Raw genomic sequence first — 70,561 nt, 5'->3', positions numbered from 1 at the left:
GAGCAGGCAGTCTGGCTGCAGCTCCATGCCTGGAGCAGACAAACTTGTTCCGTCACTGCTTCAGTCCCTGCCCTGTTCTATGCCTAACTCATGGGATCACAGGGGACATGACACTTCTACCTGAGCTTGTCCCCGGAATGGGACTCTTCTGCTAGCCACATTACTCACACACCCACACATGTCCCACACAAGGCCTGGAGCCTGGCAGCCAAGATCCAAGCTCACATGCTCTGGGTTATCAGAGACACTGCTCCAAGACACCTAGAGCCCTTTGGCAGGTCCCCTGAACATGAGCAGGTCAGAGCTTTGGGTATCTGCTTTCAAACCCACTCTGGAACTGGCAGCATGGATGTCACAGCGAGCTTGTGGCTGCCACAGCAGAGTGTGAGCCCAGGAAGACTCTCAGGGCTGTACTTCACACTGGGACAACAAAGCCACCATCCCCTGGAATGACAGTAAGCTGTCCCCAGAAGAGAACAGTTGTGCTGGTGTAACTGCACTGGGGACTCCAGCAAGCTTAGCTAAAGTCACTTACATGTCACATCACCACCCACCCCCAACCCGCACAGCTCTGTGGGTACAAGTCTGTACTAGTGCTCTGGCCAGAAATATTAGACATAACAAATGTGTTTTTAAAGCAAGGGGGAGGGAGATTTTTCAAGCCTAGGGGGTAGAGGATGTTGACCTGAACTGCAGGTTCAAGGTCAAATCTTCCTGCATGCAAACCAGCTCCTCCAGCAATGCTTTTCTGTACTTCCAAGTATCAGCCCCTATTCTAACATTGTCCATAGAAGCACCTCTCTGCTTCAGGCACACTTTTATTTCTGAAAAGTGTCAGGCTGTAAATCAGTTCTGCTCCTAGCTGGTAAAGTCCTCCGGGTAAGGGCAGTGTCCAGATAATACCTGAAAACCATGTGGCAGAAAGCCGGGTGATGCTGCCCTTCTCACACCAAGATGCAGGTGCATCAGTTCATGCTTCTCATTCAGGATCTAAATGGAAAGCGTGGTCTTCACAGTTCTTGTTCTCGCCTCTCTTCTAAGACTGGGACAGACAGATGGACAAGTTCATAACTGAAAGACCCTGGACTACTCTCAAGGGACACCTGTCCAAAACCCCCTTCCCAACAGAGATTGCCCAAAGCCTTAATATATGTAGTAAATGTCCCAGCCAACCAAAGGGCTACTTTGTGGATTGACCTTCAGTCAGATGACAAAGGCAAGAACTAAAACCTGACTGAAGTCCTGTCTTGGGCCTCACTGCCAACACATGAAGTTTTATGAGTGGGTTTTCTTGTTTTGGGGATTTTTAAGTATTTCACTCTTCTCACTGGAAGAGGCAGGTGGTTGACTGTAGGGAAGGAAGTGATGAAGGCCATGCCACTCACAGTGTTTGTTGATGTCACTCATCTCTCCCAGACTCAGCCACAGCAGAAACTGCACAGGTTAGGCCTGCAAAACAAAGTTTTCTCTTCAATTATGCTAAAGTCAGCAATTTGGTGAGCAGTATTTCCTGCAATGAAACCTCCTCTTGTAGGTATGCTTCCTCCCCTGAAGAAATGTCCTTGTGTACTGCAGATTAATCTCTGTCCGACGGTATGGGGTTTGTATTCCTTCATTATTATTATAGCAAATTATGTTCAGGAAAAATATTGTATAAGGAAATTAACTGTGCTACAGGTGCTAAAAATGCATCCTGAACAGCTCAAAGCAATCAGCATGGTCATTTTTCTACTCTACCCATTTTCAGTTCCTTGCCACTCTTAAAATGATTGAAGAAGTTGTATAATAGAGGTGAGGCAATTTTGCCTTGAGGTCTTCACCTGTTCTTTAATTCAGTTAAATCCTCCACAGAATAGTTTTTCAGTACCCATGACTTCAAAGCACTCTTGTTAAGTGCATTCTTCATAGTGTTCCTCACCACATAGGTGTCCCATGGACTTCACAAAGGTTTTGGGGAACACTTGGCAGCCCCTCTGCAGGGTTTGGCAGAGCCCCACAGCTGGAGGGGCAGCTCTGGCCATCTCACAGGAAAAAGCCATCAGCACAGAAGCATGCCAAAGACTCATGCTTCAGTTCCAAGCAAGGAAATCCCATAACAGAAACAGTGCCACAAACATCTGTGCTCTTCCTTGGCCAGGTGAAATGGGCTTCTAATTGGCCTCTCCCTGAAAACAGTCCAGGGGCAGCAGTCCTTAGGATTGTGCAGTACAGATGGAGCAGTGGTTGCATTCCCCAAAGTGCTCCCATTCAGGCAGCCCTGCTCCTGGGGTCTGTGTGTTCACCAGTTGGGCTTGCAGCAGGCCACCTTCAGGCCTCCCAGTTCAGCCAGGGTCACCCTATCTGCACTGAGGTCTGTCAGCCCAGGACTCTGTTTGGAGGAGATCTGATGGGCTGAGCCACTTGTCCTCCAGGCTGCCCACAGAGACCCACCTGGGGCTGGCTGGAGCACAGGGAACAGATCCTTCCTGTGACGGCTCACCTTGTTCTGCAGACACAGATCTCCTCTTGCTGGGGCCTGGTGATTAGAAAACTATTCCCAGTGCCAGCTTCTCCTCTGTTTCCTGGCTGGATGCTGGGACGCGCTGGCTTCGTGTTCAGATTTTTCAAATACTTTGCATTGTGGTTTTCCATGCACTGCTCAAGATATTTTGCAAAAGGCACCTTATAAATTGACTCAGTAAATACACATAAGACACCATGTTTAATCCTTCCTTTCACATTCTTCTCTTCATTGTTAAAATGTACTAAACCTACAAACTCCCTCCCCACCCTGTGTTTAGGCCAATCCAGTCCAACTTAAAATACTTTTGGCTTCTACAGGAAGACTGGAAAATGACTATTTTGTTTCAAGGAAGCTTGTTTTGGACTAAAGTCAGGCCTTGTTAATGGTCAAAGCAAAGAATGGCTGTACAGACTCTCACATCAGGTGCACAGAATAATCACAGCATAGGTGGTGTTTTTATGCCAAGGGACACGCCAGGACCATACAGCAAGGCCTCCACTCAGCAGCCCTTCCTCCCTGGGGCACTCTGAATGGGAAACCATACATACAGAAGAAGAAAAATTCAGAAGGATGGGGAGACTAATGGACACAGAGACATGGGGTGAGCAGTGTGGGTACAGCCTTTGGGATGGTCAGGGCCTGCCCACACCAGTGGTGAGACTGTCTCCTTCGGAAGGGTCAAAAAGGTGCCTGACTGCAGTGCGTGAGTCCTAAAAAGCGGGTTCAGCCTCTCCAAAAATCAGGTCAGATGGGCACTGCTTTGGAATTGACTTTAGAGGAAGATCCATCAAACCTGCTTTTGTTTCCTCATTTCTGTAGTGTTTGCACTATATTCAGGGATGCTCAGCCATCCAAATCTCTGCTTTCATCAGCCTCCAGGTCCCATCTTCTCCTTGCAACCCAGCTCTGCTCAGCACTAAGAGACCATTTCCAGGTTCTCCATGCATTAAAGAAGGAATGGGCCAAGGCAACAAGGAGAAGTGAAGGTCAGATTGTGATGATGGCAGTTCAGCCTGCACTGACCTGTGCTCTGCACCTCGGAGGTTTTCTTCAGCAGCTGAGAGATGGAGAGAGAGCTAAGCAGCAGAAGAGCATTTTGTATATCATGGGCAGTACCTGAGCATTCAAGATTTCCCCTGTCACCAGGGGACAGAATCCCATCTGAAAATATGCGAACTAAGCCTTGCCATCTGCAGCTCAGCCACAGGGCACAGTGAGAGGCTCACACCACCCATAGGGGCAGGAGGGCACCCTCACCTGACAGGGCTCTGGATGACAAGTCCCAGAGGATAATATCCGTGCTCTAAAAAGCCCAAAACTGCAAATAGGGTCTCATCAGACAAGAGGTCAGAACAACTGAGAGACCACACTAGCCCAGATTTTGTCCTGGAGCCCTAACCCTGTGGTTTAACTTTCTTAAGAGATTTCTCTAAGGATCACAATGTTCTGGACAAAAAACCTTTGGGACCTCTTGGGTAAATGTGGGCATTTCTCGTATTCATTACCAGCCTTTGGCTGCATTAATACCTTAGCTATTTCATCACAGGCCTCTCATGCCTGTTAATATGTCTTTTGGACTCATTTCAGCCCGCAAGCCTTCCAGTTCCACAGTTCTGCTGTACAGCCTTGTCCTTTTTCAGAAGAAGCTGAGCACTGTGGTCTGGAGGTTAAGGCCCTAGAGACTTGTGCATGGGACAGCTGGCCTCCATGCCTGGCTTGCTGCAGCCTAGGCACCCCTTTTACCCTTTCCATCCCTCTGAGCCCAGTGGAGGAATTCTGGTGGAAGCAGGGGCCTCGGCCTGTGGTGTTTGCAGGAGTGGAAATCACCTGTGCATGAGTGCATCCATCTGCATGCAATGTTCTCACTTCTTTGGGGATAACCCCAAAACATCGTGGCAGCAGTGAGGCCAGGCAGAATGCTGGCTCAGCCAGCCACATCCAACACTTGTAGAGCTTTAGTGCAAGACATGAATGAATGACAGGGAGATCAGGCTGTTTTGTTTGGTAAATGAAGGGACGGACTCATCTTTTGACACAACTCTATTTAAAGAAGGCCATAGGTCCCAATGGAGCTTTGTCTTCAAGGTGTAAAACGGGACAGTCCTTTTCACAGTATTTTTCTGGATTTTTCTTTGCAGAAATATCTTGCTCCAGGGGTCAGGAAGAGCCTGCATGTAGACCCAGAGACAGCAAACCCAAACCCATGCACTTAATGAAAACTAAGCCTTGAGGGGTGGACATGACAATGACCTTCAATGTCTTCTGTGGGAGGAAGATGCACAGAGCAGCCAAGAACCTGCTCCCTGTCCAGTACAGTCCTTGCTCCATGAGCTCCTGGTGGTTTCCCTGCCTGTCTCCCAGGACAGATGGAGATGATGCATGGAGGTTTTGTTCCTCTTCAAGGTTTTTAAGGGTATTTTAATGAACAATTAGCCAAGCTGGTCAGGAAGAAAGGTTGTTAAAATGTTGCTTTTTGCTGCTGGTCATTATCCTTGACCTCTTTTTAACACATTTCTCAGGTTTAAGATGAAGAAATAAAACCTAGAAGGTTTGCAGCATAGGCCCATAAATTTGATTTAAAAGAAAATAACCTCAAATTGGGTTATTTGGTCAGTTTCCCATGAAAAATATAGGGGAAAAGTCCTCAGAGAGAGATTGTACCCTGTTGAAATGCTTGGTTTCACAAAAAGGACTGGTTTTCATAACAGAAAAACAATTTATGTAAGAAAATAAGAAGCATGTCTGATGAGAGAGTTCATATGGGTTTGGTGCAATAGGAGCTACTGGATCTGGTATTTTTACCCTGTGACACTCTTTCTGAAACTGTCAGTAAAGGATCTTGAATCCTATAACAGGTAACTAAACAAGATTGACATGTCTTTGCTCTTTCCATTATAGGCATGGATTTGTTGTTGTTCTTGAAGGCCTTAATTTGCAGTATTCAACAATTTAACAATTGCCCCATGCCTTCTGCTCATTAATTATATCAATGAAAGAAATGTATTTGATTTGATGTAGATTATATCCATCTACGTCAAAAACCAACATGAGTGACACTTTTTAGCATGAACAATGTATTCAGCAATAAGAGAAATGTCACAGTCCTTTCCAGGATGACAATAAACTGATCGATCTTGGAGTTTTTAAAGCAGAGATAAGGTAAATTAATTCAGATTGTTCCTCCCGGTGCCAAGTCTGAAGCTGATGCCTTGCCAAATCTGCTATAGAAGTGCAAATTGGTGAGGAAAAGCAATGAAAGATATGAACTTGTCACTTACTTTCCTGTTGCTCCAGACAGTATCTCAAACCACCTACTCCAAAACAGCTGCCTCCATGGCACACACATCCTACCCAAAGAGAAATCCTTGAAGGAAGTCTTCCAACATGGTCCACCCAAGCACTCCTTTTTTCCTCATCTTCCACCAAGGGAGCAAATACAGGTCTCTCCTGAGTGTGAGCTGCAGGTGATGACTTCAAGGACCTTGCCTATGGGTAGTAGCACAAGGAGGGAGGAACTGGAAAGGATATAGAGGCGCCTGGAGACCCAATGAAACCTCTCACAAGGCCAGAGGTGCAGATAAACTGACTTACTGCTATCCAAAACGTACAGCACTCCTCCTGCCCTCACTTTTAAGGAAAGACCAGAGGTAGCATTAGGCAGACAATGTCTGGTTCAAAAAAACCTATCTGACCATGTGTTTACCTATCAGCAAGCCCACAAGATACCCCTGTCTTCTTGCCTTTCTTCCCATCAATGTTGTTGTGCAGGTCCAGTCACTGCAAACAGTTTCACAGTGGTGGCTCTGGAAACTTAATCCATTTTTGCCTAGAGGAGAAGCCATCCAGCTAAGCCAGCAGAATTTTCAGTCCTGCCAGGAACAGAGAAAGAGGAACCTGTCTTTTACCAGTTCCCTCTGCAGACACATTTGTTGGGCTGAGTTTCGAAGCTGGGACTGAAGTATATGGGAAAGAAGATGACCGAGGACAAAAGATGGAGGGGGAGGAGAGATTCCTTATGAGGTTTACTCCTGCGGTCCTGAAAACTTCTAGCTCTGGAACTGTTCAGAAGACTGGATGACCAGTGTCCCCTTCATCTTACCTGAGCCACTGCTCAGCTAACTGCTGTGGACCACTTGAGATGACTAAGAAAATCAGTCCATTAAAAAGAGATTACCATCTACATTTTGTTGAGGGACTCTGATTCAGCACCAGGCTCCTGAACAATGCAGCTTGCTGTCCAGATATTACTCTCCCTCTGCCTAACCCATAAGCTCAGAAACTGGCCAGAAGAGACCAGAACAATCACTCAGTCTGAACTCTTACACAAAACAGACCACAGAGCCCGCCCTAGTAATTCCTGCATGAATACACTGCAGTCCTCTGGAGCCACTGGGAATACAGGGATGGAAACAATAGCTTCGAAAGAACAAATCAAACTTATAAAACAAAACAAAAAAGGGGAGGTGGGGGCAATAAAAGTCACGATGAGTCAAGGAGGTAATTATGTGTGATAGCAGGGTTCCTTTGGCTGGGGACCAGCAAGAGACACTGTCTGCATCCAAACCCTGGGATGAGCATGACAGAGCAGTTTGTGCTGCAGAGAATTAAGTCTCCAGACAGGAGAAAGACAGCCATCCGAGACTGGGCCAGGCCTAACTCAGACACGCACAAGTCATTAAGCTAATGTCTCTTAGCTAATTGCACACACAGAGACATATCCTGCAAGGAAAACAGCCTGAGAAACAGCCTCACGGAATGGGCATTAAACAAACGCATTAAGCAGGGGAACAGTAATCCTTTCTCGATGCCAGCAGGGTGTGAGGCATTTCTCATCCACAGGACCACAGCCATTCAGTCGTGCTCAGCCCACAGGAATCCCACAGAAGCAAGAAACTGCAAGAAGCTACAAGCCCCCCATCACTGCTTTGTGTACAAAGGCTCAGGGCAAAGAGGAAGAGATGTGGCTGACGATATGTGCGTGCTGTTAAACACACCTCCCTGGAAAGGACTGTGAGTCCCAGGTTTAGATTTAGTAATGAAATCATGAAATGTGAGCAGCAGCAGGAGGCCAGGACTTCTGGGCATTTGCAGCTCTGCCTGTGTTTGCTTGGTGATTCAACCCAGGATTACTGGGCTTCTTAGAAAATGGCCATGAGTCATGCACACCATTGGTTCCTTCCCTCTCCAGAAAACCTCCAAATCAAGAGGGTGAACATGGAACAACAACAGTTTTCTTAATGGAACCGGTTGGCCTCCCAGATTGTCCCGTGTTGTCTCATGCTGGGTATCTGTAAGCCTCAGTATCCTCCAAGCAGAAGTGGAGGATGCACAGCCTGATGCCCTCAGATGCCAGTTCTTGAGAGTTAAGACCTGATGGTTTTGAAAGTCAAAGACAGAAGAGACATCAGGAGGACATTCTGCTTTCCTGCCTCCAAACACTGACAGCTCTCCCCAAGCCACTTCTGACAAATGTCTGCCTAATCTCCAGCTTGGAACTTCCAGATGTGACATTACTATCACCTCACTTCATCACTGTGTGGCCATCCTTATTGCAGGGAAGTTGTTCCTATCACAGAATTTTAGAATTTTATTGCTGGAAAGGACCTCTGGAAGTCTCTGCTTCAACCCTTATTCAAAGTAAGGCCAGTCAGATCTACTTGGCTAGAAGATGTCCAACCAAAGCTTAACCCCCTGCTGAAGTTTCAATCATCACTTCTTGTCAGGTCTGCAATGAATACAGAGAACTGATGAGGCCATTTCACCTTACAGCAAAATATTTTGTGTATTTGAAAACAAATGTTTTCAAAAAGGCTTTCCTTCTTCAGATCCTTTAGCCCTTCCCCATAGGTCATGTTGTTGAGACTGATGATCTTTTATGACTGCTTCCCCCAGATATTTACCAGTCTCCAGCCACACAGATCCTGGAGCTGCCAACCTAATGAAGACTACCGTGACTGTAGATGGGAAGAGTCAGATGCCTCCACAGCTTCCTCCATGGAGAGGAGAAAACAGAAGAAAGGCTGGCAAAGCAGAAACAGCTCATCAGATGCTCTCAACACCAGCCTTCCCTCAGCTCCCTTCTTCTCACATCTCTGACAACCCCAAGCATGAAGATGTATGAAAACTCCAAGTGCTCAGTTCAGCTGTTGCACTTCTTGCTGTGCCAACATTTCATGCCCCAGCTCTTCCCCAGGGCTAACAGCGTAAAAGAGTGGAAAACCTGACTCACAAGAAAATACTGTTACTGTTATCTAACTGGACTGTGCTAAAAAACCCTCCACACAGAGGAAAGCCCTTTTGTGTTATGAACAGGGCAAACACAGTCCAACAGCTGACCAGCACTCTGGGAGGAGAGACTCCTGGAAAGATGTGTTCCTCAGGATGGAGAAACTAGAAAAACTAGGACCAGGTTTTCCTTGGGTGTAATACTCTTGGGTATCCTCTGCTCTGCAAATTCCTTTGTGGCATCACCCCCATCCTCTTCCCAGTCCTGTCCTGGAGCCTGTTCCCATTCCTCAGAGCACTTGTTACCTTCCAGACCATGAGGAAAACCCTCACTCAGCTTCTCTTCAGCCTGCCCTAGTCCTGTGTACCCCGCTCCACACTCCCCCTCCCCAAACTCATGCATTTTAGGACCAAGAAATTCCTCTCAAACAGGAGGTGCTTAAGGACAACAGGACTTTGAAAAGAAATGGCCTTGCCATGTTAACTAGAGGTGCCTGCCAGCCAACAGCCCAGCCCCTGAACACACAAGGAATTTTGACCTCACATAGTGAAATTTCCTAGAACTTTAAACCTTTGTTGTTGTTGTTGTTGTTGTTGTTGTTGTTGTTGTCCTCTCTCTGGCTCTCTCTTGCTTTTCAATTTTCCACTTGGCAACCGCGTTGAAATGATGCAAGGGAGCAGCCGCCGCTTAACTGCAAATTATTAATTAGCTGCCAAGGAGTCTGTGCATGACTGCACGCAGGGCAAGGGGGGCTCTGTCCTACATTACAAAATCAACTGACTGGCTTGGCATTGCTTTTCTGCCCAGAGATATAATTTAGTGGCGAGTCTCCATTTGTTCCAAAACTGATTCCTAAAAGAGAAGGCACTTGCACAGTCTACTGAGGGGGAGAGGGGGAGGAGAAAACCAAAACAACACCCCGCCCTTAGTGACCAAGAACTGATCCTTTAGCTGTTGAAACTCTTTCCGAAGAGCCTCAGTTGCTGTTAAAACAAGTACTAATTGTTCTCAGCTAGGGGCTGGCTATATATAGCCTGAACAGGCCATTCTGCTGTGAAATATCAATGTGATAAAACTGGGAAAGACTTCAGGTGCTCAGGGCTACTCAGGTCTCTAAATTTTCTTAAGACTTACTGCCACCCCAGAAGGAGCAGACACCCCTCTGCTGAGACAGCGTGTCTGACCACATGTGCCCTTCCTGAACTGCTGCAACACAACTGAGAGTAGGTTTGCACAAGCTGTGACTGCAGGCACTGAGGTTTTCGGTGCTGTACATACACTTTGCCCTAGACACGTCTCTGTTCACAGGCCCTCATAGTTTAAATAGTCGAGACCAACAAACATCCCAGGGGGGATCTGTTCCAGAGAGTAATTGCCCTTATTGTTAAAAATTAACAACAAAACAATAATCGTAGACAGCTGGGCCTTTCGTGACTTTTATAGCAATATTCCCACAGCTCCACAAGAGACATTGTTTGGGATTCGCAAATAAATTTTCACCCCAAATCAGGATAAATCCTTAGTCAACTGTTTCAAACACCTTCCCAAGAGGGAATGGTCACTTCCCATGTGGCTCACTATGGCATATCTTCCTGGCATGCACATCTCAGGCAGCGAGGCTGGGGGGCTTCAATGTTTGTAGGAGCCAAGCTCCAGACAATTCTTGTGCCCCCAGAGCTGCTGCATCCCTCATTTTCTTTGTGCTTTAACTCACAGCATTTCCTGGCCTTGACACTGACAGAGACTTGTGAGCCTTTGGTCACTCCCTCCTTCCAAAAGTTCATCTAGTGGCAGACGGCCCAAGGCAAAGGGTGGGTCAAGAGGAAGTGTAAACATACAAAAAGCTGCAGCCAGTTAATCTTCGAGGAGCTAGGCAGAGGTGACCAGGAGATGGACTGAAACTGAGTAGAGAAACAACCTCAGCTCCTGCAAGCCAAGCTGATACTGAGGAGAAGACTGATGGGAGGGGTGGAGGGAGGTTGGTCAGCTGCAATGGTGTGCATCCTACAAAGCCAAAAAAGCATCCTTGCCTTGGAATGCTCTGAGTGCCAAACCTGAAGTGGTCTTGAGACTGTTACTTGAAGGCAGACCTCAGCTGCACCCTGCTTGTCTCAGGCTTTGGGTGTCTCCTTCAACCACTCATAACAATTTATATTTGTGTATGCCAGGAAGTGCTAACCAAGACCGAGGGTGCAGGCTTGAAAAAGACAAGCAAAGCCTCCTGCAGCTCCCCGAGATGCTGTGGCTGATGTCTGACACCCCACAGCCTGACACAAAACCACAGCAGGGTGATGCAAACCATCACACAGACCCTGTCAGGATCAGCAGGAACAGCCAGTGCCCAATTCCTGCCCTGAGAATCAGAAACTTGGTAGCCCAGACCAAGAAACATCCCTGGGGAATCTGCTCCACTGAGTAATCAACATCACACTTAAAAACTAATAACAAAACAATAATAGTAGGCAGCTGTGCTTTCCCTGCCTTTTATAGCAACGTTCCCACAGCACAGTGAGGGACATTGTTTTGGGTTCACAAACAGCTTTTGGGACAAGTACACACCTTTATCTCTTTTTCCATGGCTTACCTCTTACCTGGTGGACCCCACTCACCAGAAGGCAGCCAGCCTGAAATAAATCCAACCATCTGGCAGAAAAGTACATGGACTGTACTGGGCTTGCATGCCAAGGTTTTGATAGCAGGGGAGCTACAGAGGTGGCTTCTGTGAGAAGCTGCCAGAAGCTTCCCCTGTGTCCAACAGAGCCAATGTCAGCCAGCTCTGAGATGGAACCACCCACTAGCCAAGGCTGAGCCCATCAATGACACTGGCAGCGCCTCTGGGATAATGGATTTAAGAAGGAAAAGAAGTTATTGCACCACAGCAATTGCTGCCAGAGTGGAATGAGAACATGTGAGAGGAACAGACACCCAGCTCCGTGCAGAAGGAGGGGCAGGAGGTGCTCCAGGTGCTGGAGCTGAGATTCCCCTGCAGCCCATGGGGAAGGCCATGGTGAGGCAGCTGTTCCCCTGAGGCCGTGGAGGATGGAGAGAAAATCAGGAGTGAAGCTGTGCCTGGGAAAGAAGTGAGGGTGGGAGGAAGGTGTTTTAAGAGTTTGGTTTTCATTTTCTCATTACCCCACATTGATTTGATTGGGAATAAATTAAACTAATTTCCCCAATTAAAGTTGAGCAGCTTTGGTGGGCACCTGGCAGCCAGCCAGGGTTGGACCTCCACACAGACACACGCAGCAAGCTTGGCCCTAGCTTGGGTGAAGCTTAGCATTCCTTCACATTCTGGGTTGTGGAAAGAGTTGTTCAAACCAGGCTCATAGCAACCTTTTAGATGTCGCACTCAGAGTTATGTAAAATATTTTTTCTGCTTTGGTAGCTGGCAAACTTCATTTTATAAGACAAATGGAATTTATTAATGCAAAATATTTATCAAGTCTTTTTACTTTTTTCCCCAAGGGAGTAGAGAGGTTGACCAGGAGTCTTTCATCTTTGTTGGCTTCTGAATGTTAAAAATGCAGCTGATTTAGAGCAAAACCACAAGTCAGAGTCTGCCTCATTTCTATGCAACCCCTTTTTCTGCAAGTGATGGCAAGTTTTCCCTTTGACAAAGGTACCATCTTCCTGCTCTGATGGCAGGGAATGCTCCTAAAATGTATTCTCAAAGGCTTGGGTGATCTCCATGGTCCAGATGAACAACAGAGGTAACAGGGAGTGTGCAGGATCCTCTGTGCTCAGCTCGCCCCAGTGGGCAAAACAAGAAGATATTCCATGCCTCAAGGGCCTCACAACATCGAGGAGGGTCCACACAGGGTGAGAACACACCAAGGAAAGAAGGGAAGTAGTGGGAAAGGCCAGGACAGCACACTGACCAAATGAAGTAGCCTGTTTACCATGTACAATCACTCTCTACCCTTTTAGAGCAAAAAAGTAACATAACCAGCAGCTCTACCACCATTTCTAATGCCTCAGATTCTCCAAGTGAGCAATGTGAAATGATTTATCAGTGATTAAGGTATATATTGTAAAAACCATCACTGTCTTCAGCTGCTAAGCACTGGTGCAGTAATAATAGTCCAAACCAAAGCAATGGCTGGGCTGCTGATGGGCTCAGATCACAAGCCTGTTTTTAGGGCTGTGAATCTTCCATATCTGTCTGATTGTTTATCATCTTCTATCTTTTCCATGAACTGTGTTGTTCTTTTTTTCTGACAGGTACAGTCTTCACCTGAGGTCTCCAAGGAGCACCACAGCGTACACAGCATTTCTGTCAGAGGTGGACTTACTTTGGAACAAGCACCTCTTGCTTGCTACAGGAACTTGCATTTCTTTGTTTCATATTCCTCATGCTAAAAGAAAAATACATCTTCAGCTGACTAAGGTTAAAAGTTATTTGTTTAATGCCTAGATTATTTATTTGTTCCTCTTCTTTCCTTGCGTGACTTGGGTCTAATTTTCATCTAAGGATTTTTTAAAATTTTCTCTTTACAGATTTGCATTTTAATCTCAAATCTAATCCATCACAGTAACAACAGTTTCAAATGCAACCGCTTGAATGGAAACAGACATGACTGATAGAGTCCAAGATCCTATCTTCAAGCAATCAACTTGGCCTCACAGCTGGGATATTAGAGACAATCCTGTTTTGCATCAAAACTTTTTCCTTCAAAGGTGAGGCCCAGTGGTAGGTGGCAACTTGGAAGAAGTCTATTCAGTGAAAAAGGCAAGTGCCCTCTTGGTCTATCACTTAGCATCAGGTATATTTACTTGGAGGAATCACATTCTCTCTCCGCACTTTCAGAGAGCTGAAGCTGTTCCAGAATTGCCTGAACGGGAGAGCAAAGCTGTGACTTGCAGGACATTTGTCTCACGGTGGGGAAGGACTGCAAAATAAAACGCTCCCCTTACAATAGGAGGTTTAATCAAAGAAATGGAGAAGGGTCACAGAGCAAATTCCTGAAGCCAAACTCATGAGTTATAAATAAATATTCCTCGGTGTGAGCAGAGGTCCCTTCAAAAACACCCACTGCTCGTTCCAGGCTGCAGTGTGATGCACTCAGGCTCTCCGGCCCCCCAACTCAATTCCCCTGCAGCACCTTCCCTGCATCCCACACTGAGCTCTTTCCATGAAGAGGAGGTAGGACTGAGCACAGGGAGGGGAATCCAGCACCCCAACCTGAACACAAAGGCTTGCTCCCAAGGTGTGTCCGTCAGATGACAGAAGGCCGGGAGAGCAAGTCAGAGGCAAAGCTCTCCAAATGCTTATGCAAGATTGTCTCCAGTGAAGCTCAAGGGAGGTGTGTAACCTGACATATTGATGAATGCCAAGGTCCTAGGATAAGGTTTCCTTTTGGGAGACATTGAGGTTTTCAGGGGTGCTGCGCTGGCTGCTTTCTTTGCTTTGTAAATTCCAGGTGCCAGAGCAGCGCTGCTCTTTGCCTGGGGCAGAGGGAGAGAAGCAGCCCAGCCTGAAGCTCTAATCTAAAGGGCCCTGCCCGGCTGCAGGCACCACCTCCAGGGCTGCTTCTGCACCCGAATAAGCACTGGGGAGGAAACAAAAAGGGAGCATGACAGCCTCATTCATTTGCTAATAGGCTACTGGAAGAAAGACATCAAATCTACAATTGCCATGCAAGGACACAGTCTAGCTTGCTAAGAACAGAGGAAAATGCAAGAATGGCAAAGGAGGAGAGGAAATGGATTAGGTTTTCCACAAGCACCCCAAAATCCACACTTCCTAGTCAACAGGAGACCCGGGAGGTTGAGCAGGGCTGTGACACTAAACTGTTGAACACGAAACAAGAACTTATTTTTGGCTCTGGTTAGAAAAATCCTTTCTTGCAGAGCTGCCATAGTTCATATGCTTAGAGCAACAGTGTACAAAAAGAAGGGTTGGGATTTTTTGGGAAGGAAGGTGGAAAAAAAAGAGCACAAACCCTGCACTGGGAAAGCCACACCGATGAGCTTGTTAACATTTGAAGAGACTGCTTGGCATGATTCCTTACACAAATTCCTGCCAAGAATTTGCAAGAGGAAAGTATATTTAGCAATCCAAGGCATGCCAAAGCCTTGACAAGAGAAAAAAAACCCCTTTTTGAATATGTGGAATAGCAATTAGACATTTTCTAAGCAGCCATTTTCAAAATGCATCCAGGCATCTAATAAGGGCACCTGAGGCATATCCACAACTCTGCCACACTCCATGCCTCAAAAGACATCCGCTAAGATCAAATACTCAGAGGAAGGATGTGTTACCGATGGCAACTGCCCACTTCCAGAGCACTGGGGCCAGTTTCAAGCAGGCACCTCAAGCGGTTGGAAATACACAATCTCATGCCATTGCAAGTAATTTTGTAGCATCCTTCAGGGAACCATTTCTCCAAGGAAAGCTGTGAGCCCCGCTGCATAGCTGGGTAGCACGGAGATGTTACCGGCCCGCTTCATCCACAGGAGCTGGGCCAGCTCTGTGATGCAATTTTTCTCCAAGTGGAGCTGCTGAAAATCCAGGTGGGATGAGCAGCAGGTGGAAGCTAGGATAATACATAAAATCAGATTGACTTGCAGCCTGTTAAAGTGGTATTCACATCATTCCCCAAATCTGGTAGCTTCTCTTGTTGTCCAGTGTTCTGAGCTGCATGCAAAGCCAGCAATAAACTTCATCACTAAATCTCCTTCTTTTTAAGGGAGAGACCTAGAATACAGCCCCAAGACAGCATTAGTCTGCACCAGGAAGGTGACTCACCTGCATCAGTCACTCTTGTTTCTGAAGTGCCATTGAAATTTCCTTGCGATGCAGCATGGAGGAGGAGGCATGAAGGAGCTCAGGAAGGCCATGAGCAGCCCTTGGTTGTGCTCAAGGAGGAAAGCAGCTGACCATACAGCAAGGGCGAAATATTTGATGGCTATGAAAGTTAGAAATCACACCGGAATATGCTCCTTAAAACGTGGTGCCCATTGCTTATAACTGCTGGGCTGTGTTACAGGCAAGTCCCTCAGACACCAAGCCAAAGGGGAGCACCTGCATACAGGGCGAGTTCACACCACCTTTAGGTCAGGACGTGCAGAAGGGGAAACCAATGTCTGTGTCTGAGGTTTCTCATTCCTGTAGGCCCTAAATCCCCACAATCTTTTAATATGTGGCATAACACCAGTGGTGCCCCCAAGGCTTAGCATCATGATCCCCTACAGACCAGACAGGCTGTCGGTGACCAAGAGGGGGCAGGAAGCACAAATGGGGTAAAGCCAAAGCAATTTTGTTTTGGAAACAAAGAAATGCCTAACAGAAATCAAAATGACGAAAGCTGCCCTGAACTTGTTCAGTTTATTTCCATGTTCCTTTGGGCTCCCGAAACACCTTTGGGTACCTGAAATGCCACCCTGATTACAGCTACCATCCCCTTAGGTTATATCCTTGATCCTGAAAGAAAAATCCCACGGGACTGACAGAGTGCTCTGAGAAAGAGGTACCCTTCTGATGCCTTAGGTTTTAACTTTTATATTTTTCAAATCCTGTACTGCTCAGTGTATGACTCTGAAGTTTCTTGTAGCCTGGTAATTTCTGCTCTCTCATGCTAGGTAGACATAACAAAGCCTCTCCAGGCCTGCTTTCCAAGGACACCAAGACTGTCCTAGGCCAAAAAGTATGAACCAAAGAGCTGCTAGGGGGTAAGCTGTGGGGAAAACTGAAGCTTTAATTGGAGAATTAACCCTGCTATGCTAATAAACCAAACCTATAAAAGAGTGAAGAACTCGTGACCTGGGGTCCATCTTGGGGTCCATTTTTGAGAGTTGGCTTCGGAGTCCCCAGGGTGTACCTTTGGGGGCCTTTCAAAGAAATATATCTTTTAATCCTTTACTCCTGTCTAGTCTCTGTTTCTAGGAGGCCTCTCAAGGCATCACTTCTCACCTGCTCTTCAAAAGCAACCAAGGTCAACCAACCTGCTCAGCCATATCTACAGAACATTCAGTCAGATTTAAAGTCTTTGTTTCCATCAAACCCTTCTCCAATTCCCAGAGCTGTAGTAATCCAGGTGGGTCAGACATTGCCATAAGCTCACACCCTCCAGGACATCAGCTCTCTGCTTCTACAGCATCTAAGACAACTCTATCAAATTTCATGACTAGGGCTTAACAGCAAATATACTGAAAGCAGTAAGCAAACTTGTTTAGAATTCCTGTTTTCACCCCAGATTCCTAGAGGAAACAACAAATTTGGAAGATCACCTGGCCGAATCACATAGTTGTCAATACAAATTTCTCCTAAGGGTGTACATGGCAGTTGCACTGAGCACTGACACAAATTCAGCTTTGCTAGAGGTGACAAATGACTACAAAATCCTCATGTCCAACCTCCCCATTCGTTTTAACCTCCTGGTGTCTTTTGTCACAGACTCTTGCTTCAATCTCAAATGACTGCCATGGCCTGTTTTAGGGGGGCAGCACGAAGCGCTGAGCTGAGCAGCTGTATCAGGCGCCCAGGTGCGCAGAGCCGCTGCCGGCTGGGAGGGGAGCCGGGAGGATGCAGCAGCCGCGCCGCGCAGCAGAGCGGCAGTGGCGCCCGCTGGCCGCCCGCAGCATTGCCAGCGCATCCGTCCTCCTCCCCGCCTTCACTTCGGGGAAACGGGCGGAACTGGCAGCCTCGAAGATTCACCAACACAAACCCCTCTGCCGAGGAGCACGCCAGGGTACGGCGGCACAAGAAGCCATGGGGATCTGCGGGCACAGCCCATCTCACAGGGATACAGGTAGGACCGCACAATCCAGGTGGAAAAGATCGTCTCACATCCTTATCTTCTCTTTGTGTTTCTACCCTGCCCAGTTTGCACCCTCTGCAAATATAAATCCAAAGGGTAATTAATAACCTCCTCAGTAGGCATAGAAGTCACCTCAGATAACATGCCTGTGCAACCATCCTGGGATATCAACGCAGCAAAACGTATCCTCTGCACCTGTTAATGAATGGCTACTTAGAGCAGTTGAGAAGGCTTTATCAGAATCCTGTACTTAATTACAACCTCTGACTCAATAAAGCAAGCACAGAGGTGTGCAGAGTCCTATCTCAGCACATGGAAATGTGACCCAAGCACACTGCATCGAGAATAAAAAGCAATATGCAGAACCACACTGTCCTCATGAGAGGAAGCAGAGGCAGGGGCTGATCTCTCTGGTGACCAGTAACATGACCCAAAGGAACGTAATGAAGTTGTGTCAGGGGACGTTTAAGCTGGATATTAGGCAAAGGTTCTTCACCCACAGAGTGGTTGGGCACTGGCTTCCCAGGGAAGTAATTACATCACCAAGCCAGTAGGGATATGAGGATATGCAGGTTGGTATGAATGACACCAGATACCTGAGTACATGAGTCGATTTTATTAAGGGAAGCTTGAAGCACTGAATTAAAAGGAAAAAAGTTTGGAAAACAAGTTCAGCGTCACTGCAGTCAAACTTGTGAGCCACAGACTTTTTGCAGCTTGGGAAGAAGTTCCTACGTAGGTCCAGCTTTGAATTAATCTTTTGAAGATGTCAGGCTCATTAATGAATTATTATTGCTGTGGCTTATCACTACCCAAATCCATGTAAAGCTTAATTTGGAGCAAGAACAAGAAACCCCTCTGCTACTTCCTTACTATTTTTCCTCCGGCAGGAAAATTTGTTTACAAATTGTGGTAATAACCAAAGTTATTCACAAGACTTGTGTTTGCTGACCTGTATTGTTAGAGATGGGAGATGCAGTCACCAAAAAAAACCCCAGACAAAACCAAATTGAAATTCATGAGTCAGACCATAAAATATGTTTCAGTATCTTGACAGTCTAAATGGATTATCTGGAGGAAAAAAACTCAAACAGCAGCTTTTTCTCCAAGACAGAATGTCCCAAGGATTGGCACAACACGAAAATTTATTGTTGCAACTCAGTATGGATTAGGCAACTCGAAGACACAGACAGGACAGCCTGCTACCAGACCAAGAGGGAGTGAGCCACAGGGAGCAAAGCATTCAGGTGGACTAACCCCGAGTCTGCGGACAACAGAACATGCCACAGGCTGTATATACGATTATCTGTGGGTGGTGCTGAAGAATTAGCAACACCAGCCAGCAGCAGAGCACGAGCTGCTTTTACCATTCCAGCCTCCACCAAGCCAGTCCACATGCTCTTTTTCTCTCCATCTTGCAGCACATGCCCCAGTCCCTTGAGGAAATGGGAAGAGGCACAGAGATGTTTAATGCGTTCTCTCTTCCCCCCCCCTTATATCTGCCCATTCCTCCACTCTTGCAGCTCTACGTTATTCCTCAAGGCACAGATGAGAAGGACATACCAATATGAGCCAAGCGTCTTCAAGTTATTTAAGCTTTCCTCAGATTCACCTCAGCAAACAAAGTGTGCAGTTAACTGGGAAGTGTTTTTAATGGCTTCGCCAGTAACAAGAGCCACTCAAAACTACTGGATAGCACTGCTAGTGTCTCTATAGTAACACCTATAAATACAAAACAGTGCACTGGGTCTGCATGGCAAGGTTTTGGTAGTGGGGCGCCACAGGGGCAGCCTCTCTGAGAAGCTGCCACGAGTTTCCCCTGTGTTTGACAGAGCCAGCACCAGCCCAAGCCAGTGCCAGCCCACTGCAGCACGGACCCACCACTCGCCATGGATGAGCCCATTGGCAATGATCATAGAGTGTCTGGGCTAACAGATTTAAGGACAAAAAAGCCCACACAACAGCAACTGCAGCCAGAGAGGGGAGTGAGTATGTGAGAGGAACAGGTCTGCAGGTACCCAGGTCAGTGCAGCAGAAACAGGAGATGCTCCAGGCGTCTGCCTTTGAGACTGAAATTTTAAGGGTTAATGACTCAATCGGCCTTTTCAAAAGCAGCTCGTGAGGTGCCATGACTTCAAACCAACTTTTGTTAAGCAATCAACTGTTCTTGAGCCAGATGAGGGAGAAGGCCAATAAGAAGCAGATCCTGCAAGGTGGGATAATGCTTCTTACCATCCAGTGTCCTCCCTTACACAACTGGCTGAGATGTGAAATGCCTCCTCCATTTCCCCTTTCCCCTGGAAGGTATTGGGACATTCACATGCACATGTAGGCCTGACAGCATTCATCCCTTGCTCACCTACGCTAACATGAGGCAGCTGTGTTAGGTCACAAGCCATAAAAGACCCCCAAAGCACCCCCAGACCCATTTCTGGGCCTGGACAGTGCATGAACCACAGTCTTGCATCACACAGTGGAAACCCCACTCCCTTCAGGGGAGGTACGTGGGCATTCCCACCACACCTAATGGTATTAACCCACTGAACTTGGCGTTTCAGGGGCTCCCCCACCTCCCACAGATCAAGACTGTGACCATCACCTGGACCAAAGGACATTGAAATCACCCACAACCAAGTCTTATCACTGGATCCATGAGTAGTGGTATTTTTCCTTTTTTCCTGTCTTTTCCCCCTTTTTTCTATACCTTTTTCTCATTCTTTTCTTATATATGTATTAAGTATTCTTATACTTTTACGTTGTTATTTCTATGCCTAACCAAAACAGCTACATACCTTCATTCCACAGCAACCAAACAGTTCTAAAATAAACCTGCCATTCCAGTCCAGCAGCCTGTGGAGGACTCCATGCTGAAGCAGGGCTATGTCCAAAGGAGGCTGTGACACTGTAGGAAGCCTACAGTGGAGCAGGCCCCTGGCAGGACCTCTGCCCTGTGGAGAGGAGCCCATGCTGGAAGAGGTTTGCTGGCAGGACTTGTGATGCCATGGGGGACCCATGCTGGAGCAGAGGAAGTGAGAGGAGCCCTCCCCAAGGAAGATGGAGGAGCAGAGTTAGCATGTGATGGACTCAGCCCCCATTCCTCATCCCCCTGTGCAGCTGCTGGGGAGAGAGAGAAAATCATCAGTAAAGTTGAGCTTGGGAAGAAGGGAAGGGTGACTGGAATTAACATTTGATTTTATTTCTCATTGTCCTACTCTGATACAATTGGTAATAAATTAAACTGGTTTCCCCAAGTCAGGTCTGTTTTGCCCACGACAGTAACTGGTGAGGGATCTCTCCCTACCCTCATCTCAACCCACAAACCTTTCATTGTATTTTCTCTTCCCTGTCCAGAAGAGGAAGGCAGTGATGGGGCAGCTCTGGTGGGCACCTGGCACCCATCACACATAACACAACAGACAGGACTTTTTGCAGAAAAGACAAACATGATTCCACTCCATTATCACCCTTTTATTGGTAAAAGGACAGATCTTGACAGTGGAGAAAAAACGATGTTTCACAAGGAGAACAGGAAGTAGCTTCTACTGGTCTTTCAATTCCTTCAGTCTTCTGATAGCAGATTTGACTGTCACTGCAGAGGTGGTACTGGAGGAAGAAGCAGAGTCATTTGCATGTGGCACAACAACTGTGCTGGTGTTGGGGGTTTTTTTTGAGAAAGCACTAATCATTTCAAATTGTTATCATCTGCTTGCATTGTCAAACAGGGTCTAACTCCACTTATTTTCCTGACAACAAAGCGTAGGCCTCAATCCACAAAGCACATGCAACTTCACAGGCTACATCCCAACCCAAATTTCCCAGTCATGCACCCACCACGTGCACAAATGTGTGGGCTCAGATCCCTCACAACTGCTACATGTGGGGCAAGAGTGTCTTCTACAGAATTGTGGGGGAAAGAGAGCAAAGAAAGGGAGTAAGCAACAGCACCCTCACAATAAAGGTTATTATGATTCAATTTTTTTGCTTCTACAACAAAAGGAAAACATGAAAATAATTTTTCTTGGAGTAAATCTGGTTTTGCCTATTGCAAACAATAGCAATCAAATTGCCTTTGATCCACAGCAATCAAATTTTAACAGAACAAGCAACTCCCCCCATCACTAACTCAAGACAGATATACTTAATGGTTAGAAGGTCAAAATTTTAAAAAATAAATAAAAAGTCAAAAACTGTATTATGCCTCAGCTATATGAGAATAACTGCTGATAGGAGCTTCTTCATTTCCTTACTTGTAAGTCCAGGCACCACCAGCAACTGTCTTCATGCATGACCCACAGTGCCAGATACCCACAGCCTTCCTCTTCATTTTGGTCTGGAATAGAAGGAAAAAAAAAATCCCTCTCCATCAGCTGAAAAAGCCAAACAACAAACTTCAAGCAAGGACTTCAGCATCACAACACAGCACTCCTATAAGGCAAGTTAAGGCAAGAAAGAGTCAGGGAAACCTTTTACTCAAATTCTGCAGAACAGGGAAAGTCCTTCTGAAACACCTTCTATTCAGATATACACTGGGACATTTCTAAAGGCATCATCAAAAATTCACCTTATTTTGAAGGAGAAAAATAGTAAGGAGTTAACTTGGTCATAACAACTGATATTCTCACCTGGTTTGGTGACTCAGGGAACACCACTGTTCCCAGGACTCCCTGGGCAATCCCAGATTGCTCTAAACCAGACCCACTTCAAACAGCATCAAAAGAGTGAGCGGTGCATACTGAACTCCCTCCCCCCATGCAAGTACCCATCACTTTGCAGAGGTGACAAGAGGTTTGCCCACATCTATGCCTGATTTAGGCAGCTCTACAGACAAGATTATGAACCTTCTCACTTCATAAGTGAAAGGCAGTAAGTTAAAAACAAACAAAAAACCAACACCAAATCAAAGCAAGAAAACCCACGATGAAAATGTTTTTAAGTTTCCAGCCACTTTAAAGATTCCTACTCTACAGCTATCAATAAAAAATATCTGTGCAAAGCATAAGCTGATGGGCCTTTCAAACTGTCAAACACCAGATTTAACAGTGAATTTTAATTATGTACACATGCAGGTAAGATTACTTCCTATCAGAAATTCCTCCCCATACAGAGTTATACAGCACACAGAACTAAGCAACTGCCATGAAAAGTTAAAAGTGAGAAAAGCAAGCTCTCTTCCTTCTCCAGGTATGCTGTAAAAAGTTACTGAAGGGGAAAAAAAAAGCTCAAGTCAAGCCTTAATTACCAAAACAACAAGTGTGATGCTTTAGTTCTGTCAGGTCTATTTTATTAATTACATAAAACATACAATATGGCAACATTGGTCACTCTTTTGTATAACGAAATGTAATTTATGTTTGTTTTCATTTAATTTATGTTTGTTTTCATTTAACTACCACTAAAATGCATGTGAAATGTCTACTCTCTCTTTTTCAAGGACTCTGACAGTAGCCCAAAGCTCACCACACACTAGTCCCTGTCTCAGAACTCAGCATGTTTCTCTTTAGTGCAAGTTACTGAAAGCATCAAATCACCTTTCTAGCATCAATAACAATGTGATTTTTAAAGACTTTTGGGGGGCAGGGAGATCTCTCACCTTGCCACAGAAAGAGCAGGTATACTTGGCATGCTGGCTGATTTCAATCTTCTTCACCATTTTCCTAAGGGACGCACCGTAACGGGTCCCATATTTACCCACGATCCCGACCTTCTTGGTGCGCTTGGCCTGTTGGGAGGCAAACCAGGGTAAGCTTCAACCCCACAAGGACAGGTTTCTCCTCGCTGCTCCCCCCTCCTCTCCTGTCACCTGAGTGCTGAGCATCCTAAAGCCGGGCTGCAGCCTCCCCCTGCCGCTGGGAAAACTGAGTATTCAGAGTCATGGAATGGGTCAGGTTGGAAGGGACCTCAGTGGTCACCTGGTCAAACCTCCCTGCTCAAGTAAGATGGTCCCAGAGCACACGGCACAGGACTGCATCCAGATGGTTCCTGAGTTTATCCAGTGAGGGATACTCCACACCCTCTCTGGGCAGCCTATTCCAGTGCACGGTCACTGCACAGTAAAGAAGTTCTTCCTCGTGTTCACGGGGACCTTCCTGCGCATCAGTTTCTGCTCGTTTGTCCTACTGCTTGGCACCACCGAGAAGAGCCTGGCTCCAGCCTCTTGACGGCCCCCTTTAGATATTCGTACACTATTTTAGTTATTTAATAATAATATATTTATATAATAAAATCCCCTCCTAATCGCCTCTTAAGAGGCTGAACGGGCCCAACTCCCTCAGTCTGTGCTCATCAGAGAGCTGTTCCAGTCCTCCAATCCTCCTCGTTGCCCTCCCCTGGAGCATTAGTGATGAAATGCCGCCGGACTGGCGCTGCTGCAGCCTCCCAGCTCCTGCCGGGGCACTTCGGGCAGCGGTGCGGCCGCCAAGCCCGAGCAGAGCCCCGTCCCTCCCGAGGCCAGCCGGCGGTGGCATGGAGCGCCGCCGCCCCTCTCTCCCCCGCGCCCCGGCTGCCATTCCCCTCACCCAGGCCGCCTCCCCCGGGCGAAGCGCGCCGCTGTCGCAGCGAAGCGCGGAGCCGGGGCCTGCTGGGGGACGCGGCGCACCCCCGGCCCCAGCCCCAGCCCCGGCCCCGGCCCGCTCCGGGCGCGCCCCGCGGGCTCAGCGCGGCGGCCCCAGCGCGGATGGCGGCGGATGGCGGCGGACAGGCCCGGCCTCACTCACCATCTTCCCCCGGCGCCGACGCGAAGAGGGAGCCGCAGTGCGCAGGCGCGGGCGGGCCGGCGCGGCCGGAAGTGACGGGGGAAGCCGGGCGGGAGGCGGCCCCGGCGGCTCGGGGCTGGCCGCGGGGCGGGGGCGCACCGAGGCCCGGGTCAGCCGGAACGGGAGCAAGGGCGGCCTTAGTGTTGGCACAGAGGTTGTGGAGGCTCCCTCATTGGAGATTCTTCTGAACCGTCCGGTTGCAGTCCCGTGCCGTGTGTGCTCTGGGACGGCCCTGCTTGAGCAGGGGGGTTGGACCAGATGAGCACCGTGGTCCCTTCCAGCCTGAGCCATCCTGCGGAACGCAGTGTGAGACCCGGGCGGTGCATGAGCGCCAGCACCGCCGCAGCTCACAGTCCTGGGGTTCCACCGAGGGAGGTCACAGCAGAACAGGAGAAGGGGCAGTTCCATTCACTCACCTCGTTTTTAAAGATAGTAAACAGCAGGTAGATGTCAAAACGGGGACAGAAAACATGACCAGAACTGCAGAACAAGTAAATAATAATGAATAAATATAAAAATCAATGAGGATGAATTCTTACCGTAAAACATACCAGCCCTAAACCATGAGATCTCAATAATTTTGGCATCAGGTCAGGTCAAGGCAACTCCCTAATTTCCTTGAGTTTGCCCAGTGCTGACACAACCAGCCCCAAAAGCCCTCGTGTGTCGCTGCAGGGGTGATTCCCAGCATCAAAACACAGCGAGAAAAATACACCAGTGCCACCGAGCTGCAATGCTTGTTAAGGGGATTAGCAACCCATTAACCTCTATTAAGAAATGTAATCCAGTTAGCCTGAGAGCTTTTTGATGTGCAGAGCCAGCTACGGTTCATCCCCCTCCTGCCAGGAGCGGGCTGGAGCTTCCCAGTCCACCTAGAGAAACTGTCCCCAGGTACTTGTTGCAGGTAATTTTCCTCCATACCCACCCTGGCTGCCTCAACCCATGACAGCCCTCTTCGCTTGCAGTCTATTCAGTTAAGAGGGAATCAAGGAATCAAGTGTACCCTACCACTGTGTTACTTTCCCTGGCTGGGGTCTGTACTTCAGGGGCTGCTCAGGGACGGATGTCACCTCCCCTCTTGGCTCTTGCTTTGAGGGTTTGAACACTGACATTTTTAATTCCCTCTGTCATGCCAAGCTTCATCCCTGCAAGCTCTTCTGGGAGCTGGTGCCAGAGCAGTGTTTGAGATGAGGGCTCAGCAAGGCTTTAGGCAATGGTATTTATATCTCCCTCAGTTGAATCAAAATCTCATTTGATATATCCTAGGAATATATTTGCCCTTTTCAGATCCTCGTCATAATGATGACTCACAGGATACAGCTTTGATACCAACATATTAGAAAACTGAAAAGAAAAAATAAGTTCCTCTGGCTGCTTAGTGATGATATGGTTAAACAAACATATAAATTGTCAGCCAACACATCCAGAGAACCTACTGCTATTCCCTGGTATCTACAGAGTTCAGGTTTGCTGTGACAGTACAGCACATGGTCATATCCATCATCTACCAGTGTCACAGACAGCTCTGGCAACAACCAAACCCAGCCACCCAGGGTGACAGCCATTCCCAGCACTGCCAAGGTAAACACGCATTTCCAAGTAACTGAGAAGATGAAGGACACAGACAGGCCAGCACAGCCCTGCCTTGACAGTCCAGCCCCTTGAACTCTTCAGCACATGAAGCTGGCCAGCCTGGGGCATGCAGAACATTTAGTTGGAACTGCTCCAGCTTATTGTTCAGGTATTTTAACCTGTTGTTGCTGTTTTGCCATCCTTCTTGAAAACACACCTTTCTCGAACATGGGTGGGAGCAGGTATCCAGCCACAGTAAGATGCTCCAAGATCCAGTAAGATGGGTCCTTCCCTTTCCTCTACTGGCTTTAGATAATGCCAAAAAAGATACAGCTCTATCATCTTCAGTGGGCAGGTGCGAGAGTCCCCAGGAGTGCTGCATGTTCCTGAGCCTGCCTGTGGGTCTCACTGGCAACCTACACACTGCCTTGTACAGGTTCTCGTCAGCAAGCCTTGGAGATCCTGTCTGAGCCTGCTGCCAGCTGCCCAGCCACCTCCTCACCATATTAATGATGGACTAATGGTGCCATCAGGATAAGGCCTGTAGTCTCTCCACTCCCTTGAAGTAATCACTAACAGCACTTTCCTGCAATGTTCTTCTCCCCCTTTTCATCTAGTAAGGATAAAGTGAATTTCAAGTGTATTTGAAAAACCTCTGTATCTGTGCAGCAAACCGAGATTTTATGGGTCCTAACAAAGGGAAGGTACACCTAGCATTCTTCTACCAAGGCTGGGATTTACCAACATATGGACAATGAGATGAATCAAAGATGAATCGAGTTTGTAAGAAGCAGAATTCTCCAAGGGTACTTTCAATGTATCTTAGGAAAGTAGTTTTGAAATAGCTGTAGCTTTACAAAGAAGATAACTACTTCTATAGGAGACAACAATAGGGGTATACAAATAATGTCTTTTGCATTTTTTCTCAGTCAGCAGACAGCAACATTTCTCACCCCTTACTCAGAACAACCCACTTTGCAAGTAGAAAGATCACTCGTCCTACAGATTTAATACTCTGTGTTCAAGATGACAGACATTTAAAAATGTCAAAAAGCGTGTCATCACCTGGCCAGCTGCTGAAGCAAGAGCAGTGCTCATTAACTCTCATCCTCAGACCCAGAGATAAACCATTCCTGCAGTTGCCCAGTCACAACACCCCTTGCTACTGCTCACACCCCAAAGCACCATCTGCAGTCATGAATGGAAAGCAGTTCTCCACCCAGCACAATTGTACATCCAGCCTGTGGGGCATTTCCATGACGACACCAGCTGAAAATGGAACAATCAAACCCTTCAATGCAGGAAAAAATACCTAATATCATCAGGTTAATCTTACAGCACAAACATTTTTCTCCTCTGCCTCGCAAGAGAGGTATTTTTTGTCAGTGTCTGGTATTTGCACAGAGCCAAGCACGTCACCTCCACAGCACATTAGCTGCTGGCCTCCAGGAGCTCAATGTAAGCCTTCAGTTTGCCACCTTTTCTACAGATTACAGCTGTAAAACACAGCTAACTGGGAGATGATAAAATAGAAGAAGTACCAAAATCTGGGGAATCGCAACTTAGAACAACTTTTTATTTAAACAGTTCAGTCCAGAATCACTTTCTTACAAAACGAGCAAAAGGCTGCCTGTGTCCCCCTCCTCATTCATCTGTAGAAATCAGTCTAGTCTTGAAGAAAACACACACACACCTCCCCTCCCTGAGACGTCAGGGTTAATCCCTGGCAGTCAGCACAAGCTTCACCCTCCACTGACAGAAGCAGCACATGCCATGGAGCAGGTCCTAATATTCAGCACGAGGCCAGAGATGAGTGTGCTGAGGCAGGTATCTGCCTAAAACAGGCAATACACACTTACTGGTACACAGCTACATTACCTAGCTTCAAGGTGGTAACTTGCTCTTTTCCCTCCTCTTCCCCACTTCCACAAAACATCAAGATCTGTCTGGATCTTTTTTCCTCATGGCCAAACTGAATACCCAAGAGCCAATCTGTGAGTGATCCAAGTAATGGCCAAATTTGCCAGGGAACAAACTCCTAGAAATACAGACTTTTGGAGATGGAAAACTGATTGTTAAAAGCACTCTGCAGCTGCTGAGGAGTTGGTTTTCTTACCAGTTCTGCTTTGGGGACCATTATCTGCTTTTTAAACAGAACAACTGTGGAAGCTGACATGCTGAAACACAGCAGAATGACACTTTCCCATGTCCATTCAGTCACTGGCAAAACCAGGACTGACTGCAAACCCTGCAGGCTGCCAGGTGTGCACTGCACATCTGTCACACTGTCAGACTGCCTTCTCATCCTTTGAGATGAAACATGCCAGAGATACAGAAAACTTCAAGTCTTTTATTTTCAAAAACTCAAAAAATAATACGTGATTGCTTTTGGTTTTTCTTTTTTAATTAAAAAAAAAATCTCGTAGCTGCCATCTCTTTTGCTGTCACCATTTACTCTTTGAAAAACTCCTCAATACGCCGCTTTTTTTTGGGACTCACTGAACATGTCTCTGCTTCTCTGTCTTGCAAAGCACTCCCAGAGTCAAACTCACAGCCAGCATCAGCTGCCTCCAAAAACAAAACATCATCAGTGTCATCTCTGCTCTCAGAGAAGGTCTTCTGGAAAAGGTCATAGATCGTCTTCTGCTTTGGATCTGGCTGAGGAAACAGAACAGAACAGGATCTGCATCCACACTGTCGTGTAAAACACGGTAAGCAAAATCAGAGGACACTCCCCTTACACAGTGTGTATAGATCATACCATATACGATACACACACATATGTATCTCATACATACATACTCAAAGACATGAGACATGGAGGCTAAGAGGCCTCCTTGCAAGTAACAGGCTTGGAACCTCTGTGGAGAGTCCAAGTCAAGGTGTGGATCCCGGGAGGAGTTGAACAATCTGGTCTGCGGCATTAAAGGCAGAACAGGTGTAAGGTCACCTGTGCCAATCTACACAAGCCAAAGCCCATTCAGCCTCTCCCAGGGACCACCAATATTTTTTCAGGTCAATTACCTTAGCATAGTAATTAGTTGACTCAGCTGTTTCGGAGAAATTGGTTTCTGAAAGACCAGCTTCGCCCAGCACTTTGATTTTCTCCTGAATCATTGGCCTAGGAGTGATAAACAGATATTACTGAAAGGAGAAATGTATCATCAAGGACACTGCTTCATTTACTATGTGTAGATTAAAAAAGGATACAGCTGGGTATAAAGACAGCTTTTCTACCAAAGTTTGTTTGTTCCTTAACCTGTCCTGCTCTTGTTTATCATCACTTGCATGCTGTCTTGGGATATCAATCAATTAAATTGGTAACAATCAGAGGATTTGGGGCTATAAACATTTGGAGAACACACACATCCAATAGAGAAACTAGTTGACTGAGGCAACACCAGTGGTATGAAGTCAGAACAAGAAGATGCAGCTAAAAGGGGTTCCGAGTAGCCTGTGCGCTCAGTCTCCAATGCAAGCAATAGTAAGCCCCAACAACAAATGTATCAGCATTTCAAGGATAACTCCCAATGTACAGCAGGAGAAAGAATCCATCACTGGCCCAAAACGCCAAGAGGTCCCAGCCACACCTGCAAACTGGGCACTGAAAGATCCAAGGCCACGGCACAATTAATGCATTTACCAAATAGCCTCGTCCTCTTGTTCTTTGTCCTGTCTTGAAAAAGATGCCACTGTCCTTTTGAGAGCTGTATTTCTTCCCCATTAAGCACTAATGACTGCACAGACAGCATTTCACAAATAAAGGCAGAATTACTGTCATTAACTTTCCATGAAATTTGGGTGATGCATCAGTTTCCAGATCTTTGCATTGTATGGGTTATAATTACTTGCCATCATTATATTCTGGGAACTGCACAAGTTCACTTAGTTCATTCATTCCTTTAAACAAGGTAATAAAGATGTAATTTTGGACTTTAAATGAACCAGCTGGTGGATAATTTCTTTCCATCATTTGCAGGTCAGTTCCCTTGCAGCACTAAAGATTCCTCAGATCCTCCCTGCCCCCAGATGTCAGATTCCCCAGCCCTAAGGACTAATGTTCGCTGGTGACTCCCACTGCAGCCAAAAAAGCTCATACCACAACTATCCAGAGGTGGGTCAATAGCACCTTTTTAATCCATCTGAAGGGCTCTGAAGAGCAAGCGGAAGGCAACAGTGCAGTCCTCCTCCACAGCTCCCTATCCAAGCACTCAGCAGCCAGCTTGCTCCTCAGACCTGATCTGCAATACATTGAACCATCTCCAGCGTCTGCTGACTTTGTTTGGAAGTCTCAGCACTTTACAGTACCCTAGCACAGGAATGTTCTGGGCTGTTATCTAAGACAATTCCTCCTCCTTACAAGGAGACTGGGAAGGTTTTAGATGCCTTAGCTCTCCCAGAATTTCTCTTAAGAGCCCTTTCTTTGTCAGGTGACTACTTTTATTCCTCCCGCTTGTCAGCCACTTAGTCATGTCCACTGCAGCCAGGCCACATCACCAGCTCGAAGCAGCCCTGACTGGCACATATTGATCCTCCCCTCACAGGCTGTGGAAATCAGCACTAGCATTAACCCCTCACACCACATATGTGACAAACAGTGGAAACAGGTGGCAGGAGAACCAAAGTGTCTGCCTCCCTTCTTACCATAAGTAGTCATCTGCTGTGCCTTTAGCCACCAGGTAGTGAACATTAACGGAGCTGGTCTGTCCAATTCGATGTGCCCGATCTTCTGCTTGGATCAAAATCTTAACACAAAAACATGACAAATAAAAAGGGAGAACTGCAACATCTAAGAAATAGTGTAAGCACCAGAGAACAGGAAGATCTCATTTCTTCTGCTTAGCAACTCTTTCTTATCTGGATCCTGTCCAGACCTGTATTCTCAAACAGACTAAGCCAAGAAGCAATCTGGTACACGAGGTTCCCAAAACGCACTGAGCAATTTTCCAAAGTAGAGGTCAGCACTGATGATGGACCCTTTCAGGTCTTGGCTGGGCAAACACTTAAGAGCTCTGTCAAATTAAGACGGAAGCGTGTTTCCCTTTTGTGCCACCTTCCCCTGCCAGCAAGCTGTGTAAACCAGCCTCACAGGTTCAAGCCCAGGCACCTGTGGTTGCAGAGCCAGCAGACATGACAGAAAGAAAGAGAAAAACCCTAGAGAAAGTCACCTGCCACATTTCCTAATTACCAACATTTCTGCTCTCTGGGGAACATCCAACCCCTGTCCCCTCCAGGACACTGACCCCTGGGTTCCAGAAGAGCTCTGCAAACACCACCAGATCTGCAGCAGACAATGTCAGGCCCATGTTTGCAGCAGTGAGGGAAAGGACAGCCACAGCCTGCTTCTCTGAGAACTGGAACTTCTGGCACAGAGACTGCCGCTCAGCTGAAGATGTGGAGCCATCAATGCGAATGTGCTCAACGTGCTGTGAAAAGGCAGAAGATGCTGTTTAGAGACCTGGTGTCCCCTTTCTTGTATACTCCTTCCATGTTTTAGTGGATTCCATACCCAATGCTGCCACTGAGCAAAGTCACCAGTGTCACTGTGGGTTATAGTCTGGAATGTTATCTTAAACCATTCTTCATGCTGCCCCAGCATGACCCAGAATGCTTTAGGAGCACCCATGGAAATCTCACATGAAAAGTTAGACAAACAATTTTGAAGTCAAGAGTAATGATTGGCAGCTCTATCAAGTCTCCCTGCAGTATCTTAGTTCAAAAATATAAGAGTACCACAGAGGTAAAGGCAGGCAGGGATGGTGGGCTTAGGTAGTCACATTCTCCCTCTGAGGAAAGCCTGGAGAACAATGGCCACACAGAGTAACACTCCTCTAAGAATTCACAAGCTGCAGGGCAGACAGTGGAATTAAAGAACATTAAATACAATAAAAGCCATTCAGCTAATACAAAGTGCATCCTGTGAGGCATTCACCCTGACAGCTCAGCTCCCTTGGTGAAGGGCACACTCAGAAGCACAGCAAGTAGAAATTACCTCTGTCACTAACTGTGACAGACATAATAAACTATCTGACCAGCCATAAATCCAGGGGGCTCTTCAACAGCTCTGAAGCTAGAACAGTGATAAAGTTAAGACAAATCAGTCAGTCACTTACTTTCTTCTTCAGCTCTACAACTACTGCATCCAGCATTATCTTGTGATGAGCAAACACCAAAAATTTATTATTCCCACTTTCCAGTAACTCCAGGATGTATTCTCTACATGAAAAAGGAAAAACACGAAAACACTATAAGATTATGTGCTGAGAGAATACAGACTTTGCTCACAACAAATTTTGAAGATAGTGCCCATCTATACACAGACACCAGGAAACAGGCTAGCACAAAAAGCTGCAGTAAAGTGCAAGTAGCAAGTCAAGTCTTCTACAGACTAAAATATGGAAAGGCAAATTCCCTAATTTTTTCTTCACCACAGGAGATAGCTGCCTACATTATACTTGGGTACCAAAGAGAATCAGTTTATTGTATCATACTTGGAACATGACATCCCAGGCCAATCAACTGAAGCCCATCTATACTTAATTACAATCTCACTCACTCATCTGTATTTCTAAATACACTAAAATAATCTGTATGCAGTTAAAACTTCCTGGGTTTACTTGGAATTGTTTTTATAACAGAAGAAAAGATCTCTAAACACATTGATCAGAAAAAAACCACCTTTTCTTGCAATGGCTCCCACTGACAATTTACTCCAGCTTAAGAATCTAAATTCCTCATCCTATTTCTAGGAGTTATCCACATGCATATAGGCTAATGGCCAATGAAAGGCAACAAGACTCCTTTTAAATGCACTTAAATGAAAACATCTAGCTTTTCCCATGGACTAGGAGCACAGCTACAGAACCCATTTCTATGTAGTAGCTTGTGTTACAATCAGGTCAGCTAGAGCCTGAGGAACACCTATAAGCCCATACAGATGATACAAATGTCATCTTTTCTTTGGAACAGCAAAGTTGTTGTGAAGATCAGAAATACCAAGACCTTTGCTAAATACAACACATCTTAGGTCAGCAGCAACTGTCACTGAAAAAGACCAAGAAGGATTTCCAGCACTGTATTAAGATGGCAGACAACTCTGCAGGGTTCATAATGTTCAAATCCCCATTACATGACGGTATCATTTAACAAAGAAATCTGGGAGAGAAGTGGGACTGCTGGATTTTAAAACAAATATCAAAGTGAACATTCAGAGTAGTGAGCAGATGCCAACCAACACATCACAATTATTTTATATCTCATTCCCCCATTCTATTTAAGAAATGGCATGTAATTTCAATGGAAGCAATGGAAGATGTGTCATCAAGGGTTAAGACATGGAAAGTGATCACAGGACAGTACCATTAGTACAGACAGTACTGTACCTTAGCAGTTGGTACTGATATTTTAAATGCTACTAAACCCCAGAAAAAAATGGACTACTTCCTACCAGAGAGTCAAGTAAACAGCACTTCATGGTTTTATATTCAGTTCATACTTGCAACTGAAATAAAAAGAAGAAACTCTTCTAACTGTTCACTAACATAAAAGGAAGAAACTCTCCTACAGAAGTGAATGCTGGGACTATGAAGTGCAGTTCTGTGCCAAACAGGCAAATTTTGTGGCAAGGTCTGCGACTGAAATCACACAGTGCACATCAGTTGGTCCTTACATTTGGAGAGCTGTGGAAAGTAAACCATTTTTATATTATTAGCATACTACTTATGAGAAAGTTATGCTATGACCTAAAGCAATTCTTTTGCAGTCCCAGCAAAAAGGCTAAGGATGAAAGGGCACAGAAAGAAATTATTTCTAGGGAAGAGAGAGTTAAAAGCACACCTGTGGTACAAAACTTTTGCTACTGAGGTCCCATGTGAGCCCTGTGGAAGAGGCAAGAACTTCAGTAGGAGCTTTGAGATTCCTAAAGCACACTACAATTAAAGCTTAGCCCATCTCATAAGCTTTTTGGTTCAGGACTCCTGCTGCAGCAGAACTGCAGCATTTGTTTTCTCAAATTCTGTTGATGCTTTTAGTTTCATTATTCCCCTGCTCCTTAAACTGAAATAGGGTCCAGACCAGGGAATTTGATCCAAGTCCAAAACACAAAGTCATTTTAAATGGTTCAAATGACAGTTTAGATCTGTATCTGGAATGAAATCAGAAGACTTATTCAGCGAAAGAACTCCAAGAGAAGAAAATGTTTAGTGCATTGTAATTACAATCAAGTTTTTCTAGGCTGACTTGAGGCTATGCTTCATGTGCCTGCACTGTTATCTCTAGGGCACTGTCTCCCTGTTCTCAGCAGAAAAAACCACATTTTACCAGGCAAGAATGAGGCAATGACACAGCACTTACACGACTGAGCGGATTTTAGCTTCTGCTGTTCTGCTGAAGAAGACAAGAAGAGCTTCCTTCTCCTGTTGTTTCTGTAGGAGGAAAAGATAAACAAATTTGAGTCTCAAAAATGCCTTTTCTCCTTCTTGCTTACAGATCTGGGATGTCTGCTGCTGCCAATAAACACTTTGCTAGGAAAAAAATCAGTCTAAAAAAGCACAGCAATAGAGGCCTGGTGCGGAAAGTCTCCTACTCGCCATTGGGTACGGCAGATACTCACACAGTCCTGACACCTCCCTGCCTACCTCCCACTCAACTCCTACAAGTTGCATGACAAGTGTATCACAAATGCAGTTTTAGTTGAGAAAGCGTGTCCCAACTAAAATGGCAAGGAAAAACCCCTATGTTCTGTAAGAACTGTATTAGCAACCTAGGAGCCTAGAACATGCATTTTCCACCCATACAAGGAAAACAAACAAGGAAAGCAAAAATAAACCCTTCACATTTTTGGCTACTGCTCTGTTCACTACACAACTCCAATCAAGGCTGTTTTCGTAGGCTGAATGAGTGGCTAGACAGGAGAGTAAGTAGAGAGGCAAGAGATATGAAAGACAATTAGAAATTACTAACAAGAGAGAAAAAAAGAGGGGAAAATGGTATTTCACACAAAGGGACAATGTAGACCACTTAGATCAAATCAAGCTGAGCTAGTTTTGATTGTGCTGTATACTCATTTAAAACTGTGCCTTCACATAAGGTATGGCTCTGACCTTCTTGGAACTCAGGGTACTGTTTGTTCACTGATGTTTTTAAATAAAAGTACCTGAAATAGCAATGGCTCATCATGAAAATAGTTTCTGACTTACACTTTCATATCCTTTGGCCATCTTCTTTGCTTCAGCTGCCAAGACAGCTTTGGTCTTTGCACTAATGCCTTCAGGAGCTACCACAACCATTTTGCGTTGCTTTGCTGGAAGCTGGGAAAGCACATCTGATTTCAAACGTCGGATCATGATGGACTCCTCCAGCAAAATCTTCAGTTCAGTTAAGTTGGATGATCCAGAGTAGTCCCAACCCCATGGCATCTGGGAAAGATCAAAGCAGTTATCAGTGTCAAACCTATAAGAGAACTGCTCTGCAGGTAATCCAAAAGCAGAATAAATTTCCAGGGAAACTGGACAAGGCAAGAACTTGACAGTTCACAGGAGATTTGACAAAAATGGCAATAAGGTAGAAACATACAAACTAATCCACCCAACATGAAAAGATTACTTACAAGTTTCCCTTTTTCCTATCTGCAAGAGCTCAGGGAGGTGCAGGGAAGAAGACTATGCAGAAAGGTGGCAAGGATTCCTGCTGCAGCCCTGTGCCCTGGTATTCACTCTCACACAGCAAGGTGTTGCTGCTCTCCACCTGCAGCATTGAGCAGGCCAAAAGGACTCACTGCAGTTCTGTGCATGCACATATACCTCAGCTTTAAGCAGAGAGACACACAAAAATATTCTCTAACAGCACGAGGACAAACATCCTTAACCCAGATGCCTTCACAGAGTTGTTACACTTGTCTGACATGCTAGGTCAGAACTGCCTGTTCTCCACTGTGACCTGACTCCTGCTCTGCTTCCTGACATACTCTATTTCTGCCATTACCGTGTTTGGCTCAGACTCAAGCAAACCATAAATAAACTGTGGCCCAAAAAACATCACTCCAAACATTGTCTCTTCAAAGCATCATCACTTCAAAGCTCCTCTGAAGAAGCCATTCATTTACTCCTCCTTGAAGCACTCCCCTCTGAACCTGGCCTATCCTCCAAGATCCTGTGTGCAGGCAATATACATCTGTTCAGTTAATCTCAGCTCATCACTTCTGCTACCAGTAACCCCACAGCCTATCATTTGTTCTCTGAGAAAGAACAACAGTGGCATCCAAATTGGTACATTCCCAAAAGAAGCATCTTTCAAACAACTCTCTTATGGAGAAGAGACCAATACAGTTTTAATGCTGAAGCAAGGGAAAAAAAGAAACCCTTCTGCTTGAATTTCACAAGTAAGTATAGGGAATAAAGCTACAGGAATACTGAAAACCAAGGTGGGGAGGGAGGTGAAATCTTCCTCATAGCTCTAATTCTAAGTAATACTGGCAGTGTCCAAAAATACAACTTCTGGTCTTGGAATAACAATCCAAAGTAAACCACTACATATTCCCTCCTGAAATGCACATAATGGAGATGTGAGGAGCCTCAGCACCAACACCTTTGATCGGCTGCTCCGCACTTAGTGTGCTACATTAATTAATAAAATAGATTTAACCTTAAAGATCTATATTGCTTTTGTCTTCCCCAAGAGAAAACTGCTACAACACATAAATGGAAGTAAAAGAGAAAGAAGCTCCGAAGTATTCACTGCATCCTCCATCCTCTCCTAGAATGCACAAGACAAAAAATAAATCACACTAGCCATAAGGTTAGTCATGCTACTGACTGTATTAAGGGGTGGTGCTTTGATGGAACAGGGGTGAGAACATGCTGTGGGACAGGAAGAGGAGGAATCAAAGAGCTTACAAGCAAGTAAGACCTCTCTGATATCTGAAAGTGAATGTTCCTACTTCAGGTTGAGATAAAACAATCTGCAATTCTATTGCCATATTGTACTGATGTGAACCATTAACTGACTCAGATTCTGGTACTTATGGCCATCATTAAACTCATTTGACTTAATATATTCCTACATAATTATGGCACCATCTGATTAGCTACAGTTGGTTCATTAAAGCAGGAAACAATTCAAACCCTAAACACAAAGCCAATTTGAATCCTGTAGAATTAAAACTTTGGCTCTAACGACAGCCCAGTAGTATAGGGCTGGAGCTAATAAGCCCACCTGGATCTTAGCCAACCCCTCAAATAAACCAACACTGCTCTGCTTCCCTGAAACCAAGAGTGCAACACAGATGCATCCCTCAGGTCCATGAAAAGCTAGCACAAGTCTAGCTGGGTTTATTAGCTTTAGGCACTCTGCATGAAAGCTGACATTGCTGAGCCACAGTCTTTATGCTCCTTTTCTGCATTTCTCAGGTTCTGTGGGCCCAGCAGAGCAGATGTACAGAACCAAGAAGGACTGCCCTGGTGCTGTGCCCAGCCTCCAAAGCCCACTGCCCACACTGCTCAGTGCACCGGTAGCTGAGTAGGAGGGATCAACATGATGAGGCTGCTCAGCAAGGCAGCTCCTTGGGCTATCTCATTCCACTTACAAGCCCATGTTTTCCCACCTTCCACTTCCATAACAAGCAAATCATACACATGCTTTGTGTCCACGTAGCCAAACTGACTTCAGAAGAGCAGCATCCTCATAAGGGAAAGAAAAAGGCACACACAGAGCCAAGATACCATCTACTGTCATATTAAAAAGCACATACGGGCAGACTCCCCACAGTATGTTTAGGTTATGTATTTCTTATGGTGCTGGAACAATTTGCAAACAAGGACACATCCTAGCTCTCTGCTGCACCTAGCTAGTTATAGAGATAACTACTTTTGGAATTATGAAAATTTAGCTTAGTATACCCTAATGTGGAGAAGAAAAGAGAGAAAAAAAGAGGGACATTTATTTTGCCAAAATACACATCTGGCTTTGATCCATAACATTCCAGAACACATGCTTCCAACTGTGATTTTCTTACCAAAGTGTTACAGCATCTTACATGAGTCAGTAAACTTATTACAGTGTTAGCAGAAGCTGCCAAACTCTTACAAATTCAGAGCATGTGCTCAGATAGAAATTACTTAATATTTGCCAACATCAGCCAGTTTGAAAAATGAATTCACAGCATGTATTTTGGGAAACAGTCTTGGGATAGCTTGTAAATAACAGGTGACATTTCACTTGCTGCATTTTTAGAAGTACAGATGCTGGAAGGTTGAATTAATAAAAAATTATAAACTTTGGTAACTTTTCTAATCAGATCTGCCAGATATTTGCAGTTTTCTGTCGTAAAATCTTGAAACAGAAACTAGTCAGACTTTAGTTTTAAACTGAATGGATCAGGTTTGCCAATTTTTCTTTAATCCTCTAATGCAATCGGATTTATTATTAATACCAAAACATTTTTACATAACACCTTTCCTCCTTACAGATCTTCAAAAGCCTTGCAAAGCCTCTCTGGTTCTGTGCAATTCTACCCCCACTCATAATGCTCCCAATTTCAGGACAGAAAGAAGAACTTACTTGAGTATTGACAGCAGAAGTACCACAACAGTTCTTCAGAAAGGATACAACTCCTAACACAGTCTCAGGTTAGAGCTGCAGCAACGAATGTGAGGGACACTCTACAGTCATGAGGAAACCAACTACAATCATCCAAACACCTTTTAAATTTATTCATTGCCGAGTGGCAACCCAGTATTCAGCAGACCCGTTTTTTTCTCTAACACTATCTACATCTCTATTTATAGCAGCCCCACTTCTCCAAATAACCAAATTCTTCCTAGGTTCACATTATAATTTACTGACATGAACTGTAACAAAATGTCCCAGGTGAGCATGGAGAAGACCAACAATGTTCAACTGTCTAGGAGAGGCAGGTCAAACGCAGAAACAGAACTGTACTAGAAACCCTGCTGAGGTTTTGAAGGGAAGCTGGTACAGATTGTGACCTCCATGCTGAGTTTCACTGCAGGCTGAAAAGTCATTTACACTGAACACGCTATTACAACCTGGATCCTGTAAAACTATTTTATTTCTTTTATCCAAGGTTCATGTGCCTCGTAATTGAAATGACAGCTACTTGTGCAGAACTTTATCCTTAACAGGGCTTATCAAACGCCAAACCTACTTAGACTCACATGCTGCAACTTTCCTTTTTACTGCGGAAAACCAAGAAGATTAAACCGTATCTCTTTATTTCCCTCTAGGAAGCATTCTGAAAGGAATGCTCAGAAAGGAATCTTTCCATTTTAAAGATAATGAAGCTTAGCAGAAGATGTGGTCTCTCCCTCCGTCCGATTCCTATTATGGATGGAGACCCAGGACTGATGCTCTGTGATTCTGCAGCCTAATGGCCTTACTCTAATCAATGGCATGAGCACATGACTGCCAAAGCCAATTAAGTGCTCCTCTGACTTGCACATTTGGACTTACATAGAAAAGCACTACACTGGCTATGAAAGCAAAAGTGGGCATTCAGATCTAGGAAAAAGGGGATTCAAGAATTTTATGAGACTGAAGTAAGAATCTTCTTGGTGGAAACTTGGTATATGTTAGCTACCCCAAACAGAAAAGAAAACAAACACAAAAGCCCTACAAATAGCTGTAACTATTTTTATGGCATACACTGATGATGGTCAATTCTTCAGTGAATATTTTTGAACACTGAAGTGGTCATTTGGTGTTTCCAACCACTTTGCTAAGCACTCTGAATTAGAGCTGTAGGGAGATTTGAGTCCTTCTTTTGTGTCTATGCAACCAGCACAGAAGATCCTAGAGCCTCCGTGTACAAGAAGCAGCAGCAAAAGCTCTTCTCTTAGCAGTGTGTGTTCCAACACACACAGCAGCTCTAAGGATGGCAAATCCAAGTACAGGTGACTTGCCCATACCTTGGCAGCAAGGCAGACATTTGCTATCATGGCTGCAAATGCTGGCTTCCTGCAAAGCTGGCTTCTTGCAATGGTTGGACTCAGTAACTGTGGAAACAACTGCTGAGCAGCTGGCAGAGGGGTTATTTTCAAAATATGCTGAGGATTGCATCCATTTCCTAAATTAGAAGAGGGTGGAATACAAAGATATAGTCTGTAAGTCTTGATTTTTTTACTTACCTGGAGGTATAAAATCCAAAATCCCAAGAAAAAAAGGCCTTTATCAAACAGTGACTAAGACTAGAAAGTGGTTTTTTTGGTTTGTTGTTTTTTGTTTGGGTTTTTTTTTTGGTTCGTTGGTTGGGTTTTTTTGGGATTTTTTTAAAATCAACTAGCCCAAACCTGCAGCTGCTTAAAGGCTCCACAGTTACTCTCTGCCTGTTTAAAAAACTCAGGGGGGCAAGATCTGATAAAAATACGCTCCACTACTGCTTTCATGTCTCAGGTCCACCACTGCAGCACCTCAATCTCCTCAACTTAAGAGCTTTCAAAATGTTACCCTGCACAGAGACTTTCTCAAAAACAGATGTAATATCAGGCAGAAAGAAGGAAGGAAGGAAAAAGCCTCCCCACTTTGCAGAGTCCCAGTCTGCCACTTTCCCACTGAAGTACCTTCCTGGCATCACAGTAGCGCAGCGCGAAGGAGTGGAACTGTGGGAAGAACGTTGGCTGGACAGCGGCGATCTGCGTGTAGAGCTCTGCAGGCCGGGACATGGCCGGCGTTCCCGAAAGCAGGATCACTCTCTTGGCAGCCTGGGAAAGCCAAGCAGGGCATCATAATCGTAACAGCTTTCAACAGAGCAGAACTTAAGAAGTCACCCCAGTCCTGAAAGAAAATCCCAGACCTCCCTGTTCAAGTACCCTAAATGGAAGAGTGCTTCACCTTCACAGGTACCTTCCACCGTCACTGCCTGAAAACACTAAAGGACAATGCTTCAAACTTCTAGGGAGTAGGACAAACCACACAGTTGCTTAATAACCATCCACATGCTCTCAGGGATGTCCATTTTTACTACAGTACTTTCTGAATCAGCATTTACCCACTAGACACGTTGATATCTTACGCCTGGCTCAACTTTTCATTTGGAATCAGCTATCAAAGGAAAATGACACACCCTCTCAGGTACATCCCCATCTCCAAAATAAATTCTCTCATAATCAACCTGCCACAGCAAGCCAGAAGCACACTGTCTTTCTCACGAAAGCAGAAGAGATACAAAGAAGAAGGATTTTTTTCTTACTTCTTTGTTCATTTTTTTAAAAAATTATACTAGCAGAAAGAAAAAAATGAAGCTCTCTGAAGCAGGGCCAGAAGATCTGATAGCCAATGCTGAGTGTAGGCACAGCTGGCTGGATGCTAGAACATGAGAGAATAAATACACATCATGTAAGAAGATTGTAAAATGTGTTGTAGGGGAGACAGGAAGAGGGCGGAAAACCTGCATCTAAAGGAGGTGCTTCCAAGAAGTGGAGGAAAAAAATTACACTGTAAGTCTCCAAGATGTACTTCTACCTTCATACCTCCACTATTACCTAATTCTATTATTAGATAAAATATGAATTTCTACTGCTGTAAATTCACATACTGTAGTTAAATTACATGTGCCTTGCAATTTCCTGCATAGTTTAATGCAGGTTCATTAAAATAACAAAGAGATTATTGAGTGACATCTGTACCCACCACTCATTCACATTTAAATGAAAAAGAAAATTAAATTCTTTTATCATTTCACTGAGATCAACAAGTCACCCAGATCTATTCAACTGTTTCATCCACTTACCAACCAAATCTGGTGGAAAAAGAGTTCTGGAAATTATTTCAAGACTCTATCAGCTATTTATATATAGGTTGTGATCAAGATGGGACTTGCCTTCTCCAATAATCCCTATTAAACAGATCAGAGGGAAATGTGATCACCACCAGGATCAGACAATTCCCACAAACATTTAAAAATGCAGGATATTTACTGAACTAAGTAAGAGGAGAGGTCAAACCTTTGAACGTGTCAGAAGTAAGAATTAGTTTGCACAAGACAGAGGTGCCTATGCTACTCAAAAGAGGAAGGAGTCACAGAGACCAGACATACCAAATCCCATGAGGAAACAGTGATCAAGCAGCAATTAGGTAATTTTTTTAAATTAAGGTAACACTAGAGGACAACTGAACAGAACCTAGACAATATCTGACACCTTGCAGAAACCTTTGAGGAGGAAACTGGCACTACCCTGAGAAATCTGCTGAAACGCAAGACAAGCAAGTCCCACAAGTGCAAGAAACCTCCAAATTAAACTTGTTCCTCATGGACCAACAGAAGGCAAGTGCCAGAAAAAGGAAAACATGAAGGTCACAGGATTACAGACATCTCATGTAAGAATCAAGCCAAAGCAAGAACACACTCAAAACAGACCAGGGACATAACAAATGCAACATAAACCCAACTGTGTTGAAAGGGTTTATGCTGTTCTCAAGGCTCTTTCAGGGGGTGTTCCCCAGGAGCTGCACAAGATGAGGTTGAAACACTAACTCCCAGTAGTCACAACTATTAGTCAGGCTCCTTACCCAGCCCCTAAATAGGTGTCAAAAGAGAGAATGATGAAGTTACAGGTTATTTGAACTCTAAACTTGTCCAGCTGCGGCTTTGCTGTGTGTAACTTATTTCTGAACAGACAGGGTATTCAACCACTACAAGCTCTTAACCAAGGGCTGTGACATATCTTCTAATTAACCATTTTAAGCAAACTGAAAAGTAAAAAAAAACTCCAATAAAAACAACAACAAAACCAACCAACCAACCAACCCCCAAAAGACACTAACTCTACAAGAGCTGTGGAGAACTTCAGAAATTAATTCCAGAAAATTTCATGGAACATAGGTGGTCTAACTCATTATCCCAAAGGTCCCTTTCAGTTTTAAAACCTGTGACAGATGGAGCTCAAGAAAGAATAGAAGAAAAAAACAAAAAACCTAGGACAACAAATTTCCAAGTGTTGAAGGCTGACTTAAATTCTGGATGAAAGAAATGGCTCCGATTCCCACTTCTTTTTCTAGTGGCAACTCATTTTGAATAGATGCCAATAAAGATTTGCTCCTGCAGAGAAGTCTCTGCTGATCACTGCTTAATTCTTGTTTCCTGCTGAACCCTCTGTGCTGCCAAGAGTAAGCATGTAGCCTCTTTCTTCAAAGGTCTGTAACAATAATATGGAACACCACCACAGAAAATAAGATTGCAGGGGCCAGAAAGGACTTTCTAACAAAATCACATCTGTTATCAATTGATAATATTTTCACATAGAAGAACTAATATTAGCTGCTCAGCTGCATTTAGGCATGAAGTTCATGGAGCTGGTGGAGACCTGGTCTGCAGTTCTCATTTACTAAGTAGCCTAAGACAAATGTGGCTTTGTAGCATTACACAACACACCAGCAAGAATTAATTCCACAGCTGTGAGAACATTTATAAAAGTCACTTTGGAAAGTCAAAGAATAATTTAAGAAATGATGGCACTTACTTTAGAGGTCAAGACCCAGCAGCCAACAATTCAGAGGGGAGTAGGCAAGGCGAAGGGGTTATGTGACAAACAAATAATTGAACATGCAAAGAGCCTCATTAACATACAATGACTGTCTCAGTGTTAAATGAATTTCACAGCATGAGCTCTGCCATATGCTAACAGACTGACATACTTTCTTAAATAAGTGTGGCTGGTTCTGGCTGTACAATTACTCGTGTCCCCAGTTTTTGCTTACGGTGTCATTTTGAACTGCTTAGCTTAAGAATAGCTTATCCTGCAAAATGAAAAATCTGAGAAGGACCGTAATAAAATAATCACCTGATGAAATAGAAGACGGGATAAAGGGGAAGAGTAGCAGCTGCTTTCAGAAGTCTGTTTCTGTACTTGGGCAAGAGATAGAGCTCTGCATTTCAGAAGATGATCCTACAGTAATTATTCAAAAAAATATAAATACTTTTCCCTATTGTTAAGTGACATCTAGACAGATAATGTGTGTCAACCAGCAGTGATAAGCTATGACTGAAGCAAATTAAACTGCCTTCCTATTCCAAGAAGGAAAAGAAATTGGAAGGTAAGAGCAGATCTGAAGATGAAGCCCTGAGGGCCCACAGCTTCTTCAGTTTCAAGATGAAGTTCCTTCTCTCAGTAGGTGACAATAAGGAAAGGTTTATTTATCTAATCCATACAGATCTGTAACACCTAAAGACAGCTCCTGTTTATTTCCTGACAGAAATAAAAATTTTTGTGTTCCCTCCTCACCTTCTACCTTCAGCATGGACCTGTTTTCCTCCACTATTTTTAGTTGCTCTATGGCAACAAGCACAAAAGGTTTAGATTCCAGCCACATGGTGTATTTGGACTCCCATAACAAAACCAAAGACCTTTAACCCTGCAAACTTCAGGATGTGCATCAGACTATTAACTGAAACAGCAGCTCAATGGGAACAATCAAATTAGTAATATTACCCACACGTTGGAAAGCAATGCTCATAGAGAGCACAAAGAGTATAAGAACATTTAATGCCGCTGGAATTTATTAGATAGTACCTTTTATTTCTCAGTTTCCAATGCAATTCTCCACTACTTATTGTCATGCTTCCAAAAAACTCATCCATTTTTCATTGGGACCTTCCCTAGTTTCCATGCCTTGCAGTACTCCATGCAATTCCAGAAGAATAAAGACCATGCAGCACCTTGGCTGGTAAAAATAGGTAGACTCTTTTCCACTCTTGTCCCCAAGAGATCTCACTACAGTTCAGTGAAAAAGTTCTGGTTTGTTTGTTTCTTCTCCATCTACATCCCTGAGGCTTTGCTGTTTTAAGGATATGGGTAGTATCTGTACTCCCTCTCCTATGTTTACGTCTCTGAGCCAGTCTAATCTTAGAAGGAAAAAACAAAATGCTTACAAGAAGTGTAATACTATTGACACTTTCTGCCTTTGAGGGAAGCAGATGCAGGGCAGAGGTGAAGGGAACAACCAGTACTGTCAGTACACCCAGGAGAACTTAGTCCCAAACATGAGACTACAGAAAACAGCAAGATGACAAGTAGGTCCTATTACCAACTGCCACAGCTTTGAATTAGGGGCAAGGACATGCCAGGCCTAACCAGGCCTTTTGGTGACTCGGCCAAAGCCCAACACTATGAAGCTATTCTCACTTTGATGCACATGGAAACAAGACACAAAGACCACTTTGAACACAGCAACCTCTAGCTCTTGAGTACTGTGAGAGGTGCTGCAGCTGGGGACGAATCTCAGGCAGCTGCCAGCACAGACCTGTCGGTGTGAAAGCTGGCTGACTTTGAAAGCAGGATTTTTGCCACATGACCAAACATCAAAGAACTGTTTTCTACTATAGTTTTCAATCAATCCTCCTCCGTAATTCTGCAGGGAGGCACACAGACTGTGTGCATACTCTGTCACCTGCTTCCATGTAGGCAGACAGAGCAGTCTCCCCCATGTACAAGTCTGCACACCCACAAGTTTGCACATCCACTGGAACATGAAGGGAATAAGAAATATGGCCTAAACATCTTGCTGCTGCTATTTTGCCCGATCTTACTGTTCACGCAGTTCTAAGTTCCTCTCAAAGTCCTTTCCACTAACAGTAAATTCAGCATAACACATCTGTATATTTACTCTGAACTAATGACAACCTGGGGCAAGCCACGAGGCAGCGAGCACAGTCACTGCACACATCCAGCCATTATAAAATTTCTTTCTCTGTCTCAAGTAAAACTTTTCTGTATCCCTGTCAGGGTAGCAGCTACGTATGTCAGAAAAGATACTGAGTGCTGCACACACAAAATTTGTGGCTTTTGTTAATATTAAAAAAATGTCTAGAAATTCCCAACTGACAGGTGACATGTTTAATACATGGCTTGACAATTCCATACCACACTTGCCTGCAATATATACAAGAGAGCAGGAAAAGATGAATTATTACTGAGTGGCTAAAAACACCACTTCATTTTGAAAACCAGTCAATGTCAGATATTAAAACTAAAATAAGGCTTTAAATGCTGTAACCATGAGCTAAAGATTTCAGAGATGGAAATTCAGTTTGGCTGTCTAACAAGACAAATTATAAATTAATATCCAAGGTAAGTCATCTTTATTATCAATGTACTGATTTAACCCAATTATTGTGCAGTTCTGTATAAACACGTGCAACAACTTATGTATTTTATTTATTATTCAAATGGAGAAGTCAAAAGAGAAGTTTTTACTGAGATAAGAAGAATTAATTAAGTATGGATGGAACTGACAGAAACATCTCTGTCTCCAAAACATTTTAACTTAGATCTGTCCGGTGTCATTATAGACTCATAAATCTTTGTAGTATGTAAGGACCAAGGATCACATTTCTTAAGTAGATTTTTTTTTTTCTGTCCCTAAAGGTCAGTACAAGCTTTTATGCTTTAGGACATCAAGATCTTCATAGGAAATATAAGCAACTATGGCAATTTCAGATAGTTAAAGTAGTATAATGCTAACAGTTAGAAGTGGAACTGCTTAGAAGGTAGGCAAACAAGGCACGAGTTAGCACCAAGGGCTCTGGTTACAGCATTGGCACAGCTGCACACTGTGATCTTAAGGTAGGGACTGAAGTACTAGAAGCAGTTTACCTATCAAGGACTTGCCTACATTTACACATTTTTTTGGTCTCTTCTAAGAGCCCTACTACTGCTCAAATCCTTTCAGAGAAGGCAAGAACAAGAATATTATCCTCAGCAGCATGTTTAGCCACACCTCTGATCCAGTAATTTCAAGGTATCATGTTAAAATAATGAAAATACTCCTGTTTCTACCCCATTGGCTACTTACTATAAATATGACATAATATAGTTGTTAAAGTCAGTATTCAAGTGATGAAAGTTCCTGATATTTTGGCAGTTCTTTCAAATACGAAAACATTGGTGTGATGTGCTGTGCCAGTAATGGTCACAGCATCACTCAATAGGAACTGAAGACACAGATGCCAAAGGGGATAGTTTTGGAGCAAAATGCCTATGTTGGAAAGCAAGGAGAAAAGAAAATGGCTATTACAGCAAATACCTCAGAAATTTTAGTCAGCAAGCAGGCAAACAGAACTTCCCTGAACATCTAACATGAAACATCTAGTACTGCATGCTCATTACAGGTGAGACAATGCATGATATGAACATGAAACTCTTAATGATTTCAGAAGACTGAAATTCAGTGTCAGAAGCATCAGCTCTCAATTCTTTAAAGACCAGTGATGTGATAGCATAAAACGAAATTCTCAGGAAGTACATACAGGCAATTAACCTCTGCCTAACAGCTACCATCTTTCACTCTCATATCTTGCAGCCTGCAAATAATTTTGACAAGCTGATCCTTACAAAGCTTCAAGTAGCAAAGGATCAGGCTGCTTTTTGAGCATTTTGCAACGAGGCGAATTTGTTATTTTCCACGATTTTCAGACATACACCCTAGTTATTGTATTTCAAACTGCTCAGAGAATTGGACCTCCTACTTAGTTTCCAAACATTAAAAGCCTGAAGTGATTTGAAAACCAAGAGAAGACATGAGCCAGGCCTTTAAGGAGAACAACCAAGTTATTCAAGGACAACCACCTTCAGCTTGCCATTAAGAATCTTGCATATAAAAGTTGGTTGCTATAAAGCCATCACAGGATCAAATTTTCTCTTTATACATACTTGCTGATTAACTGCTGAAGAGGAACTGCATTTACCTTCTTCTAATGTACAGACCCTGCAGTGTCTAGAAACTACCCATAACTTAAATCTGTATGTTAGAGGCTACCAGGGAGAGTTTGATTCTTTGATCCCAGGACAGCAGACAAACGTTAGAATTTACATTTCTCCTGGTATCTCATAATTGACTACTGCCTCCCTTCTGTGGGCCACTTGTCCCGCTAACCTCCCATTCTGCCATTTACCAGTAGTTCTGTACTGTGACCAGCAGGAATGCTCCTAAGCCCCAGCCACACAAATACATTGGAAGCCTGCAGTAACAGTCTAGAGCCCTAAACCAAAGCCAGGGAAGGCCCTAGGCAATGTCATTCTGACATACAGTAGTGATCTGTGTGCCACAAAGTAACTGATAATGATTATTTTCATTTAACAAGCTATTTTGACACCACTATATTCTTTCTACTCTCCCTGAATACATTCAGTAAGTTCTGATATTCCCTTTTCCCTGCCACCACAGAACTCATCAGGGGCAATACCACAATTATATCGAGGGAGCTTTTGAAGTTGTTTTGTTAGGTTTTGCCATCTAATATTTGTATGGAAACAAGTGGTAAAACCAAAATTTCACTCTTGGATCTACACTATCACCTGGATTTCCCCTTACACATGAAAGGAATTCAGCTGCTGGCTCCTAAACCTGGTAAGTGGAGCAACACTGCCCCGGGAGCCTGACATGAGCAGTTAGAGGTTTGGCACCCAGCATACACACCTTGAGTAGAGGCATGGCAGCTTGGCAGCGTGCAGTTTTTGTGTTCTTCAGGAAATGAGATTCATCCTGAAACAAAACAAGCATGAAGGCAAAGTCAGTTCAGATCCACAGTCCCAATGCAGGTGACAGAACAAACTCCTGGTATCCTCAGCTATCTAGTATTACAAGCCTTTCATTCAGAGGATATTTCAGGCATTGGGATAGTCCCATCAAATTCTAAACAAAAAGACAGGATGCAGAGTAGCAGGCTTCTTGCATTCAAACCTGCAGCTGCAAGCAAATGGAACAAAAATCAAACCTTGCAGGCATGAATTATAAATGAACACCAAAAAAAAGTGAGCAGAGGGGGCTGGAGAGGGAAGGAGAAAGAGGAACATTATTTCCATAACTGATGCTCATTTGCCCCTATATATCTTTTAAATGCAGCAAACACAGGAGGCCTACACAGTGCCAGTTCTCTTAATAAGGGGTTAATGCAAATGATAAGGAAAAAAGAAATCTAATTAAGATCCAACTGTTCTGCTGATAGGGCTCACCAGGTGGGTAATAGTCTCCTACTTCAGACATCACCCTTAAATGGGCTTCATTTCTACTGCTACAGTAAGGCAGAACTTAGGACACAAAACGTAATTGGCACCCTCCAAGGGTATAGTCTCATGTTTTCACATGTGTAGAAACAAGCATGCAAAGACAATGCAACTGCTCAGCCTCTCAGGCACACCTTTCTCCCTCCTAAATAACAAATAAGCTACATTAATTTTCCCAGCCACCAAAAGCAGACTGGAAGAAAAGGCAGAAAAGCTCAGCACTCAGTAGGACTACTCTCACCTGGAAAAACCTACAGAGGATCCAAATTTGAACACAGAAAGACCATCTGCCAGTTCAGGGCTGGTTAAAAGCTCCAAGGCAGTAGCCTCAAGCCTACAAAATAATAACCTGCATTTCCACCTTGACAGTATGTTTTGTTAGAGAATGTGTAGGAGAAAGAAATATAAAAATGAAAAACATCAGCTCCTCCATGAGTAGTTTGGTCTCCAAAGAACTCCATCTATTACCACATGCCCATGTGATGCTGAGAAACAAAAAGATAATTATGTCCCAACTGTCATGATCTTTGGACAGGTGTATATGTGTGCTGAACACTAGACTGAGAACATCAAACACTCATAGTAAGCTACATATACACTTTTGCTCTCTATTGATCCAAGCTGGATTTGAAACACTAGATGTTTTGAATTTTTAGTAACTGAAATCCAGAAAAATGCCATTTACTGTGGCTCTGTAAAAAGATAAAAACTGGAATTTGAAGTAATTTACAAAAGAAATTATACAAGTGATCAAAGAAGGCTTAATGCAGCTTGTCAGTGGAACACAAGCTAAGGGAGATTTTTTTGATGCTTTACCCACATACTTGATGTTGAAAGGTTATCTGGTTTACTGGAAAAAAACACTAACACCATCCTGAAGTCCAAGACTTAAGAAGACAGAACTCCAAGACTATTTTATTGACACACCACATTAAACACTTTTCTCTGCAGCAGAGGACATGACCAAGCACGATGAAATCAGAGAGGCACTGTAACCAGTAAAAGTGAAAACACTGCCTTAAGAATCAGAAGGGAATTAAACCCTACCAGTTATTTCAAAAGGTTTCAGAGAAACCTCATGCTTGTACTCATGAGGACAGCTGTGATCACAGCCACAATTACAAGATACTTTCAGTCCTAAATAAGGCCGACTTCACACTTCTTTGCTGTACAAAGGCTACCCCATTTGCAGCATACAATTAACTTACAATGATAACTACTTGGAATGTGCTCTTAAGCAGCTTGTCCATCCTGCTGAGGAGATCAAAACTGATGATGTTGATCAAGCTTCCTGTTAGGTTGTCTTTGCCACTCATTATGACATTGGTGCTTCCTGAACTCAAGGATGGAAGCCATCTGTGAAATGCCTGGAGGAAGAGGAAAGAAATTAATTGCATTCTGGTGCTTATGCTCTTTGTCAAGATCCCAAAGCGCTACACAGAACATCCTCAGGAATGCTTAGAACATGGAGCCACCCCACCCACCATTAGACATCACCTGGGAAGCAGCCTTCCCACGGCAACCTCCCTGGTAATGGGAACACCACGAACAGAATTCGGGCTATAAAGCAACATCCACTTTACATAGCAAGGAGAGCTCAAACCCCATTCTTTCCTTCTTACCGAAAAAATATAAAAATAAAAGACAAACAAAAGAAACACAAACAAACCAACCCCCGTAAAACAACAATAAAACAAACAAAAAAAATCTGATCTGTAATAGAAATGTGCATAACCCCCTGACAAAGTTACCTGCTATGCTCAGAGCCAGAGAATGCTGTGACCACAGCTTACAGGGAAATTTAGTTTTCCCACTCAACAGGAAACCTAACTGGGAAACACAGACTTCTGAGCAGTAAACATCTATCATTATAGCAATGTTTACTCCATGGTGAGGGTGAAGTACAACTCACCCAGATCAACAAAACTTTTCCACTACCTCCTTTTCTTAAAAAGTCCACCAAAAAAAAACCCCCAAAACAAACAAACAAACAAACAAACAAACAAAAAAAAAAACCCCAAAATGAAAAGATCAAGCTGACAACACACCAGCTGCTCTATGACAGCAGCTGAAATACATGTGGTAATAGTCATTCAATCAACCTCTTGAAATGCTCCATACACCAGAGCAAGATATCCACCCCCAAACCCATCTGTTAGCCAGACCACCCACCATTTCCCTTGCAATTTTGTCCCCAGTGACACCAAGCTCTCTACAACATTTGAGTTCTGCTGATGCTACTCTGCAGAAAACTGGCTGGGCCCCTCAGGATCTGGCCCCTACAAAAATGTAACCAAATGGTGATGAGAAATGGCAGCTCTGTCTCTAGGAGCTTTGCCTGTTGAAATCCCCCAACCCTAATCATTCCTCTCCACTGTTCAGCAACCTCATGCAGCAGCAGGAGGAGTTAAATGTGAACTTCTCACATTTCTCAGTATATGAGAAACTAACAATTAACTATCCTTCTCCACCTCCAGAAAGCACCATAACCAAAATGAGCCACCATGCAGGCAAGGTTAGATACCAATCATAAAAGTAGGTGCCGGACACCACGTCAAAATTTAAGAGAAAGGTGGCAGCAAAAGGAAAGTATCTGGAAGCTCCTACTGTACTGCCCTCTCCCTTTATAAAGGGTATGTGACTAATTTACACCATAAAATTGATCCTGAATTTCTCACAGGATGCTGACCTTAGTCCACAAGAAGTGCTACAAAACTGCCCTGTTAATTATTTAAGTTTCAATGCTGAACTCCAAATGCACATGGGTGCAACACTTCTGACCCAAGAGTACCTCGCCCCTTCCCACCAGCTTCCTATGGCATCTTGACTATAAAGTCACTCAGTGGCCTGAGCACAGAAAGCCAAAATAAAACAGTGATAACTCTAAGGTGAAGAAAATTTATGCCAATTTGGTTTCAGAGACACCACAAAAGCTTCTACCATTTCAGTAAAACACATCTGTGCAAGAATGAACTGAGTAGATTACAGACTATAATAAATTTCACCTTCTGAATTTCTGTGACACATTTTTCTTACATCTGCATCCATCACATACTCAAAAAACCAACCAGATCTCTAAAGCAAGTGTCCTGACAAACATCTCCCACAAGAGCCTCCTAGGCAGTTGGGAGTAGGGGAAGGAAGAAATCAAGCACTCAAATTAAAAAAAAAAAACCAACCAAAAACCAAACAAAAATGCCTCGTATTTCTTAAATTTTTTGAAGCAGAATGTAGAAGTGTATTTGCAGTTGCCCAATACTTCAGGAAACCAAACTGTTCCCAGTGGATATCCCACAGAAGCAACGGATTCAGGTTAGGTGTTGTCCCAGAGGTCTACAGACCTTGAGATTTCAAGTATGATGAGCATCACTCCCTTTTTCAGTAAACAACTTTATTTTCTTTTCATCCTGCTTTTTGTTGCACTACTGGATATTAAAACACACACCAAGATGCTCTAACAACCTGATTACAGCACAAAACCAGCAAATCCCAATCAATGCTTTTCTCATCAACGCAGTATTCCAGGAAAAGCTAAACTCCCACCTCCTCTTTCTCTGGAAAGAATTTACTGACCTAAAACCTTTGGCTCACCTTTTTCTCCCACAGTGAACATTTCACTAGCCTATGGCAACACAACAGCCTCAGTGTACAAACTATGGCAGTGATTTATTTCAAGATACATTTCTCAACCATATGAGCTTTCTTGGGCTTTGATTAACACTAATGAAGGACTCAGAGGAGTCAGCAGCATACACTAGACAGGCCAAAAAATGTATTATGACAGACACTTAATGATGATGATAATGGGGCCTTTTGAACAGAGTGGAGAATCCCAGCACCTGGGCCCCTGTTCCAGCCAAGGAACTGGCAAATACTGCTACAATGGGCTCAAATACAAGAAAATTGCTTGAATATAACTATTATCTTTGACACTGATGAGTAAAATGTCCCCTTGGAGCCAAGCGACTTGCAGGAACAAACTTAACAGAGGGTCAGAGGAGATACTTTCTCTAGTTCTCCCTCTTCCCAACAGACCAGCTGGACTACAAAATCAGCCAATAAAAAAACCAAAAACATATACCATACAGTCAACGCCAAGCAATTTCCCACCATCAAGTTTCTAAATCAGCACAATCTTCTGTTTCTTTGACTTAATACATTTAGAAGTTTAATTTTTGCGAAGCACAATACAGTCTAACCATCACACAGGCTCTTTACTGACCACATGCACTTGCCCAAGCTCACGGTACCTCTGCCCATGTAAACCTCACAGAAGAAGGAGTGACCACCAGCAAGGGCCATTCCTGCTGGTAATAGGCAGCAATGCAGATGGCCTGGATGGTCTTGCCCAGGCCCATGTCATCCGCAAGAAGCAAACGTCCGTTTCTGGAAATTGCAAAACTGGGGAAAATAGAGAGGGAAAGCAGAGTCAGGAAATGGGTTACTATCTGGCAACCAAGATGAACACAAGTCATGACCAAGCCTCTGATGTGGATCACCTGGAAGTGATCTGGGTTCTTCAGTCTCCCTTAGTCTTCATACAAGTGAGCAACTCTCACTAATCTCTCAAAGCTTGGAAGCTCCTGAACAGAGTGGTTCAGCCCAGTCCTTAGAGACTTTGATTTCTTATGAGAAGTAGTCTCAAGACCTTACAGTTATTTAAAGCACATTCTTTCCATGATATTACTCACATTGTGTTCCAGAGTTCATTCTGGCTGAGCTAAGAAATGATTACTAAAAACAATAGCAATTTAAGACCATTAAGTACAGACTGTCCTGGACTTCATATTGAAATCAACAACTAATGATCATATATGATGGGGACAGGGACATTTAAATTTTTATCTGTACATATAATTACTAATTTTAAATCTTTTGGGGCCTGGGTCCCATTTCCTCATCTGTTTCCATGTGTATTTAATATTCAAGAAACAACAACAACAGAAGATATGTTCTTGGAAAAAAAACCAATTACCTTACAAAATAAAAAATCATATGACAGTTATGTACATACTGAATCACAAGAGGCAGATCAGAGATGTACCATTTGAACAATTTTTTAGACTAGAAAAATACTACTTTCCACCTGACTCATGATGAATTCTATCTAGAAATAAAACAGATGTGTCACTCAAAAAAATCCACCCCAAAAAAAAATTTAAAAAAAAAAATCCCAAACAAACCATACTATACTAAACAATCAAAAGCCCAGAGTGCCAGAGTATAACAGACCCAGACTCTAGAGAAATGCAGAACCCTTCATGGAGGAGAAGGCAACCTGGGCACCAATATAAACTACACAATTCTAGACAAGGACTAGCTCTTAACAGCATGCAAAAATGACATACTTCACACCTTCCCGCTGAAAGGGCATGAGGCTCGTCACAATTTTGGAGTCCACTACTGAAAGGTCAGCATCAGGAATGTCTGTCTGTGATGGAGACCTCTGTAGATGAGCTGCAAAGGTCCTAATTACTGCTTCGGGCAGTGGCTCCACTTCTACGGACACGAGGCTCAGTAACACTTCCACTGCAAAGAACAGAGCAGTTTATTATCTGAAGGGACAACATACACACAGCTTCCATTATGGATGTCAGGACACAACCCTTAACCTCATCAACAATATCATACCATTTCCTATCTTGAAACAGCTCACAGAAATCATGGCATCATGCACAGGTGTTAACCTGGCCTCTTCCCTAAAGCCTATTTCAGAACCACACAATGAATCACATCTCTTCTCCTCGTACTTAGACTTGGTTATAAAAAAACTGAAAATCTGATGCCATCATTCAGAGGTGATTGCTACTAATCCAACTGGAGCTGGATTATTCATGCTGAGGGCAGTTTAGGGCACACTCTACTCAGAGATGAAAGTACAGATTTGAACAGAAGAACTACTGAACCCTAGAAGGCAGGGGCATCTTTATCTTGACCTTGGGATTCTGTAACTCTGAGGTTTCCACCGTGCCGAAATCATCAGGAGTGACCCAAGACAATTACTGAAAGAATATAATTCATCTTCAATTTTGAAAACTCTCTTCTCCTCCTGTTCCCCAAATTCACACAGTTGGGGTCTGCCTCCACTTTACCACCCTTGTTTACCACATTTGGGTAAGAAAACAGGAAGGACCTCAAGACTCAGAGAAACAGTTCTCGTACCACCAGCAGCAGCACTCAGCCAGCCATCCTTCAGGACCAACAGCACCTCCCTGCTCAGCTGGTGGCCACTGCTGTTCTCCTGGACAGAAGCAGCTTACCGGCCAGAACCAGCTCACAGGCAGTCACTTCAGTTCCTCAATACTACTGTTCTTTCACCCACAGAGCCTCACAACTTTACCTTCCCAGCTGGACTAAAGGGATCCCCAGCATCCATTATGCCAAGACCTCAAAGCCATCATCTTTTCAACCCATGCATCGTAGCAATCACAGCATCTAGCCAATTCTCCTCCTGGACAACCTTATCTTAGTCCCCTCCAGCAGCCTCTCCATCCCATCCCTCCAAAAATAAAAGTATTTCTTTTTAATCCAACAGTTAATTTCTATGAAAATAAACACCGGTTTAAAACACGCAGTGAGCTGTGACCAGGAAAACGTATTTAATAATTTTTGCCCAGTGACTATGAAATGAAAGACATCTCTACACTAGGAACACAAATGCAGGTGCACAGATTTTCATTGCAAGAAGCAACTTCCTTTTTTTATTTAGTAGTCGGTTCGTATATGAAGCCCAGAAGACAATAAAACCTGCTTGGAAAAACAGCTAAAATAAGAACTCACTATACCAGCAGTAAATGCACCAGAATTCAGTTAGGTATTTTTGTTTCAGTTATCTCTAAGAGGAAAACAGCAGGATGGACCCCTGCCATATAAAGGCGGAAAGCAATTCCAACAAATATACATATGAAAAGATTTCCACTTGTGGTTGGGCAATGACCAAACTTTATTAACTCTCCAGTTTAATTTATACTTCTTCAACAGCAGGGACTCTCTCCACCCAAAGAACAGCACAAGCTTGTTATTACACTCACAGACCGAGCTATGTGTTCGCATAATTGCTACAATTTGCTCACTGATAATTCTGTTGCTATTGTTCTGTACATGAGCTGGGAGAGTGATTAAGATATATCTGCCACCAGCATGATTCATCCAACAGACAGTTTTTAGTGAAGTGACCTTTATATAAAGATGACTGAGCAACTAGGCAAAGAGACATTAACCTCTACAAACAGTTCCCAGCTAACAGATCTCTCTGCTGGAAATGGCAACCAGCCTTTCTAAATTATCTTCTTTTTATTTTGATGTAGGCAAATGAACAGGCAACAAAGCAAATGCTGTTCTTCTAAAAGGCATGTGCTAGAATCCTCAAATGCCCTCACAAATTACGCTCTGCAAGATTCATGGATTTTTTTTTCCTTTCCTCAAATCTGTGGTATTCTGAATACCTCATGTAATGTGTACAACTGCCAGCCAGCATGACTGAGCCTATGACAGACTGGGAGGTGATGTATCTGCTCAGACTGCCTGGCACGTGCTAAAGGGTCAGGCCCTTTGCATGTATAAAAGGCTTTTGACCAAACTGTGAGCGATCATCAGCTCTCACCAAAATCAGGGCCTGTCAACATTCCAACCCTGCAGTTTCACAGCAGTCTCCTCCATGACACACTCGTTTTCAAGACCTGGCATTCCTACACCGCCCCACCACATGGCTTTCCATCCTACAACCATTACTAATGTTATTAAGACATGCATCATAGAAGCATGCCCTTACTCAATTATTAAACATTCTGGTATCCCATGGAAGTAGGAGCCCATGCTGAAGAAAAACTACCCTGAGAAGCAGCATTTCAGCTCTGAAACACTCACACTACCTAAGGATGTGTGTAGAGCACCTGTCTTATTATCCTTCTGAAACTTAGCCCAACCAAATTCCACAGCCACAAACCCTCACATGAGCACCAAGCCAAACACAGCATGCCGACTGGGATGATAAATAAGAGTTGTAATACTTAGGACCTGTGTAATGCTGTTCATCTCAAAGCACTCTAAACTTTAATAAACATAAAAACCTAAGAAGCAGATGTGCTACAAGCATGATGCAGAGACTGGATTATACTGCAAAGTTGCATCTATTAAAAAAAAAAGCAAAACACCAAAACACAGTTCTACATTTCAGTTCAGCAAGTCACAGTTTCAGCAGCATTACACAGGTGCATAAAGGCAAAAAGCAACAGACAGAAACTGATGCACAGGAAGTTCCACCTGAACATGGGGAAGAACTTCTTTACTGTGCAGTGACTGAGCACTGGAACGGGTTGCCTCCCTGGAGATATTCTAGAACCGTCTGGGTGCACTCCTCGGCCTTGTGCTCTGGGATAATCCTGCTTGAGCAGGGAGGTTGGACCAGATGATCCACTGTGCTCCCTTTCAGCCTTACCCATTCTGTGATTCTGAGTCTGCTGACCAACTTCTACCAAGAAATGAAAACTGTACCAACACTATGTGCTTAGATTCCACCTGCCAGGAAAAACATCATGCTCTCCTAAGAAGATTTTTCCTGTTAATCTTTCTTTTAAGCCCCCAAACAGCACCAAAACATTTCAGCACAGTAAGAAATTCAGCTTCAAAAATGCCTCTGCTTCAAGAAGATCTATATACTTCCATAAGAGAAACCAGCTCTTCTTGTTTGCCTCAGAATCAACTCATCTGTGGAAGCAACCCCAATTCTAACCTGCCGCATACCCACTTAAAAACGTAATAGTTCTGTTCTGCCTGCAAAGCCATTATTACCAGCAGTAACATATGAGGCTGAACAAAAGCAGCTAGACAGGACCCAACTGTAACTGTGGGTGATCTGGTTGTTACAGAGGTCATCATCTGACTTGAAAACCTAGTGCTCTGACCTGAAAACCAAAACTTGCTGAAATGTGTGAAATGAATTAGCACAACGTCATGCACACTGCTTAAGAAATTAGAAGCAAAATTACCTGATATATATTTGTTTTCTAAGCTTGCTGTGACAGTTTATGAATTTATATTCACACAAAAGGGGGAAAAGGGGGCTGGCACTGAGGGGAACACATCTAAAACAAATTTCTGTAAGGACAGGTAGGCTTGGCAGCCACCATGCCCACCTCTTCAAATCTGTAAGTGGGAAGATAGGAATCCATTCTTCTGCAACTCCATAGTTCAAGTAACAATGCTTTAGATTATATGCAATAAAAATAGCTTTGTGATAGTAAATACACCCATGCTCTAAGAAATGGTACAGAAATTCAGCGCAGAATCTGTCAAAATCTAAAGTTGCCCTCCCAATGGGGCCCTATAGCACTGTCATAAGTAACACATTAATAAAGTTTTGAGTCTTGGCAAACAGTGTAAATGTTTGACAAAACAGGAAGACACTGGCCTGATGGTTTGTTAGCAGCTTGTCTTTCCAGAGTGAAAATAAAGAAGAAATGAACATAGAATTCATTTCCCGCCCCCCCCCCCCAAACTCCCTCACTGGAGAAACACAGCTACTCACTTAGTTTGGGGTAATCCTCCAGCAGGAAATTCCACTTTCTGGTATTCATATCTGCAATAGTTACAACAGACACTGTCAAAAGTCTCTTCTAAAAAAAGACTGAATTCTCTGTCCTATTCTCTGCATAGAACATGTCTATCCACCTATATCCTCTGCATTTGAGAACCACTTTAAAAGAATTGTTACCTTGATTAAAATCAATTCTCCTCTGTTTGCTGTCACATTAAGCAGTTTGGAGACGATTTAAAAGTATGACCACGCATCTAGAAATGGTGGTATCACCAGAGCAAGCCAAGATCAGCCCTTTTAATGAACCCACCTGCTCAAGGATTTTGGCAACCACTTTCTCTTCACTGCAAGAAAGCATGAAGAAACTGTTGCAAAGGTTTCTGTTTGTGAACCAACTAACTCTCGACTTCAGTCAGTAAAACAATCACTTTCAGTTGTGCCTCTGTACCCCAGAGTCAAAACTCCGGAGAGTACAGGAGGAAATTCACCAATTCATCAATATCCAAAATGTAACAGCAATGCCGGACCTATCTGGCAGGTTTATCCTTGGGTAGCACCTGTGTGCTACATCCAGGGAAAGAAGACTGAATTCAGTCAGGTGAAGACACAGTGAGCCAGGTGGGGCCCTGCCCAAAGAACTAGAGCTCCAGAATTTCTTCCTTATGCTGTCACTGACCTTCTGTGACACCGTGCATGTCATCTCATCACTCTAGGTCTCATTTCACAAATGACAAGTGGAAAAGAAATTATATTTACCATTGAAACCTGAATGCCAACATAAAAAGTGCTCTACAATTACACTTGCCTTGAAAAAATTGGTAAAACTCCTGGTAAATTAAATCTGCTCAGACAGTTGTAGCCACTATACACCACAATAAAGCAGAAGTAAGAGAATGTCCAGCTGCATTTGACAATAAAGACAAGAACTTTGCATGGTCTCCATACTGCTGGCAAATTATCAGCACGTCCCACCTCAATAGTAAGTGTGATCGTGCTGAGATCTGAAATATCACCTTGGCTAACAGGCCCAGAAGAGGGCATGTTCTGCCATGGGATAAAGTGCTGGACACAGATACAACACTAAACTAGAACTACAAGGTCTTTTAAAATCTTCACCAAAGCACATTCTCTTCTGCTCTTTCAGAGGGATGTACTCTCACCACCTCTCTTCTCTGAAGCAAGAGCAGTCCCAACAAGGTCATTATTAGAAAGCAGACACAGCAGGAGACTCACCATAATTTCTGGAATCCATCTGTTTGAACACTCCAATCACTTCTGCAGAATACCCAATATCAACCTCAAATCGTAAGCGAGAGATAAGAACACACTTCCCTTTGACAAGGGCTGAGGGTTTCTTCCAGTTCTTACACATCTTCAAGAGGGATTTCACATCAACCCCACTGCCAACAGAATGAGAGCCTGATGCCAAGCCAACTGCATTTTCTCCTTCCAGTGGTGCCAGAATTACTGATGAAAGTTGATTTGCTGCTTTCACTACAGAGAAAAGCATAGAGATATGGAAAAGAATTAATAACAAAGAACACACACAAGTTTAAAAGGAATGATGATTCCCTGCTTTCATTCACAGGGACAAAGAATAGAGAGAGCAATGGCCTGGAGGAGCAGGTTGGTGGGATTTTCCACAGAGAATACAGCAGGGGCAAAGGGAACACGTGTCAGTAAGTGAACAAGGACCTGTCCAGCACTGTGATTGCACTAAGCTCCTTCTCTGTCAGCAATCCTAAAATGTGGCTCCCTAGGCCAGGGCAAGCAATCTGCAGAAGTACATTTAGCAGCAAATTGCACACAGCCATACAGTGCTTTCACTCAGAAAATCACAGGGACGGAGCATGGTGATCAATAGCATGTGTCTGAAAAGATGGGAGGGTGCTTCTGTAAACAGCAAAGGAGAAAGATTTAAAAATATCTGCCTCCTGCCTCGTGTCAGTGTCTGATAGATGACCATCTAGGAGGAATGCTGTGTACTCACAGTGCTGTAGGAAGGAATCTAGTCCAAATTCCTAAATCTCTTTTGTTACAATTTAAGTTCATTACCCTTTATTCCATGTCTCACAGACTTGCGCTTCCGCCCAGCCATCTGCACTCCTGTCTTACCCATCACAAGCAATCACCTCAGTCACAATGCCAGGGCAGGGAGAGAGGAGGGACACAGTATTTTACAGATGTCAGCCTGAGAATACAGCTATCCACAGTAATAAACATGCCACTTATCCCTGTGTTTCTCTGCCAGTCTATACCCATGTGTTGTCTTTACTACTACAACTGAAGTACTATTTCTTATATTTTTTACAGCACCAAAGTAGTGAAGTTTGCCCCCAAGCCTCCACCTCACAGATACTACAGTAACACAAAGATTCATGAACATCTCCAGAGTCCATTAGACTCAAAAGCAGGGGACCATTAAGCACACTCTTTCTCCAAGTACTTGTGGAGAGGCAACTTCCCCTCTCCAGGAGCTGTTTAGAATAAATCCAGGTGAATCTAGTCCTTTGAGCATGAGCTGCACATCATGATCCACTCTGCTTCTTTTTAAGTAGTCCAGAAAACTGATCCGCAACAAAAAAGTACAAGCTTTAAGTTCAGTGGTCAAGATGTGAAAATGGAGAAAGAAATTCAGATAATTTCTTCCTAATCAATTAATAAATAAACCATTTGGATTTTACCCAACATTATTTTAAAATAAGTGACTTCCTGAACAAATACAACCATTTGAGATTTCTACTCCAAATAAAAGTTTAAGAGCACCCACTGAAAATAATTTTTACATTAGAGGAATAGGCAACCACCAGTTTAGACTTTCTCCTCCCCATGAACCAAGCAAAAGATTTTAGATGTTACTGGTTTAGCACTGTGTAGTTAGGTCTCACCTCTATGACTAATACTGAAAGAAATTAGGGGGGAAAAAAGCATATTTTACTCCTTCATTTCAACATTTATTTTTAAGTTTGACTGCATGTTTAATTAATAGTACAAAGAAAAAAATGGTGATACAGGAACACATTATTCAGAAGAACTAAATTACAAGTGGGAACTTTTAAAATAATTGTTTTACACTTTCACTTTTATACTTTCAAGGCCCTTTTAAGTCAGTTCCCTTTTCTTAGGCTATTTTGCCCCAATTTCATTGGCTAATGTTGGTCACATATTGTCTTCACTTGTAAACAGGAACTTTCCACAGAGTACTCATATATTTGATAGCTTTAAAGAAAAATGCCTGATTTCTAAAAACCATTCTCTTCATTTGCAAGCTCCTTGGTACAGAAACTCTGCTCTCATCTGTACTTGATACACTTCAAGCAAGCCAACAGCATTTAAATTATAAATGTGTGGCAACCCACATGGGAAGCTAAAATACCAGCACTCAAACTGTGGTTTTTTAAAGTGCTCAACACAGGCCTAATTCTGTTCCCACTGAAATCAATAGTGATTTATCACTCACTTCAATACAGTGTGCTTTTGAAAAGCTTACCTGAAGTGTTTGCCGCTATCATTTCTCAATCTTTCCAGAACAAAATGACAGGAGAGGAAAAAAGAAAAAAGATAAACCCACCCTTGTTATACCAAAAAAAAAGGCAAATCAATTTTCAGTCTCACTCAAAACCCTGGAGAATTACCCTTCATCCTTTTCTGACAGACAAAATTAACAATAAAAGTGTTTAAGTAAGAGCTACTTAAAAATAAAATACATGAATGGACCCAGAAATTAAGCATTAGCCACAGCAACACACTTAGTTTTCAAAACAAATTCAAAACAAGTACCAGAACAGCAGATAATTTTCCTATGATCTTGTTGGTTGCTGAAAAATTCAATGGCAGAGAAAGTGTAACCTGTGTTTCGTATTTAGATTACATAAAAAATTAAATTATTTCTAATCAACTAAAAGTATCAGAGAAATGTTATGAGCTAGATGCCTAAAAGATGGGCATTATCTTTGAGTAGCACTGCTTACTCAAGACACTAACAAAACTAAACAATAACTATGGAAAGCAGGGGAAGGAGGAGGTGTCAAGATTCCACTTGTTTTTTGTCATTCAACATTTACTTACAGAGACTGCTGTAATCTTCCATGCTGAAATTCCATTTTTTCATAGCAGGATCTAAAGTAGGGCAAGAGTAATAGGGCAGAATATGAATCATTTGGGGCAGAAAAAAAGTGCTGGTGTTAAATGTTCATGCGAGGTAAAAGTATTCAATCTACTCATGCAAACTTTTTGCCACACATCTGAAAAACAGTTATGACCAAGTTTACAGCAACATGACACTAAAAAAAAGCCGTGAGGAATATAGACAAGAAGAATGCAACAGCCATTCACAGGGACCAGCAACACATGGGGGAAAACAAAAATAAAATACAACAAATAAAGGTAGGGGTAAAAGATCAGAAGCAAGACAAAAGGGGGAGATTCCACTGTTCTCTGTAACCCAGTAAACAGAATCAGCTCATAACTCTGAACTATAGCTGAAGTAACCCATTTTCACATCCCAATTTATGAATAACTTTGCTTCCTTCACTTCCAAAAGACTCTGACCAGCTGCTGCCACTAAACTTCTCAGAGCACCATTCATAAAGCTAGGCTTCTGACTTCTCTTCTAAATCCAAGCTCAAGCTATTTATGTCCAGAATTTCTATCCAATTTAATCTGTATTTACTTCTTTAATCCTCCATTAATACCATATATTCCACCCCAGCAATAGAACACTGGTAAGAGCAAGCAGCAACTACAATAGCAGCAGATGCCGGAACTTGAATCCAATGTAAAAGAGAGATAACAGCAAACAAACAATTCTTACCATAGGCTTTGCTTGGTACCTTCTTAAACACAGCAATAAGTTCAGCATTATACCCTATTTCGACCTGGAATCGGTCTTCCCCGTGTTTCACACATTTTCCTTTTGTAACATTATTTGCTTTCTTGTGCGAGGCAGCTTCAAAGGAAGAGCCCAAACCAGCAGAGCTGGTCAGCTTCTGCATCCTACCAGCAGCCTGAGAGACAAAACCTCCCCCTGCACTTTCTGTCAGTCTGTTTGTGTTTACCAGCATTTCTGAATCACTCAGGGCGGCGCTGCTTGGTGGTGAAACATATTTGATGGCAGATTTGTTCTGAGTTTGTAAATCTTTACTACCATCAGGGTGCCTGCTATCAATTAATCTTGGATGAGGTGGTCCTGTGGGGTTTTTGAAAGCATTTGGGTAGCATTTGGGCTGCTGGAATGTTCCAAGATTAATTGAAGTGTGTTGTCCATGTTCCTGACTACCAGCTTCCAAGTAATGTTTATGGGAATAATTCAGAGAATTTGAGATCGTTGCAGGGAACTGCTTAAGGCCACTTGCTTGTTCTGAGTCCTCTGAATAACTCTTTTGCTGCTCTCTGTGTGAGCCAGCCATCTGTTGGTTTGCTGTGTAATGGTTACAGCCTTTCTGGAGACAGCTCTTCTGCTCCACAGGACTGTTTGCATTCTGTCGGTGCTGGCTGGTGACCCTGACATGATTATTTTCTTCCCTCGAGTTTCCCGGATTGCCCAGGCTCTGTTCTTTCTGCGGAGGTGCAGCGATGCCCACATGCCCAGCTCTCTGGGCTGCCAGCCTCTCTGCTCTCCTAGCCAAAGCTAGCCGGCGATTCTCTTCAATCCTTCTCTTTTGCTCCTCTGTAAGGCCTGATGACATCTTCAACAATTTCAACAATAAAACTGTACCAGAACTACATTGGGAATTAATCACAGAGGCACCTGCTTCTTTAGAGGAAGGGAGGCCAGTCTACAAAAAAAAAAATTATTATTGTATTGATAAGTTAGCATTTTAAGTGATTGAGAATTACTGTAACTGATCCTACACAAATTTAGTAGTACAGCAAAGCTGTCACACCAATGCTGAGCCATTATCAGCAAGTAGATAGTGACAGATGTTGATGAGGCCTCGCATGCCAGTCCTGCATAGATAAAACATATGGAAAAAGGAGAAAACTCCTATTCCACTGCAGTTCTGAGTACTCTTCTCTGCAAATCCGAGCAGAACTAATAAAACAGTAAAGCACGGGGACACCCTGCACTGCAGAGCCAGCCCTGCAAAGGCACAGCAATACATCTCTGCACAGTCTTTGGTGGAAGTGTATCCTACCTACTTCGGGTACCTATTATCAAAGACGGGACGATGCCCTCTTCCCTGTTCACCTTCGGCTCCTGGGTATCTCACAGAGCGTGGTAGATACACGCTGAACCGCACAGGGCACAGTCAGCTCCTCCTGAGAAAGCTCCACTCGCAGGTCACACATCTTCAGGTAGAAGCGAGGACCTGGCTCCCATCACATCTCCCAGGATCCCGCCTCGCTCCATCCGCTCGCTGCCCCACGTCCTGGGGGCTGCCCGCCCTCCGTTCCTCACCTCCCTGCGAGCGGTGAGCCTCACCCCCTGCCCCCTCCTCCTCCATGTGGCGGACAGACTCCTGTCCCAAACTCCACGGAGGTCTCGGCCCACCCTTGTCCCTCGGGCCCCCCTACCGCCGCCGCCAGTGACCACCTGCCACCCCGGGGTCCCGGAGATCAGACCCTGTTCCCCGCCCGCCCCGGGGGCTCCGCCGCCCGCTCACCGCCGGCAGGCACGGCCCGGAATGCCGTCGAGGAACTACAGCTCCCAGCACGCCCTGCGCCACCGCCTGGCGGCACGGAGCGGCCGGGAGGCCGTAGCACGCCGGGAGATAAGAGCGGGGCGCGCGGGGCGTTGGGAAATGTAGTCTTCCGGTCGCGGCGCCATCTCGGGGGCGCTGGGGCCGCGGCGTCCTGTGGAGGGAGCCGCGATACGGGGGACGCCCCCGGCACCCGCTCGGGCTCCGTACGCGGTGCCAGGACTCTGCTGTCGGCTCCAGGCTCAAGCCTGGCCCTAGCCAGCACCCAGCGCTGTACGGCCGGGGCGGACACCCTCGCTGGCTGCTCCTGGTGTGTGGGCCTGGCACGCCAATGTGTGTGGTTCCTCAATGGTGACTGAGCGGGGAGTAAGCAGTGGAGCTGATGTTTGAGAAAGGGTGACAGTGCTTGTCAGATGTGAGGAAGGAGTCTGCCCCCGGGGGTTAAGAGCAGAAGCTGGCATTGGTGCAAGGCTGTTCTCTGTCATTTTTGAATATCGGTGGAGATTACAGAACCACAGAATCTATTAGGCTGGAAAAGACCTCTGAGATCATCAAATCCAACCTATGACCAAACACCACCCTGTCAACCACACCATGGCACTGAGTGCCACGTCCAGTCTTTCCTTAAGTGCCTCCAGGGATGGTGACTCCACCACCTCCCTGGACAGCCCATTCCAATGTCTAATCACCCTTTCTGTGAAGAATTTCCTCCTGATGTCCCACCTAAACTTCCCCTGGTGCAGCTTGAGGCTGTGTCCTCTCATCTTGTTCTTGGTTGCCTGGAAGAAGAGCCTACCTCCACAAGCTACAATCTCCCTTCATATAGTTGTAGAGAGTGATAAGGTCTCCCCTGAGCCTCCTTTTCTCCAGGCTGAACACCCCCAGCTCCCTCAGCTGCTCCTCACAGGACGTGTGCTCCAGACCCTTCACCAGCTCCGTTGCCCTTCTCTGGACTCACTCCAACACCTCAATGACTTTCCTGAGTTGAGGGGCCCAGAAATGGACACAGCACTCAAGATGTGCCCTCACCAGTGCTGAGTACAGGGGGACAATCACTGTCCTGGTCCTGCTGGACACACTGTTGGTGATCCAGGCCAGGATGCCACTGGCCTTCTTGGCCACATGGGCACACACTGGCCCACATTCAGCTGCTGCCAACCAGCACCTCCAGGTCCTTTTCCACTGGGCCGCTTCCCAGCCACTCTGCCCCCATCCTGTAGTGCTGCCTGGGGTTGTTGTGGCTGAAGTGCAGGGCCTGGCACTTGGTCATGTTGAATCTCATACCCTGGTCTCAGCCCATTCATCCAGCCTGTCCAAGTTCCTCCGCAGAGCGACAATCCAACCCAACTTGGTGTTGTCCACAAATTTGCTAATGGTAGACTTGATCCTCTCATCCAGATTGCCAGTAAACAGGACTGGGCCCAGCACTGATCCCTGGGGACACTACTAGTGACCAGACAGATGAGGGGGTGTGCCTGGAGGCTGGAAGAGGACAGATGTCGGGGCTTTCTACAAGCAGACTACAAAAGAGGACACAGGAAACTATGGGCCCATTAGTATTACTCCAGGCCCTTGGAAAGTCATACAGTCTTCCAAGAAACTATCACAAAGCAAATGAAGCAGGTGATTGGGAAAGCCAGCACAGATTTACTAGAGGCAAGTCATGGCAGATTAACCTGATCACCTTCTGCAGTAAAATGACATTTTTTTATCTACATGGGGAGAGTAGTGGAGGTTGTTAACCTCGACTTCAGCAAAATATTTGACCATGTTTCCCATAGCCTCCTCCTGGAGGAGTTGACCAGATAGACTGGAGGGGGGATCTGTGAGATGAGTAGGAAATTGGCTCCCAGGCCACAGCAGAAGGCAGCAATCAATGGGTTTTATGCAGGCTGGCAGCCTGTCACAAGTGCTGTCCTTCAGGGAACAACACTGGGTCCCACGCTGTTCAACAAATTACACTGGAAGAGGTTTCATCTTGATATGAGAAAGAAATTTTTTACATTGATAACAATCAATCATTGAAATAACCTCCCCAGGGACATAGTGGGGTCTCCATCACTGAAGGTTTTTAAGATCCAATTGGACAGGGTGATAGATAAAACCTCATCTAGGCACCGTTTCCCACAAAGGGTAGGATGGTCTTTCGAGGTGCTTTCCAGTCTGGGCTGGTTTATGATTTTGTGAACATCTTCAAAATAAGGTGATTACTCATATTTGCATCAGTTAAAATAAAAGGGCCTCCCAGGGTTTTAGTTTTACATGGGGCTTGGTTATACACATCGAGATGCCCTTCCTGAACAGTCATGTTTACCATGTGTGTGACTAGAGCAGTAATTGAGGAGTAACTGCCCTGGGGAGCACCATAACCCCCTCCCATCTCAGAATTTTACTACCCTGCCCAGTGGCAGGCCCAGAGCTGCCATCCCTGTCCCCAAATACAATTTTCTCCCACCTGACTGGCCCTTTGGCTCGGGACACTGAAGCCAGCTGGCTGTTTCACAGTTTATTCATTCTTCCCTCTGCTGGTTAATTAGAAAAGGTTATCATTAAATTGCTTCCTGATTAAGTCGCAGTGACTGCCATTAGTCAGCAGCTTGTCAGCTCAAGAAAGACAAGGCAGGCAGGAAGAGCGAGGTGCAACTCAACACACACCACAACCCTGGGAGTGCTGTTCCTCACCTGGGAATCACACACAGACGTGAGCGCACCACATGCACACAGGCACTTGCAGACACACCACTTTTAAAGGAAACCACAAGCTAAGGAGACGTCTGGGTCCGGGGTTTTGTCCCAGCTTCTCTCAAGCAAAAAAATCAAACCTTTTTGCATGTTCCAGGCCCTCTTGCTGCAGAGTGGGTTTGCTAGGAAAGGATGCACAGCCCCATGGTCTCTGTCCAGATCTTCCGCCTTTGCCCTTTTTTCTCTCTTTCTTGTTGCACTTTTTACTGCCCAGAGCTAAACCAGATCCCAGTGTCACATATGGACAAGAGAGAAAGGGAACATGCAGAGCATAGCCCCCCAACTGTTTCCAGACACCTTCTCCCTGCCAGCAGCTATCCAGTTCCAGGTGTCTGGCAATGGCTCCTTATGCTTTGGGAGATCTTGTGGGGGAAAAAATAAAACAACTTGGGAAGAGCAGAGAAAAACCCCATCCGGGGACTGTCCCCAGCTGATGAAAATGTTGAGAGCAGAGCATTGTTTGCAGGGAGATCTTGAGTTGCACAGTCAGACAGACATAGACAGACATTGAAGCATTTGCTCCATATGGCACAAGTTCAGCAAGACACAAGGAACAGCCCGGCCATGCAGAGAACAGACCTACAAAATGAGAGGCTGCTTGCAAGCAGTTTGCTGGTGCACTCCAGGTGTCCTTTCAGTCACAACATGCTTCCAGCAGTGGCTTGGACTCACCCTCCACATACTGGGTCAGGGGGCAGAGATGCAGAGTGAATATCCTGGGAGGAGTGGGAGGGACAGCACACCCCAGCTCTGCTGCAGAGGAAATGGTTCCCCCCTTCCGAAGAAATGCTCCCATCAGTGAAAAAAATTAAGAAAATGGGATTCTCAAAGCTGTTCTTACCAGGATCTTTCCATCATTTGGATCATGCTCTAAATAGCCTCTCATGGACTGGGCTGGATGACTGCTCGCTCCAAATAAGGCAGAACTGCCTGTGTTGTACATCTTATATGAGCAGCAGCTAATATTGAATTATGAGTCACCCAAAACTCCAGAGCCATTCTGGAATCTCATGGATTATCCTTTGAGGGGTCTTGAACTGCTCTTTAGAGGTCCTACTACTGTCATATTGACTATATTTGTCCCATTTCACCACCTTGCCAACACACCTTGGTGGTTGTCCACATGAACAGAGCTGGCTTCCTTCCTCCTGGATGTGTGGCCAGCCTGCACTCTCTGCTGGGGCTGAATTGCATGCAGGGCTGCTGTGTGTATCCAACAGAGGAAATCAGCCCAGGCTAAGGGTCCTGAGATGCCCCAGCTTCTGGGAGCGTTTTGGTAGCCCACACCGAGCTCAGACACACCATAACCAGTGCCCAAATGCACCAGTCTTTGACTGTGGAGAACTTCTAGTTGCACCTTCTAAAATAAATTAATCCCATGTTCATGAGCCTTATCAGTTCCTATCCAGCTAAGACCAGTCCAGTGGTTGGACTAGGGATATACAGGTCAGCTTTTAAGAGAAGGTTGTGGTGCAGGAGAGTCAGAGAAAGGCTTCTGGACTGTCAGAGCTTCTTCTAGTTGGAGAAACCTTTCTTTTGGGCTGCTGGGGTCTGACCTGAATACATATTACAGGACCTGTCCTGTGTAGGCTATGGGGTTGTGCTTCCTCTGCTCTGGTTTGGGATCCTCAAGGAGGTCTAAGCTGCCTAATGGGGAACTCAAGCCCTGGGCTTGGAGGGCCAGGATGTGCTTGGGTTTGGGGAGATGCTGATCCTGCATCCCCTACCATTCCCTGGATTTCTTTTCTTAGTCAACAGTTAATCCCCTCTACTTTCTCTCTGCCATTGAGGCACATCAAGAACCATGGCCTGCTGGCCCGTTTGACAGCTCAGGCCCTTTCCCTGAGCATCTTTGTAGGACCAAAGACAAAATTTAGAATTTGCTGAGTCCTGCTGTCCTTGAAACTCTGATAAAAGAGCATCTGCAGAGGCTTTTCTGTGAGTTTTTCTAGCATGAGAAAGTCGCTCCCCTCCTCTGACTGCCAGCTCAGTGAAGACCACTTCTTTTTGGCTTTTTGGACACCCAGTGCAAGAAAAATTAGTCACCCTCCATTCTTTTGAAGCAGCCTCTTTTATCTACACAGCTTGTTCTTCCCTGGCATGCTGAAGCCTTCCTGCTCTTGTTTATAGTACAACCCCTCCAACAGATTGCAGGGTCTCTTTTCTGCCTTCTGTCCTTCTTGGCTGGATTCCTCTCCACAGTTCCAGTCCAGAGCAATGGTCTGCACAGCACATGGCCCACGCTTCGCTGCCAGGCCACTGCCTCACTCACAGAGCTGCTGCAAAGCTCAGTGTACTCGTGATATTTTGTGTGATGCAGCCCAGGTGTGGGGGGCAGCTCACTGTCACCCAGAACAAAGATTTATAAGAGAAAAACCCCCACATCCTACATTGAGATTCAAACAGTGTTTCCAAAGCTCCTGTGTTGCCAGCATTTAACACAATGTGAGCTGTGATCCAGCTGGGGTGAGGGCACTGGCAATGTGGACTCTCCAGGATCTTTTGCTTAAGATCAGGGCAGAGCACACCCCTCTGCTCTACACAACTGGTTGGGATTTTTTGTTCAGATGCTCAACAGAACTTTGTGAAACACAGTTGAACTGGTAGAAGGGTCCAAAGTTAGAAGGAAAGGCTTGTGTGCACACAGAGACAATTCAACTGCATAAACTTTATTTCTTTAGGAAATGAGGTTAAACAAACCAAAGTTGCATTCCTAGTTCTATTCTGGAGCTTAAATTATTGGCCTGGTTTTCAAGCTCAGAATAAGCAGCTAATCCTATGGCCTTAGTATTTATATGAAGCCAAGTTTTGAGATCCTA

At 44.4% G+C, this 70,561-nt stretch overlaps 2 protein-coding genes across 8 annotated transcripts; both read right to left on the bottom strand.

Annotated features, from left to right (window-relative positions):
* Positions 1-20,935: 20,935 nt before the first annotated feature.
* On the bottom strand, positions 20,936-24,294 carry RPL37A (ribosomal protein L37a). 2 transcript variants are annotated; one of them, XM_039555265.1, is made up of 4 exons: positions 24,202-24,294; positions 23,079-23,207; positions 21,736-21,818; positions 20,936-21,091 (listed from the first exon to the last, which is right to left on the bottom strand). In XM_039555265.1, the coding sequence occupies exons 1-4, from the start codon at positions 24,202-24,204 to the stop codon at positions 21,028-21,030; spliced, it is 279 nt and encodes a 92-aa protein (XP_039411199.1). In that variant the 5' UTR covers positions 24,205-24,294; the 3' UTR covers positions 20,936-21,027. The 2 variants fall into 2 exon arrangements, with proteins under 2 accessions (XP_039411199.1, XP_039411200.1); XM_039555266.1 differs by lacking the exon at positions 24,202-24,294 and adding an exon at positions 23,289-23,318.
* A 3,051-nt stretch (positions 24,295-27,345) lies between these two features.
* SMARCAL1 (SWI/SNF related, matrix associated, actin dependent regulator of chromatin, subfamily a like 1) lies at positions 27,346-65,041 on the bottom strand. 6 transcript variants are annotated; one of them, XM_039555264.1, is made up of 17 exons: positions 64,965-65,041; positions 63,173-64,136; positions 62,428-62,478; positions 59,593-59,853; positions 58,351-58,401; positions 54,173-54,353; positions 53,075-53,225; positions 50,033-50,191; positions 48,238-48,303; positions 40,386-40,526; positions 35,010-35,228; positions 34,165-34,235; positions 31,926-32,028; positions 31,056-31,238; positions 30,457-30,557; positions 28,837-28,933; positions 27,347-28,470 (listed from the first exon to the last, which is right to left on the bottom strand). In XM_039555264.1, exons 2-17 carry the CDS (start codon positions 64,044-64,046, stop codon positions 28,264-28,266), a joined length of 2,916 nt encoding a protein of 971 aa, XP_039411198.1. In that variant the 5' UTR covers positions 64,047-64,136; positions 64,965-65,041; the 3' UTR covers positions 27,347-28,263. The 6 variants fall into 6 exon arrangements, with proteins under 6 accessions (XP_019146173.1, XP_039411198.1, XP_039411196.1 ...); XM_039555262.1 differs by having other exon boundaries at positions 64,895-64,970; XM_010406966.4 differs by lacking the exon at positions 64,965-65,041 and adding an exon at positions 64,510-64,738.
* Positions 65,042-70,561: the final 5,520 nt, after the last annotated feature.

This window comes from Corvus cornix, chromosome 7, assembly GCF_000738735.6.
Source record: "Corvus cornix cornix isolate S_Up_H32 chromosome 7, ASM73873v5, whole genome shotgun sequence".
Lineage (NCBI taxonomy): Eukaryota > Metazoa > Chordata > Aves > Passeriformes > Corvidae > Corvus > Corvus cornix.
Note: the sequence above shows the minus strand (reverse complement) of the source record. Positions and strands in the feature narration are given on the sequence as shown.

Coding starts and splice junctions, on each gene's coding strand:
- SMARCAL1 (XM_039555264.1), bottom strand. CDS start 64,046: ATGTCATCAGGCCTTACAGAGGAGCAAAAGAGAAGGATTGAAGAGAAT. Junction 58,402..59,592: donor GATGGATTCCAGAAATTATG/GTGAGTCTCCTG, acceptor TAACTATTGCAG/ATATGAATACCAGAAAGTGG. Junction 32,029..34,164: donor GCTAAAATCCGCTCAGTCGT/GTAAGTGCTGTG, acceptor TTTTTCATGTAG/AGAATACATCCTGGAGTTAC.
- RPL37A (XM_039555266.1), bottom strand. Junction 21,819..23,078: donor CCTGCTCTTTCTGTGGCAAG/GTGAGAGATCTC, acceptor CTTCTATTCCAG/ACCAAAATGAAGAGGAAGGC. Junction 21,092..21,735: donor GGTGGTGCCTGGACTTACAA/GTAAGGAAATGA, acceptor TTCTTCCTCCAG/TACCACCTCTGCAGTGACAG.